Here is a 56,681-nt window from a genome sequence, read left to right on the forward strand (position 1 = left end):
GGATTGTCTTAGAATTGTATTTTGTGAAAAAAAGGGGTGCTGCATGGTCACAATAAATCGTCACCATCCCACGAAGGAGAAAACGAAACTTTTCTATAATTCCTCTATATATTACTTCTTATATTTACTCAAATTTGCTTTCTAAAAGTGCTTTTTCTAATTCCTCATAAAGGAATTTTTTCATCTCCCTTTCTCCCCTATTAATTCTAGAGTCATAACTACCCTTTATCCTTACATTCGTATAGCCGTAAGTTGCATCCCAGTCTATTACTATAACCTTTCTTTACAACACAGATCTTCTACGGCACGTTGCCTTGTCCTGCCTATGTTGCACAGATGCAGAACTGCACACAATGACCAACTTACCCCCACTCAGCGGGCAAGATGCTCGGATAGGAGTAAGGTGGTCAATGCGTACCGCCTTGTGTTTACCCAGCACGACAAGACGAGCAGCCCACACCGTAGAAGATCTGAATCTCTCTTTGACATCTCCCCCCACCCTCTACACTACCACCACCTATCTCCCCTTCCCTTCACAATTGTGAGCCAGCCACCCACTCCGTGGCCCCACAAACTATATGTGTCTATTGAGTAGTAGAACCGAGAAATGGACTTGACATGGACTTGAACTGGACAACCCCAGTAACTTGTTGGTTTAGTTCTAATTCTAATTTTTAAAACCAACTAGCTTATTGGTCCATGCCGGTTTTAGTTTGGTTCTCTTAATATTTTCAGAATCGATAGACCAGTTAAGAATTGTTGGAACTGAAACCACCAAACCCGGTATACATTGTCATAAAGACCATGATTCAGTGTCATCCATCTTTTTGATCTATCTTTTTCATATATTCTCTATATCCACCCTTTTTTTGTGCTTTAATTATTTGAATACTTAAGAAAAGATATTTTGTTAATGAAGCAGTAATAAGAGTGGTTCCTATGAACCATTTTATTTCTTCCATCCGGTAAAACCCTAAGCAATGATATCAATGGCCTTGAAAGATCACTCGGTTTTATTTTCACATATGCTTTTGTTTCCTTTATACCTTAACTTCATGAGTTTATTCCCTGTGAATTTATAATCCATAAGGAGTAACACTTTCCTGAACCTAACTTTCATTTGGTTTGCCAGTCGCCTTGTCCAGGCAAGTTTCAAGAATCATCCCTAAAAAACAAACTCATTAACTCCACCCAACCCCGAGTAAACCTGAACAAAAATTGGAAAACGTTTACAATCTTCCCGGAGGTGATTCATCCCCATAAAATCAATGGGGGAAAAGAAAAAAGATATTTAATGGGATATTTGTAAAATTTTTTTGGGAGAATGTTCTCTGGGCCGCAGCGTAGGCTATGCCTAGGCACATGGGCCTGCCACTCAGGGGGGTAGGGTGGTCATTGCGCCCACCCCCATGTGCTTGGGGCAGCCTGCGCTGCGGCACAAAGAACAACACCCCATTTTTTTTAACTTACAGTGTATATTGTCTATACATGCCCAGATATACTTTTTTCTCTCTTTTGATATTAAAGGTAAAAAGAACTCTATCTGTGGGTATACTAACTGTGTAAGCTAGCACCTTATGTGTCTATCTCTCTCTTCCCCCTCAAAACGAGGAAAAGAGAGACAGAAATCATCATTCTAAGGATATTTCAGACTCTTCATCAATTCATCCTATGGACCTTTATCGCCCCTAGTACTACTGGGGGTGCTGTGCGCATCGTGCGGCGCAGCACCACCCATGTGTGCACAGTGGGCCCACTGTGCACACATGGGCGGTGCTGCGCCACACGATGCGCACAGCACCACCAGTAGTACTGGGGGCGATAATTTTTCCTTCATCCTATAGGAGAGAGTTTATTCTATTTTTGTGGTCTGTTGCCCTACGCCATATATTAAGATTGGGGTTAAATGACTGCAGAAATTGGCCAGAGACATTATATGGTATAAAAAAAGTTATTTTTACAACTTTATGGTTGTGAATCTCTTCAGATTACAAAAATAACATTTATGAATGCAGAAATTTGAGCAGGGATAATAATCAAATCTCTTCATGAGATTTGAAAATACAATTTTCCCTTGATGATCAAACTCTGTGTGCGTTGTTTATGTGATCCTGTGAATCCTTTTGTATGATTACCTAATGGATGGTCTTCTCATTCATCCTTCACCTCTGAAACCAACGGTTTATCTGAGAAGAAAGCCTCCAAGTTGGCTAGCAGCAACTCATGCAATGACAAAAAGGATTCTGGTGTCAACACAGCAGTATGTGGAGACAATACAACATTATCTGAGGCACGAAGCTCTTCGGGCACATGCGGCTCATTCTCAAACACATCCAGACCAGCACCTCCAATTTTTCCTTGCATCAAACACTCAATCAATTCCTTCTCATCGATAAGAGCCCCCCGTCCAATGTTAATGATAACCCCTTTCTCTCCCAGTGCCAACAGCACATCCCTGTTAATGATGTGGTGTGTTTCCTTGGTCAATCCACAACAAAGGATGAGAACATCACTATTAGCTGCAAGTTCACAGACATCCGAATAGTATGGAAATGCAATAGATGGCTTCTTCTTCCTCGAGTTGTAAGAGATACTGCACCCAAAGGCCAAAAGCTTTTTTGCCACTTCAGAGCCTATATGTCCTAGGCCAACAATCCCCACTCGTTTACCTCTTAACTGCAATCACCACCATTTAATCCTTATTAGAACTACTATTCATAAAACCATTTTCAATGTCAGTCATGATCAAGCCCTGCAAAAGAAAGCTAGACTTTTCCTCCTTAGGTGAAGCCATTTAATTGGAACTTTGATATGTAGGAATTGACAAGATAGACAGGTTTTAACCAGGATTCTAGCCCATGAACTGGGAGAGAAAAAATTCCAATTAAATGGCTTTTGCATATGGATGCAGGATACCCAGAATGACAATATAGAAGGCATTACAGCAAGGATTTTAGACCGTGATCTGGGAGGGAAAAAAATTCCAAGCAAACGGCTTTTGTATATGGATGCAGGGCTGCAAATAAAGTGGAACACTGTTTCAAATTAAGATGGCTCAATGCATGGAGCAGAGAATAACTTTTTTTGTGCTATTGGCAAGGATGCAAGAACTAGTGATGGCAACGGCTAAAATGTGGTTTTACATAAATTCAGAGGGTTAATTTCATGGGAAATAATTTTAAAAAAAAATCAAAGAAAGGAAGCACATCTTCAATTCCAAATATATTTCATGACCCTTGATTTAAATGGGATACCATTTGAAGATTTGATAGATGTATCATGACAAATTTCTAGAATTATTCAGAAATACTCAGTCTTAAGAATATTGGTTTTTAAACTGATTAAGCAGTTGTGTCATTTAGCTCATGGAACAAATAACTCCAACTGCCACAATAACATATCTAGCCCAGGAAAACAGCATTAATTCCATAGGATCATCATGGCAAACACTTCTACAGCTAGAAACTCTATTAGTCTAATCAGATTTTGTGTTTTATTATTTCTATTAGCAAAAAGCAGCATTCCCAGAGGTTTTTTAATAGGCTTAGATCATTTCCAAACCTTTGCTTTAATATGGTAAATACCAAAAAGAAAAATAATTGACAAGAAACAAGAAAGCAAGTAGGTGCTTAAAAATTCCCCCGGCCATTTGGAGTTGCACAATGGTACATTGCAATCACTACATTGAACCCTATATATCCAATAAGTATTTCCCTCAAGAAACTATCTCCTAATGCATGCAAATTATATGTCAAAATTCAAAGCATCTAAAACAAAATCACGAATCGACATTTAACATAAAAATATTCCCTTTCCCAATTACAGAACAGCTACAAGGCATGGCTCATCTTCTCCTTAAATTGGTTGAAACAAAGAAGGTGAAGTTCTTTCTTTCTGTGACTGATTCAGAATTGAATTTTATCAAGGAAATAAGAAAGCTAGAACCCAAGAAGCTGGCGCATATTTGAATTGTAGTGGTATGGTAGATGTTTGAGAATAAGCACCAAACAGTCCTAATTCCAAACCTCACCCATTCCCAAAAAAGAAGATGTGAATGGAAAACCTTCGCTCACCTCATGAATACAACAAACTCTAATAAGAAAAAAATCTAAAGAGACTTGTTGGATACAGAGGATTGAGAATACAGGAGACAAGCCTTTCACCTATCCTTATCATTACTAAATTGGAATACTTCAATGTGTATTGAAGGGTTTTTTTGACAAAAAATGAAAGTGGAGATAATTGATTCACCATTAACTGATAATACAATTATTTTTTTGGCCAACAATAAATCCTTTAAAGTGAAGGGCATATTCATTTCATGGCAAATCAATCGGATCCTCCTTCTAGTAGATTCTTAACTAACAAAAAACACACCCTACAACCATCTATTAAGGTAATCTGAATGAAGGCTCAAGAATTTATTTACAACTACATACTAATGCTATAATGGAGTTGAGCGAAAAAAAAAAAGCAGAGCACCATGATATGAATAAACCAGGCAACCAGACTATTTTTCTGTTTTACTCTCTGTGAGATGGAACTAGCCAAGCATTTGAGGGAGATGAAACACTCCTTGTGGATCCGGATGATTTCATTTTCCTCCACATGAGGTAACCACCCATTTTAAAGCCACAGTTTTTTCATTCTGTAACTAAGAAAAACTAACTCGCTAACGAGAAATGAATTGACATAAACGAAATTGAACAAGGAGATAGCTAGAAATAAAAGGGAGAAAAAGATTGATACCCTGGAGCCTAGAGGATAATCGCCCTTGCTAGGCCAAAGCCCCTGGCGGATGTATCGGTCGGCAGCGGAGATTCGTCTGAGGACATCGAGATATAGCCCAATTGCGTAATCAGCACCGTCTTCAGAGAAAGAGTCGCCAGCATTGGCTATGGAAATGCCCTTTCGCCAGCACTCGGCCAAATCGATGTGGTTGAGACCGGCGCTGGTAGTGACTATGCATTGGAGAGAGGGAAGGCATCGAAGGGCGTCGGCTGTGATAGGGGTACCGCCAGAGCAGAGAAGGGCTCTTACCGACTGTGCATGTGTGGTCAAGAAGAGGTCCATGGGCATCGACGACTCCCAGGCCTTGAGAAATCTGAACTTGTTCAAGAATCGATCCTCAACAGGATCGATTGCTGGGACGGGACGAAGTTGTAAAACCACCGGTAGCTTCTCCATTTCAGCTTGTCGTTTTTCTTTTTCTTCATCCGCCATGGACGAAGAAGAATTGTACAAAACGTTAATGGGGCACTACTATGAAGAGCAAAAGAAAGTACAGGAACAGCATATATGCATGAAAATTGCTTCTATCTTTTTTATTATGGGGGAAATTTCTTAGATCTACGAGATTAAAAAACAAAATTACAAGATAAGTATAATTTATATTTGTTTTACATCCACAAATTTAGATTTTGAAAAGATTTACCTAATCCCTAAATTAGTTAGTTCTCTTCCCGTTTAACAAGAAAATATAACTAGATTTTCTAAAATACCCTCTAACATCATTTGTTTTCTTATCGGTTATCACAGGAAAACTGGTAAGTATTGGCTCTCCCCCTCTCTCTCTCTCTCTCTTTCTCTCTGTGTCTTTCTCTACCCTTGTTTTAGCTTTCTTTTTTTCCACTTCTTCTCCGTCTTGGGCTTCCCCTCCTCGTTGCGCCCATTCGAGGCCTTCCCTGTGATAAACCTCACCAAGCTTGTGCGAGAGGTATAGCAGCACCTATAATCATGCACCCTTGCGATGTCTGGTCATGGTGGTTATGGGATACACATGATGTACTCGGTGCCTGGTGGCGTACAAGCGTTCTGTCCAGCTACCATGCGGTTTCACTTGCAGAGCTCTGTATTTGCAGCAGAAAGAATTCCACCTTAAACTGCGAGTCAGGTGAACAATCCCGCTCTGGCTCATTATATTCTACGAAGCATGATCACACTAGAGAATTCTATCAAAAACCAATTCCGCAAATTAAAATGAACTACATGAAGAAAGGACACATTTGAACCAAGAAACCCAGGATTTACACCTGGAAGGATAACCTAGGGGAACACTGCTTCCAGGTGAGATCTTGAGATCACCAAAATTTCTATTTTCAAGGGATTCTTGCCATTAATATCGTGGAAGTCAGCTTTTCTTCCAGAAAGGCTTGTTTCCTTAGCGACATTGACTGAAATCCAGCTTAATCAAAGGGATTTCCAAAAAAAAAAATAATAATAATAGCTATGTAAGAAATCAAAAGCTACTGTTGATGAAACTTTACAACAGAAGAGAGCGGGGGAAGCAGAGTGAGGGAGGAGAGAGAGAGGGAACAGACTCGTGTTGTAAAATACAAAGAGAAGGAGGCGCTGTCAAGAGTGCTCCATTGTCAAACTATTGATATTTGACTAGTTATGCTGCCATTAATGGAGTTTTATGGACGTTGTTACCCTGTTGATGCCGGAATTTCCCCTTTTAAGCAATCAAACCTCCACAAGGAAGGGGGAAAAAAAAAGCTACACTAGGGGCAGAGAAAGAGCAAATACTCACCTGATTTGCCTGTGATAATCACTAGAGGATTAAAACAGGGAGTCTAGGACTCATGAAGGTGATTAACCAGTGAAAGAGGGATAACGAGATAGAGTGAAGCACCTTGCACTTAGCCAGCCCCGGAATTCAATGAGAGTTGTGCCAACGGTTAAACTATTAAGTATTAATTATCATTAGCCTTTTTTTTAGGAAAAAAGTGATGTCAAAAGGTATTTTAGTCAATATAATTATATTTTCTTGTTGGGTGGGACGAACACTAACTAATCTGAGGATTAGGTAAATCTTTTCAAAATCCAAATTTGTAAATGTAAAACAAATTTAAAATATACTTATCTTGTAATTCTTTTTTTAATCTCGTAGATCTAAGAAATTCCCCCTTTTTTTTTTTTCAGTGGGCCCATGGGGTGCTTTGGTGCTTGCACAATGACCATCTTACCCTCACTCGGGCAAGGCACTCGGGCAAAGGTAAGATGGTCATTGTACATCTCAGCGTGTCTTGGCAGCATGGTCCTGTTGAGCAGTTCGACAGTAGGGGATCTAGATCTGATTTTCTAGAGAATAAGGGGTTATTTGGGGTTAGTAAATTGCCTTAGTTTGCTTACGTATTGCATGACGGAATCACGAGATTACAGTTGATTCGTTAGACTTTACCCTGTTCCATGACACGTGGATAGCTTCCATTGTCACTTTTCTTTTTAAATTGAATGTGTTAACATGAACACATCAAAATTGTAAGTAGCGCCGCTGATGTGTCACGAAATTTAGTCTTATATCGATTGAATTTAAGTCATGGAATATTCATTAGGTTAAAGGTATTGTCTATTTCTCTCTGTCTCTGTTTTTCTCAATTTCACTATGGATAAAATTAAGGACTATTTTGGATATTATAATAGTGTTGGAATCGAAACGAACCCACCCAATAATAAAAGATTATGAATCTCTGATTTAGAATCGATTAGCTTATTGAGATCTGACTCTTGTCCTAACCTCCTAGGGCCAGAACCTTCAAGGAACATGACGGATTGCTCAGAATCAGACCAATTTATACTCCTACTCCAAATCCATAAGGACTAACGCTTTCCTGAACCTAACTTCCATTTGGTTTGCCAGTAGCCTTGTCCAGGCAAGTTTCAAGAATCATCCCTTAAAAAAACCTCATTAATCCCACCCAACCCCGAGAGTAAAACTAAGCAAAAATTGGAAAATGTTTATAGCCTTCCCGGAGGTGATTCATCCTCATAAAATCAATGGGAAAAAAAAAAGATATTTAATTACCTATAGTATAGATTGTTGATACATGATCCTATATATATTTTTTTCTCTCTTTTGATATTATCATATAGGGTACATTACACATCACCCCCTGATTTTTAAACAAAACTCAGAACACCCCCTGATTTTTGAAAAAACTCAAATCACCTCTGGTTTAGATCCCAACATGATAAATTAGTCCCTACCATTAGTTTTATGTTGTTAAGTGATGATGTCAGCCAGTTAAATAAATTTAAATCCCTAAACTGCCCTTGACCAATGTTGAAGATGAAGGAAGGATAATATTTTAAATTTAATTTTAATGTTTTAGTACAAGGGTAAAATAATCCTTTCACAGCAATAACTAACAACAGACTAACATCGTTACGGTCGGTAGAGGGGTGTTTTGAGTTTTTTCAAAAATCAGGGGGTTATATGAGTTTCATTTGAAAACCAGAGGGTGACGAGTATTTTACCCTATCATATATATTGTTTATAAAAGCCCTTGGATGCTCTTTTATCTTCTTTTGATATGGTCAAGAATGACCTAGCTAGGTCCAATAAGTTTTTCCCTCTTTTGATATTGTCAAGTGACCCACTAAGATCACTTCTAATTTTAATGCTTAATGATTTACCAAAAAAAAAATAATTTTAATGCTTAATGAATGTGCCACGTAGCACATCTATTTAGAATAAAGTGATGAGTAGATAATCCAACAATTATTTACTTTCTTTGTCTTTTTCTACTTTCAATGAAGAACGACTAAGTTTTTCTCCACCCACCCATAGAGGACGGTTCACCCACCATCCTAGGGTTCACAAATCTCTCCTAGGGTTTTAGCATGTTCCAAAATATCCTCCCGATACCCTTTCTTGCCTCGTGTGGAACAAGGATTCTCACAAGTATAAAACAGAATGCCTCTTGCTTGGTCTCTTCTTTGCCACTATTATTTAAATCCATTACTTCCATGATCAATGTGGCAGGGTAAGTTTCCTCGGTGAATGGGATCACCGTGGGTGAAGGGAAACTCGATCCTTCAATGAATATTATTAACTGGTTTTTATGTAAGTTCTTTCTTATAAACAATGAATAATCCCATCATTAAGTTTTTTCGCTTGTGATTATTGAAATAGTATATTCATCCTCATCAAAGCATTGACACTCTTATCTCTGCTTTCATGCCCCCACACTCCTTCATTTGTACCTTCCTCTTCATTGGCTTTGTTCATGCTTTTTGGAAGCATGAAAAAGTTCATCTCAGATTAAAAGAAAAAGGATGAGAGCATGATTGGGGTTAAATGATTGCAGAAATTGGCCACAAACATTTGATGATATAAAAAGAGTTATTTTTACAATTTCATAGTTGTGCATCTCTTGAAAATACAAATTTTCTAAAGATTACAAAAATAACTGGTACGTACGTACGTATGTACGTACATACGTACGCTGGTTACCTATCTTGGAAGGGAAAGGGCAATTTGAGAGGACAAAGAATGAAGAAGATGCAATGTAGGGTCTATTGAGGAAGCCTAGCTTGCCTCCTCAATCTCACAAGAGATGTTTAGGTAGATATATAATTCGATAGCTTCTCCATTAATTCTCCAACCATTAATTAATTAATACATAAACATACAGTTACTAACACCTCCTCACTTCCACACTCCCCATAACTACCTCCTGAACATACGGTTACATAAAATATTACTAACACTACCACATATGATAATAACTACTAACACCCCTACCTACATAGTACATACGATAATTACTAAATGGATGGTAGGGTTTCTCAATTCTCATTCATATATCCTTCACCTCTGAAACCAAGGGTTTATCTGAGAAGAAAGCCTCCAAGTTGGCTAGCAGACACTCATGCAATGACAAAAAGGCTTCTGGTGTCCACACAGCAGAATGTGGTGACAACACAACATTATCTGAGGTACGAAGCTCTTCGGGCACATTCGGCTCATTCTCAAACACATCCAGACCAGCACCTCCAATTTTTCCTTGCATCAAACACTCAATCAATTCTTTCTCATCAACAAGAGCTCCCCTTCCAACATTAATGATAACCCCTTTCTCTCCCAGTGCCAACAGCACATCCCTGTTAACAATGTGGTGTGTTTCCTTGGTCCATGCACAGCAAAGGATGAGAGCATCACTATTAGCTGCAAGTTCACAGACATCCGAATAGTATGGAAAATCAATAGATGGCTTCTTCTTCCTTGAATTGTAAGAGATACTGCACCCAAAGGCCAAAAGCCTTTTTGCAATTTCAGAGCCTATATGTCCTAGGCCAACTATCCCCACTCTTTTACCTCTTAACTGCAATCACCATCATTTAATCCTTATTAGAACTACTATTCATAAACCCATTTTCAAGAAAGAAGATGTGTATGGAAAACCTTCAGTCACCTCATGAATACAACAAACACCAAAAAGAAGGGGAAAAAAATCTAAAGAAACTTGTTGGATACAGAGGATTGAGAATACAGGAGACAAGCCTTTCACCTATCCTTATCATCACTAAATTGGAATACTTCACTGTGTATTGAAGGGTTTTTTACATTAAATGAATGTGGAGATAACTGATTCACCATAAACTGATAATACAATTATGGCTTTTTAAGCCAACAATATATCCTTCACTTTCAAAGTGAAGGATATATTCATTTCATGGCAAGCCAGTCGGATCCTCCTTCTAGTAGATTCTTAAATAACATAACACCCTACAACCATCTTTTAAGGTAATCAGAATGAAGGCTCAAGAATTTATTTACAACTACATACTAATGCTATAATGGAGTTGAGCTAAAAAAAACAGAGCACCCCCCTTAGGACCATCAGGATTATCCACACTTATTAATTCCCCCCCCCCCTCCCCCTCGGCTACTTTTCTTTGGATTCTATCGAAATTTTCGTTGAGAAGCGTACTCAATCAAATACAACGAGAAATCGAACTGGCATAAACGAATTTGATCAAGGAGATAGATAGCTAGAAGTTGAGAAATTAGAAAGGGAGAAAAAGATTGATACCCTGGAGCCTAGAGGATAATCGCCCTTAGTAGGCCAAAGCCCCTGGCGGACGTATCGGTCGGCAGCAGAGATACGTCTGAGGACATCAAGATAGAGCCCAATTGCGTACTCAGCAACGTCTTCAGAGAAAGCGTCGCCAGAATTAGCTATGGAAATGCCCCTTCGCCGGCACTCGGCCAAATCGATATGGTTGAGACCGGCGCTGGTAGTGACTATGCATTGAAGAGAGGGAAGGCATCGAAGGGCGTCAACGGTGATAGGGGTAAGGCCAGAGCAGAGAATGGCTCTTACCGACTGCGCATGTGTGGTCAAGAAGAGGTCCATGGGCATCGACGACTCCCAAGCCTTGAGAAATCTGAACTTGTTCAAGAATCGATCTTCAACAGGATCGATTATAGGGACGGGACGAAGTTGTAAAACCACCGGTAACTTCTCCATTTCAGTTTGTCGTACTTTTTCTTCATCCGCCATTGACGAAGAAAAGTTCAAGAGTTAATTGGGAGGGGGGGGCACCAGCACTTATGAAGAGCAGAGTCCAGCAAGAATGTAAACAAAGGATCAGCATATCTGCATGGAAATTGCTTCTTTCTGTTTTTTTCGATACGGGCCACGAGGGTTGGTTTGGAGAAGAAGTGCTACCTACCTTGCTATCGTTTTCATGCCTTGCTTTTTGGGAACACCGATCAAATCAAGGCACTGGTTTTTTTTGGTAATGCAATCAAGCCACTGGTACATTACAGTTGATTCGTTAGACGTTACCCTGTTCCATAACACGTGGATAGTTTCCATTGCCACTCTTCTTTGCAAAATGAATTTGCAAATTGCAATACATCAGCACACAATAATTGTAACTACGGCCTCTATTGTGCCATGGAATTTAGTCCCATGTTGATCGTACTTAGGTTATGGAATGTTTATATAAGTGACGGTCAACCTTCAAATGAAATACGCGTTTTAAAATCATGTGACAAACCATAATCAAAACGAACAGTGTGGAGGCATGTGAGATCCACTGTTAGGGATGTAAACGGATATACTAAGAAGATTAGAAAAAAAATCCTACATCGACTGTATTTAGGCCATGGAATGTCTGTCCATATAAGTGGCCGGGCCCATTGTAAACCATGGCACTTCAGCCTTTCCCTCTAATAAGCGAAGGATATTAAATTACTACCCAACAAAAAGGTAAATTCAATACGAATAACGAAGGCTAGGGTTCCTCTGAGGTGGGATTTAAAGTACATTTTCCCAAGAATCTCTTAAATAAGAAAGATGATTACAAGGAAATACACTTGTGAGTGCAATTTTAACATATAATAGGAGTTATTGTACAACTTAATTCATGGTTGTGCATCTCCAAAAAGGTTGCTATCTGTTTCCCATGGTGATCAAGAACATATCATGTTGTTTTCTTTGATAGAATAGATGATCTTCTCATTCATCCTTCACCTCAGAAAGCAATGGTTTATTAGAGAAGAATGCCTCCAAATTGGCTATCACCAAATCATGCAATGATGTATCGGACTCTGATGTAAAGACGGCTTTATGTGGAGATAATACAACATTATCTAACACACGAAGCTCTTTGGGCACATCCGGCTCATTCTCAAACACATCCAGACCAGCACCTCCAATTTCTCCTTGCATCAAACACTTAATCAATTCCTTCTCATCAATAACAGCACCCCGTCCAACGTTAATGATAACCCCTTCCTCTCCCAATGCCAACAGCACATCCCTGTTAATGATGTGGTGTGTTTCCTTGGTCAATCCACAACTAAGGATGAGAACATCACTATTAGCTGCAAGGTCACAGACATCAGAATAGTATGGAAATGCAACAGATGACTTCTTCTTCCTTGAATTGTAAGAGATACTGCACCCAAAGGCCACAAGCCTTTTTGCAACTTCAGAACCTATATGTCCTAGGCCAACAATCCCCACTCGTTTACCTCTTAACTGCAATCACCACCATTTCATCCACATTACAACTAGCATTCATAAAACCATTTTCAAGGAGAGTCATGATCAACAAGCCTTGCAAAAGAAAGCTAGAGTTTTCCTCCTTAGGTGAAGCCGTTTAATTGACAAGATAGACAGGATTTAGACAGGATTCTAGCACATGAACTAGAAGAGAAGAAATTCCAATTAAATGGCTTTTGCATATGGATGCAGGATACCCAGGATGAATTGATACACAGGCTTTACAGCTAGGATTTTAGACCATGATTTGGGAGGGGAAAAAAATTTCCAAGCTAATAACGGCTTTTGTATATGGATACAGGGCTGCAATGTTGCAGGTTTCCTCCTAGATTTGAATAAAACAGAATTTCACACACAAAATTGTAGCTGTACTAAATGAAGTGGAACACTGTTTCAAATTAAGATGGCTCAAGGCATGAAGTAAAGAATAGATTTTTTGTGCTATTGAAAGTGGCAAGGATGCAAGAATTTTCCATCTAAAATCATGCAAGATATTCACTAATTCCATAGGATCATCATGGCAAACAACTCCAACACTAGAAATCCTACTAGATTAATCAGATTTTGTGTTTTATTATAGCTATTAGGAAGAAGTGGCATATCCAGAACCTTTGGTTTAATTGACAAGAAACAAGAAAGCTATTTGTCAAAATTTCAAAGCATCTAAAACAAAATCACTATTTCCTTTACCAATTGCAGAACAGCTATATGAGGCATGGTTCATCTTGATCTCCTTAAATTGGTTGCAGCAAAGAAGCTGAAATTCTTTCTTTCTGTGACTAATTCAAAAAAAAACAACTTTTACAAAGAAATAAGCAAGCTAGAAGATGCACAAGGAAAACCTTTGCTCACCTCATGAATACAACAAATACTAAGAAAGAGATAGCTAGAATTAAGAAATTGAAAGGAGGAAGAAGATTAATACCCTGGAGCCTAGAGGATACTCGCCCTTGGTAGGCCAAAGACTCTGGCGGACATACCGGTCGGAAGCAGAGATACGTCTGAGGACATCTAGAAAGAGACCGATTGTGTAATCAGCAACGTCCTCAGAGTAAGTGTCGCCAGCATTAGCTACGGCAATACCCCTCCGCCGGCACTCAGCCAAATCGATGTTGTTGAGACCGGCACTGGTAGTGACGATGCATTGGAGAGAAGGAAGGTATCGAAGGGCGTCGGCGGTTGGAGTTCTGCTAAAGCAGAGAAGGGCTCTCACCGACTGCGCATATGTGGTCAAGAAGAGGTCCATTGGCATCGAAGACTCCCAAGCCTTTAGAAATCTGAACTTCTTCAAGATTCGATCTTCAACAGAAGCGATTGCAGGGACGGGACGAAGTTGTAAAACCACCGGTAGCTTCTCCATTTCTGCTTCTCGTTGTTGTTCTTTTTCTTCATCCACCATGAACGAAGAGGGCTGCCGGCTAGTAGAATTGTTGATTACATCAACGAAGCAATGGAAATAGCAAGAAAGGTCAAGTATACCAACAGCATTAATGCGGCAAGTACATTGCTGAGTTCTTCCGGATCCAAATTGAGTTCTTCCTTCTAATTATCATGTACCTCCCCTCAGGTATCATTTAATTACAAAAACATCCGTTAATTTGAAAAATTACGCATACCCCCTACTCTTGTAAAAAGTAAAGATATTCTCACACGAAGAGCAACATAGACTGAAATTGATTGAAGAAAGGAGGGAGAACAGCAACTCATCTGTTACAGATAAACAAAATATCTTCCCTAAATCGAAATTGTGACTGAATCTTGACCAATAGCAGGTACCCATCAATCGTTTTTGCCTTATCAGTGAATGGATGGAAAGAACAAATGAACAATCAATCTAAGTCGACACACACAACCAGAGCTTAAGAGAGAGAGAACTCACAAAAAGACTCAGATTTTTCTGAGGAAGAACGTAAACTTTTTCCTCACTTTGAGCTATTTAGTTCGACTAAATTTGTGTCGCAGAAGAAAACAATCAAAAAATTAGAGGGTTTGGTATACTCTGTTGAGGCAAAATGCCAAACAAGGACAAGTGGCTGAGCAGGGAGAAAGTAGAGACTAGATGTGACGATGATAAAAAAATGCTAGAGGGGCAGAAGAAAAATCCTCTAGAAAAATCTGATCATGACATCTGTTGATTGATAATGACGAAGAACTAAACCCTAATCTTATCTTGTGGAGCACATTCACAATTTCTTCAATGGATTCTCTGGATTATATAGTTAATAATCCTTGGGACGAGGAGGTCACAGACCCAGTTCGGATCCTATATTCCTTGTGTTATATCAGGATTTGTTTTCAGAAAAAGAAAATCATGAATTTATAATTCCAAAATTCAGTTCTGGATTTCATCCAAGAAGGGAACATTTTTGTTTTTAAGGAAGAGGAGGGTAATTTGATCAATTTTCCTCTTAATTCAACCGATGTTAGTCTAAATTAACAAGATGGATGCATTTGTTAACTTTTTACAAAAGTAGGAGATAAGCATAATTTTTTAACACTGATGGGTGTTTTTGTAATTACATACTTGAAAATAAGATAGATTACGGCAACGAAGCAATAGAAATAGGATCTTTATCGTCTCCATTTATCTGCCCCTCCATTTCCAACAGCATTAATGTAATAGAAAATTTCTCTTTTTAGATCATTCCATGCCTTGCTTTTTGCAAGGAACCATTTGAATCGAACCGCTGGTTGCAAGCTACCAGTGTGGCATTATCCTTTGAAGAACTTGTCGGATTCCGGAAGTCATTCTTGTCAAAATGGTTGGGAGTGGGATGGATAGAGATAAATTTGAAAATATATTTAATTTGGAGTATGATTAAACCAATAAGGCACCAAAAGGGCCTTTTTGAAAGATGTAAACAGATCAAATTCGGTCGGATAGTGGCATTATCGTATTCGTATCTAATTATATTCAAATGGATTTGGATAAGATACTATTATTTTTTGGACGGATTCTGTTCACATCTTTATCATTCTGTTGATGAGGGTTAGAGTTGAAACTTGAGAGTTCAACAACTACCTTTTCTTCTACTCTTATTAGTCTTTGATTTTCTTTCGTTTTTTTCTTTTGATTTTATCTTGTATTTATTTTAATAGATATGTAATTCCATGTATCACAACGCAAAAAAATATATATATAAACCAATAGAAAATTTAGAAAAAGAATCACATTATCTTAACTTATAAAATTATAAAAAAAAAAAAAAACTTAATCGAATAAACGAACACAAAGATATATTTCAGACATTTTATTACCGTCAGATTGCTAAACAAATCAGATAATAATCGATCCAAAGGGAAAAAATATCAGGCAAGGTTTTTCTAAAACATAGGTTTTTAACAGTTTTACCCCCTACTCTGTACTGTTTCATCGATACGATATAGGGATCGTTTTACCCTATAGAATATAGATGCAGCTCTTGGCGCATGCACTTTACTAACAAGCCACCGACCAACTGACCAAGCATCTAAGCTGGTCTCATGTTAATTGAGATAAAAAAAAACTGTTCATTAGCTGGGATTTTTTTTTTAATGAAAATAAAGATTAGGGAGGAGGATCACTGCTAGGCAGCATGGCCACTGCCCTACCGCAAGGGCAAATGAGAGCCTGCGTGGTAGGGATTTTTATTTCACGAGGGTGCGGCAGTCATTTTGCCTTTCCTGTATCAGGTGCATGCACCATGCAGCCTGGCATCCCATTTTTTCCCAAACAGGATTAACCTGAATATTTTTATAAGCTTAGAAGTAGCAAATTTTAAAAATAACTCCAAAGTAACAAGAACCAAATGGCAAGGCCAACAAGCATTGATTCACTACTTCCTCATCTTGTACCCAAATCATAACCTCTTGAGTATCCCAACCGTGTCTCTCTTTGAAGTCCCTGAATGATTCCTTTGACATGTGCTTTTCGAAGATATCCTGCATGACCATAGTCTAAGAAAATCCAAATAAAATTATTCCGAACCAACAAAACCACAGCCCAACAAACAGAAGATGATAGAGGATCAAATGTACCAAATAATATTAGAATTGGATAATCTAGGGATGGTAGATCACAAGGGGTAGGGAGAGATGTTGATAATGGTACATCAAGCAAGGTCCCAACTGTACCAGAAATCTGATTTGAAATACAGGATGGGCCTCTCCCTCTGATAAGCAAAGCATACTACCCAAGAAAGATCTATTCAATAAGATCAACACTCCATGTGGCTCAAAATAGAAGATTGCAAGAACCAGGAAGGCTAGGGTTCCTTGGGGGAGGGATGTAAAGTACATTTTCCCAAGGAAATCTGAAATAAGAAAGATGATTACAAAGAAAAACTTGTGAGTACAATTTTATGGTATAATAGGAGTTATTGTGCAACTTCATGCTGTGCATCTCCAAAAAGGGTGTCGTGAATGCACCGAATGAATCCTCAACGAGAGATGATAGATAATGGCAGCAAATCAAAGACATTTATTTTTGCTATCTGTTTCCCATGGTGATCAAGAACATCGTGTTGTTTTCTGTGATAGAATAGATGATCTTCTCATTCATCCTTCACCTCAGAAAGCAATGGTTTATTAGAGAAGAATGCTTCCAAATTGGCTATCACCAAATCATGTAATGATGAATCGGACTCTGATGTAAAGACGGCTTTATGTGGAGATAATACAACATTATCCAAGTCACGAAATTCTTTCGGCACATCCGGCTCATTCTCAAACACATCCAGACCAGCACCTCCAATTTCGCCTTGCACCAAACACTGAATCAGTTCCTTCTCATCAATGAGAGATCCACGTCCCACATTAACAACGACTCCTTTCTCTCCCAATGCCAACAGTACATCCCTGTTAATAATGTGGTGTGTTTCTTTTGTCAATGCACAACAAATGATGAGAACATCAGTATTAGCTGCAAGGTCAAGGACATCCGAATAGTATGGAAATGCAACATATGGCTTCTTCTTCCTGGAGTTGTAAGAGATACTGCAGCCAAAGGCAACAAGCCTTTTCGCAACTTCAGAGCCTATATGTCCCAGCCCAACTATCCCCACCCGCTGTCCTCCCAACTGCAATCACCACCATTTCATCCAAACATCAGAACAAGCATTCATGAAACCATTTTCCAGGAGAATCATGGCAGAGCCTAGCAAAAGACATCTGAATTTGGCTGGCATCTTTGATCTCCAGGATTGGCTTTACAACCAGGATTCTACTCCAATGGTTTTTGCACATGGATGAAAGCCAGGCCATGGAGCCTTAGTTATATCAATCCTTGACATGGGAAGTAGGGAAACCCACAATTTTGACTCTGCCTATTACAGAATCTCATAAAAATGTCTGCACGAATAGCATAGTCATGCTAAACTAGATATCCTGCTTTACATTAACATGGTTCAAAGCATGAACTGAACAATAATTTTTGGTGCCATTAAAAGTAGTAGATATTCAAATTTATGAGAAAAACAAGCAAAATGTAGTTGGAAAGAAAATTTCAATGGTTAAATTCATAAAAAGAACAAAAGAAAACATATCTCGAGTCCAATAAATTTTGTGGCCCTTGATCTTCATTCAAACATATAGACCTGTTATTGTGCATAATTTGATCCATGGATGGTTTGATCATGGATTGAGGTATTGCTATCGGATCGGTATCAGTCGAGGCCGATACTGATCCCTGACCGATCCTGGATCAGGTATTGGTATCAGATCAAAGGTAAAATCGTCAAAAAAAACTTTATTTTTAATGAAAAGTAGGGGTTAAACTGACCGATACCGATACTAATATCTCAATCCAGGGGTGTGACAGCCCAACATGCTTAACTCTTCACTGAACTGAATTTGACAAGCAAGCACTACAAAGTCAAAAGTAAATTAATATTACAAGTTTCCAAATGATCTACAAACACTTAGTTTTAAGAATCTGAGTTTCCACATTAACATATTAACCAGTTGTCCTGTTAGGCTTCTGGACTAAACAACAGTAACTGCAACAAGCACATATCCCTTCCCAAACAACTGCATTTAGAAAATGAAGCAGTCTATTCCTTACTTTCGTAGGATCAACAAGCTAGACACTAACAACTAGAATCGTCATTAGTCCAACATTAATTTTCCTTCCCATGGCACTAGCAATTAGCAAGAAGTAGCACATCTGAAAGTGAGTCCTAGTGTTCAATGCGGAAACATTCCACAGTTGAATCTCTCTCAAATTTCTGGTTTTAATAACCTCAAACTTCTGTTAACAAAATCCAGCAAGGTTTAAAACCTGGAATTGGGTACAGGGACGGTGTCAATTCTGATTTAAATCGGATTAGGATCAGCCGGAAGCTTCTTGGAATCGGTCAGATTCAGACATACTAGGTTTACTTGGTATGCTAGGAATCATAGTCAATCACAGATGATTCCAAGTCGAATCAACCAATTCTGCTGATAATTCTGATCCGATTTTTAAAACAATGAAATCCAGACAATACGGTTTGGTACAACAACATACACCTATATAACTGAGGTTTCAATTACTTAGGTGCTTTCCTCAAAACATTATCTTTTAATGCATGCAAATTAAATATTAAAACTCCGAGCACAGAACACAAAATCACAAACCAACCCACCCCAACCCTCCCCCCCCCCAAAAAAAATCCTTTCATGCTTATAAATAAGCTACAAACTGTAGCACGACGCAGGCATCTCCTCCTTAAATTGGTTCAAACAAAGAATCAAATAAAAAAAAATTCAAATACTAGAAAGTTCTTCCATTGTATAACTAATTCAAACTCAAGCTTGAATAAGGAAATAGCAAGCATGAAGTCAAAAAGCCAGTGCATATGTAATTTGTTGTAGTATAATATCTCTTTGGATATAAGAATCTGTTTTTAGGGTCAGAGCCTCTCTTGCCCCAGAGAGTCTTACCTCCTAACCTCACCCCCTTTTACAAATGAATAGGAATATCTCATGAATAAAATAGAGCACTAAGACGGAAAATATAAAAGAGACTTTCCTCCCTCCTTTTTATGCTTCTGGCGAAGATTCTTAATTTGTTAACCAAATCAGAATATCTGGGGAGATAATGGAGGGCTACTAGTCAGGAAGGAATTGCAGAGATAACAAACAGAGCGCCATCAAATGGATAAGCCACGCAGTACGAGCCTTTTCTAAGCTCTGCATGGGGTGAAAGTGGTTAAGGAAAAGACTCTAGTTATGGTTCAGGAATGGTGCAATTCCATTTTCCTACAAGTGAGGTAAGCACCCATTCTAAATCATAGTTGTTATAACAATCTGCCATCTTCCTATATCCAAACCCTTCATAACAATGTTCCTCTAAGCACTTATGGCCCTTATTTTCTGATGGGCAAATCAGGCCAAATAAGTAGATATTAGACAATGAGGACAGGTACCCAGTAACCCAGTGCCCTGTTCCATCATTGAGAACTATACTCAAATAGACGACAAATTGATGTTAACACAACCAAATTTGATAAAGCAGATATCCAAAAAGTACGAAATTGGAAGTTGGGGAGAAAAGAATGATACCCTGGAGCCAAGAGGATAGTCCCCCTTGGTGGGCCAAAGCCCCCGGCGGACATAGCGGTCGGCAGCAGAGATTCGTCTGAGGACATCAAGCAATAGTCCAATAGCGTAATCAGCAGCGTCTTCGGAGAAACAGTCTCCAGCATTGGCTATAGAAATTCCCCTCCTCCAACACTCGGCCAAATCGATGTGGTTGAGACCGGCGCTGGTGGTGACAATACAACCGAGAGAGGGAAGGCATCGAAGGATATCGGCAGGAACAGGGGTTATGCCAGAGCAGAGAATAGCTCTCACTGACTGGGCGTGAGTAGTCAAGAAGAGTTCCGTGGGTATCGACGATTCCCATGCCTTGAGAAATCTGAACTTCTTCGTGAATCGATCTTCTCCCTTGGCTATTGCACGGACAGGCAGGACTTGTAAAACAACCGGCAACTGTTGCTGTTGTTTTGCTTCTTCTTTTTCTTCTTCTTCTTCTTTGTCCGCCATGTACGATGAGGGCAGAGGCTGAGAGAAGAGAGGGAATTCTCACTTCAACAGAGCAACGAGCAACAGTAAGAAGCCTGAGGCCGAGGAAAGTGCATGCTTCATGCTGGGTCTAAAGTCCAAACTTCGGTTTTTGGCTCTTTGGGAATTTTTTTTAGCAATTCACATGTACGTCCCTTATAGTTTGGTCTAATTACAAGAACCCTCCATTGTTTGAACAAATACATCTGCTATGTACCTCCCCTATGTTGTGGCAGAGGTGCTTATGAACAGAGACGACGCTCGAACCTTACTCCCATGGTGTCAAAGAAAATCTTCTTTAAAGGGGAGAGACTGGGTTTTGGAATGTATACGCCTGATTGGAGAGAGTACTCCTCATACATTACCGAAGATGATAAGTATACATGCAAGTCGTTAGAGAAGAAAGAGGTGAGATGGAAGATGAGGTTGGAACGACGAACGGTTGAGGAGATTGGTTTGGGTTTTGTAATGCAAAGGTACAGGAGTAAAAAAGTAAAACTATACTAATGAAGGGTAATATGATCATTTATGAATTCTTTGCTTCATCTAATGATTTCAACTTAACGACTGAAGTTATTTGTAAATCCCACCATAATTCAAGGGAGAAACATATAATTATTCAAACAACAGAAAGGATACTTGTACTTGGACCAAATTATAGGGGAGGTACAACATGTAAATTGCTCCCTTTTTTTGGGGTTTTTTCACATATCTCTCCTGAGGTTTGTCTTAATTATAAAAATATCTCTCAATTTTGAAAAATTTTGCATATTTAGGTTCTTAAAAGTTAATACATACTCCGATTCCGTTAATTTAAGTCTTAATAGTGTTAAAAACAAGAGGTGAACCGACACACATGCCATTTTAAGAAAAAAAAAAAACAAAGCCTGTAACTCATCTTCCCCAAACGATTTGGGAAAGATGAGTTGCAGGTTTTGTAGGAATGAGAAAACGTCAAAAGTTGTGAGATTAGATTGAGAAAACGTCACGATCTCTCTCATCATCGTCTTATCATGTGATTTCTCTGTTATTTCTCTCCTCATCTGTCCCACTGTCTCTTTTAACTTTTCACCTTCACTGATTTGGGGAAGATGAGTTGCAGGTTTTGTAGGAAAGAGAAAACGTCAAAAGTGGTGAGATAAGAATGAGAAAACGTCACCATCTCTCTCATCATCCTCTTATCATGTGACTTCTCTGTTACTTCTCTCTTCCTCTGTCCCATTGTTTCTTTAAACTTTTCACCCTCACTGCACTTAACTTTTCGCCATCTCTGTTTCTCTCGTCACACGCACACGCTCTCTCTCTACTCTTCGCTTTCATTGCTTGGCTGAGCTGAGCTGCTGTTACTAGAGGAAGCTAAGTAGAGAAGTTCAAGCTTAAGAGAATCGGATCTTAGTTTCGTTTTTTGTTACATAGAGCTTGTAAATTGTTAAGTGTGAATCGAAGCTTAGGGTTTCAGAGTGTTGTTTTAGTTTCTATGTAGCTAAACATGGGCTGCTTTCAGTCCAAGACCACTAATGTTCAATCTCCAGATGAAGAGTCTTTACAAGCTGAGAAGCCAGACCTAGGTTTTTCCTTTTGTTTTTCTTTAGTTCGTTTCCTTGTGAAGATTCATTTGTTCTGATTAGAGTTTTGTGGTTGATTTTTGTTTGAAGCTAATGGAGATCAGGTGGAACAAGATCAAGTTCCGGCATTCAAGGATTACGGCTTGGCTGAGCTTCGGAAGGCAATGAATGGTTTCAACAGCCATTTTATCCCTCTTAGCTGATGAGCGGTTTGAGGTTCATGATTTTGATTACCATGGATAATTTCTATCAGATTTTTTTTTCCTTGCAAAATTGTTGGAATCTAGACCCAAAACCTCAAGAACCCATGATTTTGACCTAAGTTTTTTTTATCTTTTTTTTGTAATGGCATTTTTATTTATTTACCCTTTCATTTTAACACTGTTAGACCTAAATTAACGGAATGAAGATATCTGTTAATATTAAGAATCTCAGGACGACACGTAGAATTTTTCAAAACTGAGGTATATTTTCATAATTATGTCAAACTTCAGGGGTACGTGAAAAAAACCCTTCTTTATTTTTTTTTGGTTTCTTCTGATGCTGAAACTTCAACAATCTCTCACTGTCACCATAGAGGCCATCCTACTACCCTGAAAACAAAAAAAAGAAACCATGGAAACCATCCCTTATTAGGAATGGTGTTTCTACGACCAGTTTCTCTTCACCCATTTTTCTATATGAACTTACACAAGACTCCTTTTTAATTGGGAAAACGAATGCCAACCGGTCGCATGGTTAGCGTGTTTCCTTCACCTAGATACAAGCCAATGCCTTCGTAGTTCGTACGTGAAAAGACCATTCAATCCTTAGTGAAAATCGAAAATCGCATCCAAATCACTACCTTTGTATGCGAAAAGATAGTTCAATCCTCAATAAAATCGAAAATTACATCCAAACCAATGCCTCTATGCGCACTTTCATTGGATCCCACGTTGGTGCAAGGGTTACACAACTTTCCCTTGCTTTATTTTCAATTTCAGCATTATCCCTCTAAGCATGTATCTCAATGAACATATAACTAGCTACATCTAATAAGGATGCAGGGAAAATGTACTTTGTATCGGGGCACAGGCTGCATCCAGACACATGGAGGTGGGTGAAATGATCGTCCCGCCCCCCTGAATGGTGGAAATAACTCCCCCATGTGTCTAGGCATAACCTGTGTTGCAACACAAAGAACGTCGACCCAAAGGATGCAAAATGAATATGCCATATATTTTATTTTTTTTTGCCAACCTCCAAGGAAAGGACCAAGTTTCCCTCCACCCAGAGTGAATCGAATCACATTCACCAAGAGTTGGAAGAGGGCGGCAATGGGTATCAGGAGGGTATTTTGGAACAAACCAAAACCTTAGGATGGTGGGTGAACCGTCCTCTTTGGGTGGAGGAAAACTTTGTTGCCAAGGAAATATATAGAATTCCTAAGGTAACAAGTACAAATCAATGTTTAAATAATGGAATCAGGATCTAGATCAGTTGCCATTGGATCAAATAAGCCTTGATCGGGCTGGATCAGCCATTTTTTGGATCGGTAATCCAGACCGGATCCACCCACATTACCCTATCCACTTACGTGTGGCTTTCGGAGGACGATCCAATCCCCATTCTTTAAACCTTGGTGGAAACAGACTGACAGGTTTCCTTACAATCACCAACCAGAACTGATAGACAGGATCAAGTTTCCTTGCACCCACGGTGGAAATAGAATTTCTTAACCCACGGTTCCGGTGGTTGCATATGAGACTAAGAAGAAGTGTCATAGGTATTTCTTTTTTTCTGTTTTTGGTGCAAATAGAATCTATTGAATAGAATTGATTACACTCCTGCTGTCTACCAGAAGTGGAGTAATTAGACAGGGATCGGAATTAGGTCAAACAATCCTATCCGTAACAGGTTGGGCCCTCCTGGCAAGGGTATCTACAACAACATTAGTAATCCTTGAAATGTATTGAAATGGCATTCATCAAAGTAAGTAGCGAGGTGCAGGACATCTTCAATAATAGGCCGAATAGATAAAGCAGAATTCAGGCCTCGGTTAAGTAAAGCTGTGATCACCTCTTGATTATCTCCCTCCACGATGACCTCAGCGCCCCTTCCGAGATAGCCTCAAGCAAACCTTGGCGGATTGTTGCAGCTTCACCCATAGCCACATCAGAGAAGTGCACTGGGTCAGAGACACCTATCAAACAACGACCAAGATGGTCCCACAAGAGAAACCCAATCCCACTTTTGCCAGTTTCTTTGCAATAGGAGGCATCACCATTAAGTTTAAAACACCCTCAAGGTGGAGGTAACCAAGATTGAGCTACTGGGGACCTCATCATAGGAACAGCTAGCGATGAGGGTCTGCGTGCATCTAAAAACTCCCCATAAGCCTTCCTTGCTGTCGTTATGACCTCCGGCCTCCACACCTTTTTGTTGAAGAGCAGATCATTGCGTGCCGTCCATACATACCTTAAGATAAACGTGCATAACGACTGAATCTCTTTCGCAGCTTTCTTCCCGTGTGCTCCAAAGCTCGACCTAGTCTTCAACCAATCATGGAATTTAACATCCTCTCTTGATGGTAATCTATGTGTAAGGGAGCTGCCAAACCACACACTTCTAGCAAATGGACAGGTGAGTAAGATATGAGAGCTCTTCACAGCATTGACACACTTCCTCTACAGGGATCTGCCTTTGAGTCATAGGTATTTCTGACTTTACACAAAAGAAGCAGAGGGTATAATGAGACTTCAATGTCCAGGTTCTGTCTCACCCATGGTGAAGAAATACTTTTGCCCTAAGGAATAAAGATTATAGAATCTGCAAAAAATTGCACTCCTACCATAGAGAGGCTTTTCCTCTGCTTTACCCAACCTCCCTGGCCGCAAAAAGCTTCAACTGTTCCCGCACCAGACAGCAAATCGTAAGGGCATTCAACTTGGTTTAAATGCTTGTTTTCATGAAACCAATGAACCAGCCAACAACATAGATCTTCCCACATGAGAATGACTAGATAATACAGTTAGAGACTTAAGAGTAGAAGAAACAGAAGGTGCTGCATTATATATGTTTAAAACGATATGTACTAACAGTTTGAAAACAGCAACTATAGTATACAAATTGAGAAACCGTGACTCAGCTGAACAGTTGTGCCATGGCTCTCAAATGAAGGATTGGCCAGGAATGTTTACCCAACTCTGAATCCAGAAGAGCCGTAACACCAGTCCCAAAGATTCTGAGGGAAAACCCCAAAATTTAAGAGATAAAAGAGCAGAAAGTTCTACAAAACCATAACTTGCTTTACAGGGCAGATACCAAGGGCAAACTAATATTCTAAATTACATATGAACAAAAACATAGGAAAACAGATTATATCAAATAATTGAGTGGGACTCTACACACTTCGTAGCTCATAATTACAGAAAAACACTGCCCAATCTCAACGATATGGTCAACTTGGTACATAAGGCTCAAATAGCTTTACGGAAGGATCAGGATCACACTGCATAATCTTGGCAGCTCTTTCAAATTCCTCCCGAAGAATTTTTATGCTGTGCTTATCAACAACTCGACCAAGATCATGGGATGTTTCAAAGGGATCCTCTATGCATATCAAATGCCGATCATTCCCAATTCGCCTTGTCCAGTCCTTAGCTTGCTTACTGTATGTACAAACATAGTTTCATCAGACATCAGCTACATGTTGAACTATTCCGTAGGATGGAACAGCTCACAACTTCAACAATCATTTTCCTCTTTTTTTTCTTCTAAGGTTTTAGATAGAACCCAAAAAACATATTTTTATTTAATGAAAGGGTTAGAGACAGATTATCAAGAGAAAATGAAAGAAATGACATATATGTAAGTTTTACAGAGAAGGCAATCCTCCCGGGTAATTTGGTGGTTGGAGGGAATGAGATCATTGTATAGTTACAAAGAAAGGGCTCTTTTTTTTTTGGGGGGGGGGGGGGGTTGGGACAACAGAAAGGAAAGGGTTGAGTAGAGGAAAAATTCTGCTGAAGGTTGGTTCATTGTTGATCAGCTGGGCCAGGACCATGTACAAATTGAGAGGGGAGTCTTAGGAGGATTTCAACGCAGGTTTAAAAATGTGATACAAAAGAGGGTCATCCTAGAGTATTTGGGAGGAGATCGAAGCAGACTGTGGGGATGTAGAGTGGTGGATGCTAATGCTTTGTACAGCTTCACTATAAGATTTCTTCACAGCAACAATATACTTTTATAAAAGGTACACGGTGCATGAGGCTCCCGACACGGCGGGGTCTGGGGAGGATCACAATGTACACAGCCTTACCCCTGCTCTGCCCTCACCGCATCCCAGGTCAACAAAATCATCCAACACGTTCAAACCCATTTGGTTAAAAAAAAATGGCCAATGGAATCTTTTATAGAAGACAAATGATCAGGTAGGCCGCAGGGGATTGAACTGTAGACAATTTTTGGTGACCAGGTTCCAGATCAAACTATCCAGGTCAGGAACACAGTTTGATCAGATGTTGAAGACTGAGTTTGAAACAGAGTTTCTTCACAGGTTTTGCAAATCCACCAAGAGATGAGATTTTTGGCCTATGGTCAATTAACTAGTGAAATGGTACAGTATCTCTAGTGACATGGTGCAACTTGACGGCATTAAGGACAAGGGGAAGAGCAAAAGTAATTTGGAATAAGTAGTGCAGACAGACAAGTGATTGCCACTTGATGGAAGATATGGGCATCCTAGATAAGTATAATGGCAGGATAGGATACATATTGATGACCTCAAATAATTGTTGGGTCCAGTACTCCAGTTTTACCAAAAGTTGAGTCAAAGCAGGAATGGTTATGAACGATTGAAAATTTTCTAAAGGAATTTCGTTTAGGCTCCGTTTGGTTGCAAGGGAAATTAAAGGGAATATTTGGCATCAAAATCCCTTCGATTTGAAAAGTAAAATAAAAATTACATCCAAAACATAACATTACTAAATATGGTACGAAATTTAAGTAATTTATACAAAATGATGTTGGATAATGATAACAAAACTTTCCTTTTTAGATTTGAAATTTTTTCATTTCCCTTCATTTTAATTTCCTTGCAATCAAATGGAGCCTTACTGATCTATACATGCAGGGGAGAATGGGAAACTGTTCTACTGGAAAAAAATTAAAACCCCAGAACTTTCTCCAATGCAGTGAAGGCTATTAGCAGAACCCAAGTTACTTGAGATAGCTAGGGAGAGAGGTAGCCAACCTCATCGAAAGTCAAAGGACAAGAGTAGTGCTTTTTAACTAAAAGCCATGATGTCATCATCTTAGATTGACAGTTTACATCCCCAAACAAAGTTGATATGTGCATAAATAGCAGGCTTGAATGTAATTAGAGTTCTAAAGTATAAAAAGGAGTAACCCACCTGATGATACTCCCTGTGCGTACAGATATAACAGCATTTGCATAGTCATGCCGATAGGCCCAATAATCGAAAAATTCCCATATCAGAGGGGCAATCCTTTCTTTGTTCTGTGCTCCAAAATCACGAAGGGCATCTACTTTATCAAAGTACGCACATTCAATATCATCTATTGTCACTGCATATGTCGCCTTCATTCCCTGGCATAAAATTAGCAGTTAGGTGAGACTCTCAGACATTCACCAATTACTCACAGGAAATAAGTATCTCTTTAACAGTGAAGATCATAAGTCAGTACAGATAACAATCCTAATGACTGTAGTCACAAAGACCAAAATGCGTATAGCAGGAGAAAAGAGTGTGATTAAGCAACCAATAACTTTACCAAGAAATCATGACAGAACATATGTTACTATACATATAAGAAAATACAACCAAGCCTTATCTCAACTAAATGGGGTCGGCTACATGGACCCTTGCGAAGACAAAATATTGATAATAAAAGTAAAAGAAAATGAACACAACGCAACAATTACACATCAGTCTTATAAAAACTAACTGGGGTCGGCTACACGAATCCTTGCCCTCCAATCAGCTCTATTTGAAGACATACTTGAAAGTTGAAACAAGGCCCAAACTATGCAGTTGTTGACCTTTCTCCTTTTCATTATTTTTCCTTTATTTACATTAGAAAAGCATTCATTCACTAAAAGACAAAATCCCAGGTCTGGGCACCCAGACTGTTCTACAAGTTCAAGGCCCCAGTAACTTGATAGGTATTCTATGATTAGCAGATTGGGATCCAGTGTTAGGTGGGGCCTTCAAACTATAAGTTCGTTTTGCCTATAACCAAGTTGCTAATAACACCATAAGAACCTACTTTTACTGCATCTCAAGGTTATGGGATGGTAAAACCCATTGATAGATCATACTCTAGTCACAAGAAAAATGAGCTAATCCAGGTTACACCATACAAACCCCCCTCCCCAAAAAATAAATAACTAAATAAATAAATACTTGACAGTTTTTCTCATGTTCCACTTCAGTCTTTCCCCACCCATCCCCCCACCCCCCCAATATATCAATCTCTGACTCGTTTGTTGTTTAACAATGACTTTATAATTCTCTATTAAGTATTAAACAGACAAACAAGATTATATTTTTCGGGTCTTACAGACAAAGTGATGAACAACAACAAACAGTACAGTAACGGGTGTGATGCAGTTGCATTAGCATGTTTGGACCAGAACGACCACTATGGAGACCCAAGCTGAGACACAACCGGCCCAACCCAAATTTTTGGTCAAAAGGGGCCTGGTAGAGATTGATTAATTATGTAATCTTTTATTTAGTTTATTTAATTCTTTTATATAGGCGATAGATACGTAGGAAGGTAGTAGTATCCAATTTAAGTTTCCTAGTTTGTTTACTTTCCATTTTGAGTTGGGTTTCTACTAATATGCTAGGACATTTCTTTATATATACATGTACTATGATGGAAGAGTAAAAAATAGAATTGAATGGATTGGAGTTTGGCTGAGTTGCTGTATCGTGCTGTGTGAGCCTGCTGTTGGCATACTTCTTCCCTCATCTCTTCCTTTTTTTTCTCAGATACAATTCCTTCCCTTATCTTCTTTGTTCTTTCTTTCTTTCTTTCCTTCTCCTTCTTAGCTGTTATTACTTATTACTGTTTTCCTACTCTGTTCCAGATGGTGGTAGCAGTCCCTTCTTCTTTGCTTTGATCTCCCTTATCTCTTCTCTTTTCTTCTTCATACTTTAGGGTTAATATCACCTACTTAGGGCAATCCAAACCCCAAAACCCCTCCCTAGTTGTGAGAATCATAACCTGCAACTAGCTGGTACTAAACCTATTGCCGCTAGCCATAGTTGTCAAGGTGGCAAGGCGCCCAAGTGATATTTTTTATTTCCTCTCTTTTCTAACATTATTTATTATACTACAATATATACCTTATAGCATCAAAAATCAACATTAAGCCACATCAAGTCATTAAAAATCAACATTAAGTCACATCAAGCTATCAAAAATCAATATTCAGCCACATCAAGACAAAAATTCAACATAGAACTAGAAGACAGCAGAATTGAAGAAGCAAGCTATTGGAAATTTGAAACAATCATAACCATACATTTGGTTTATACTGTTCTTGGAATTGGTGATTGTCATGGTATACCTAGTCTCACATTTGGTTTCTACTGTTCTTAGAAAATATGATCTTATCTATAAGTAATTAAACTGCTCTCGATTTAGAGAAATGTTTTTGTTCTCTAAGATATTTAACTGGTCACATGATTTTATTTTCACATGAGACTTTTTGTTATTAGGTAGAGCACAAACCAACTTTCCAACAAATCCAAGATTGCTTAAATCTAATTTATGTTGAAGGAGTTATGTTACAGTCAAACCTAATTTGGTGTGCGTGAATGCTATCAAAATCACTCTGAATGAAAATATTTTTTAAATATCAAAACAAATGAATATTTTACCGCTCTTTTGGTTTTTAGCAATGTTTTACCATATTAAGATTTATGGAATTTTTTAATTTGAGAACCCCCCCCCCCAAACATTAGAAAGTTGAAATTATTTCACCTGCCGCCGAAAATCCAGTTTTTGTTCTTGAACTGGATGGTTGCCTTTTTATCCTTTTGGAATTTTATTTTTTAACTCAAATAGGGGGGTATTTACTTATTTGCTTCACAGCCTCTCTGCAAAGCAGGGGTAAGGCTGTGTACATTATGACCCTCCCCAGACCCAGCAGTGATGGGAGCCTCGTGCACTGGGTATGCCCTTTTATCTCAAGTAAATGAAATTATTTCATTTACTTAAATGATATTTGGCATGAATAAGGGCCAAACTTGGTTCGATACCACAAAGGCGACAATCGCCTAAACCCCAAAAAATCCACCTGGACGCCTAGGTGACACCTTGACAACTAAGCCACTAGCAGTTTCAGGAAGCTTTCTTTGAATGGTCGTTTGCTGTTTCATTGGGCTATGACTTGGGCGTCGTAGGGCTGTGGTATATAGAGATTGTCCCAGCATCTCAGCTTCCATCGGAGCACTGTTGGGTGAGAGCCGTCCTTCGTAAGGTTCTGGTCTTTCGCCCCTGGTTTCGGCTGGAGGTAGATGACGAACTCCCCTCGCCATTTTGATATCAAATTTCTCTAAGTTACTTTCCCATCTTAACCTTCCTTTTTGTCTTTAATCTCTTCTGTCCTTTTTTTTTTGTGTGTATTCCTAGTTTATCCCTGCTTAATAAATGCTAATCCCTTTTACATCCTTGTCTACAAAGTAGAACCTTAAGATTTCTGGTTATTTATCAGACTGCAACTCCCCCTGATAAGCCAAAGAATATTTACTGTTTTACCATTATACTCTAAATTTGAATTTGCTAGTATTCTATTGCGCCCACAGCGAACCCAAACAGGTTTCCGAACCCTGGATCGCATCAGGGGGATATCCTATAGTAGGATAAATGTTTAAACAGATTAAGCGAACAATGCAAAGAACAACAGTAAAGTCATTATCCCTGCAATGAATGACTGACCTTATGGAACAGTAATGAATAAATTATAGCATAATGAAGCAAATATTTTAGAGAATAACAGTTAATCCATTAACTTCTAACAGCAAGGCATGCTTACACAACATGCAAAAAATCCACTGACAGAATAAACAGGGGTATTTAGGTGTAGCACACGTAAAATTAAAGTATCAAGTACTAAAAAAAATCAATTTCTTCTAAGGTTGAAAATTAGCCAAACAAATATAATATTGAATACCTGTAAACATGGAAGAATTGCAGGCTTACGCTGTTGTAAGAAGTGGATGCACATTAAAACATATCTGAAAAAGTAATTGCAATTATCAGCTTACTGGAATTATAAAGGTATGAGGCAGGTGCACAAAAAATCCTGTCAGCCTACAAGGAGTAGATATCAGGCCATAGATACAATTTTTCTTCTTTTTTTTTTGGTAGAACAGGTCATAGATACTCACGCATAACTAGATAATGTTCCTTGATATGTTTCATTGACTCCCCGTGACTTCGCCCAGTGTTTCACAATGAAAGCCAATTGCCGCAGTCTGACATCTATTTGTGCATAGTCTCGAAGCAGCTTTGTATTAACCACAGCCAAGACATTATTTATGCAAATATCACAGGAGATTCCAGTTGTTGGATCCATCAGCTTCACTATAGGGACTCTGGCACGTGTCAGAGCCTGTAGCCATTGCAACAGAATTTAAATAGGTAACCCAGTACAGAAACTTGTACATGAATTTCAAGGCCATATATCAGAATCACAAATTTAAATAGCTGAGTGTATCTCTAGCCAAAGGATGCTATATTTAAACAGGAATTGTAAGTAGCAAATAGAGAAGGATAATATCACATTCATTGATGGTCAGAAGTAATGTCAAACCAAATGTCTCGAACTTCCAAGACAAACAAATGAGAATGGCTTATTACAGTTTTTCCACACAGTTGAAGCATTCATTCTGCAAAGCTTTATTGAGAAAAAAGTGTCCCTGTGGGGGGGGGAGGGGGGCACAGGGGGAATCTTCATCTACAACTGACCTTTCTTCTTCATCAACTTAACAGTATATATAACATGTCATGCCCTCATAGCCATTCAAGTAAACTAGGCAGATTTCAGTTACATGAATAAATTAATCAAGGTCAAAATAACTTCCTAAGCAAGAACGTTCAGAAGCATGTCAGTTTTTTGGGAAGTAGGAAGTGATTTCACTTAAATTAATTAATCTAATCATGACCCCCAACACCACCCACCCACAACCCCCCCCCCCCCCAAAAAAAAAATTGCGGGAGAAGAAAATAAGCAAGTCACGTGAATATTGAAGGGGAAAAAAGGGGCTAGAATCTTACCAAATTCATAGAAACCATTGTGCTCAATAAATTTCTCCATAAATTTATGTCACATGATGTGCAAGAATCAATGTTTCTACAAGATTTAAACAGCTTACATATTATTGCCTGAGTTCACAAGCCTTCAAGTGTCCACCAAACCATAACAGCAGCATGGTGACCACAAACACCCCCAAAGCATTACAGATATTGTGATAAAATCAGAAATAACGAGTGGTAAGTTATCCTGAAAACATAAATCTGATCAGATCAGCTTTTGATTAGACAAACTATCCGCCCATTGATTCACCGGTCTTGGAAACCAAGCGAATGAGCAATTCAACTGGGATGCACAAGATCTAATGATCGGTTTCAATGTGAACATCACAATGGTTCTGAATCATCATGCTTCCTCCAACCAATGACACTGGACAAATTTCTATCCACAAGGATCTGGAGATACAACTTTGAAATGGAAAACTCCAAATCCACTTGAAGGGACCTCAACTTAGCCCCAAGTGGAATCACTTTCCTTAATTGGTCCCAATTACAACCATCCTATATCTTAATGATTCCTCAGAAACACAAATTCCTTATAGAACAACCATCAAAGTCCAACTCAAATGTCCTAACAGGAGGAGGCTGCCACAAGGGTCCATCACTACTCCGACCATTTCTGCTACCCAATGCATCACTTTAATTGTAATCTTTTCAATCACAACTTGTAATTCTGAAAATTGATCTTGCCATACTATCACGTTTCTATACTCCCACAAAAATAGGGAGATACAGATATTGACTAAGGCCTTCGGTTGACAGCCTCTCCCCCCGAAGGACCCCAAATCATTATAATGAATCACATTGTGGCACAAATAATTCACTTCAGAGCCTAGGGTCCTGCTCAACAATGAATATCAGTCCAAAAACACTAATGACCCACAATTAACATTTCTCCAATCTATAAACCAAGTTAAAAAACCACCAACTTTAGTTTTATGAGAAGAAAAAACAGAAACCGATAGTTGCCTCATCCTATAAAAACTTTCCTGGTTGTGATCAGACTGGATCCTACAATCTAGGACAGATTTGATATAATACAAAGCAAAAAAACAAAAAAGGTTGAACTGTTAAGCTGGAAATGCATAAATTAACAAGGATTGTTTCAAAACAACTTGAGTTCTGTGCCCAAAGAGCAGCAGAACACACATAATTTACCATCTGCCACATGTTCAGAAGATCACAAATAACCAATGAAAGGTCTCCACCTCAAACTTTGACCCATAAAGAAAACCAGTATATCAAAGGATTCTCTGCTACATGATTATTTTGGTTCCTTCGTGAATTAACTCATCATCCAATAACCCATGAATTTACAGAATTGGTCATCCAAGTTTATCTTTCGGCCTAGGCAAAAACTGAGCTAATCACCCATCCATTGATGGATCACCATCTTCTTTGCATGATGTACAGGTCCCAATAGAAGTGTTGAGACCATGACCTATTCCTTAGTAAATATATAACATAAGTGGTGACTGCAGCCAGTATGTGTATCATAATTATGTGATATAGAAGTTTCTCATATGCTTACTCAAAGCCTGGATAAATTATCTCTACCAAGTGATAATGAGATGACTGATGATTTGATAAACAGGAGAAGATTCATGCTAGATTAAGTCATACAAATGCTCTAACTATGTGAGTTGTTGGTAGCTTCTTGTGTGGTTTAAGTCTGTGTTGGGATAACTCATCCAACTGATTACATCTGGAGGGTTGTAATACAATTTTTTTCCTCTATAAACCACTAAAGATTACTTATCAAAAAAGATTTCAGTTCCATTTTTTTTTTTAGTTCCCTCTCACTCTGAAAGCTATAACACTCTTATGCTTTTCCAGTTAATATATTTGGTTGCCAGTGAACCAAAGGATAAATAAGGTGTTGAGCCAAAAAAAGGTAGCAATTAAGGAAAGCAAAATAAGAAACAAACACATCGAATGACATCTAGGATCAGCTTAAAATGTTTTCTTTTCCTTTTCCCATTTCAAGCCAAAAAAAAAAAAAAAGAAAGAAAGAAAGAATGGCTTTGTGATGCAGATTCAGATCCAAGGTACTCCAAGCACTACATGCACAGGCATAATGCTGCCCACCCGACCAGCAGCCAGCCCCATTGGGTCAGCCCTCCATGGGCCCAACTCTTGGGCCAGGTTTGAGGCCCACTACTACTATTTCTGCCTAACCTTGCGTGGGAGATCTTTTGTTACTTTTTATTTAGTTTCTAATTTGGTTTAGTCTCCTTTTATGTTAGTATTAGTTACTACTTTATGGTTGTTTCTATTTTGAGCTGTGTTTAGAAGCTAAATATTTTGTAAAGATTCCGTTCTCCATGCAAGGGAGAAGATTCTGGCTGTTATATTGCAAAGCATAAATAAAAGAGGGGCTGCCCGCTGTCTACGCACACCCCACAATTTAGACAAACAAATATTCTATGGCTTTGTGCTATGTTTTTCCTTGTGAGATGCAGGAACCCTGTGAGAGACAGAAGACCTTAGAGAGACACTAATGGTCGTGCTGGTGTAAAGCTAGCAAGGTTGGGGTGAGATGCTCTACCATACCTTTCTTCTTTGGTTAGTTTTCTTTTTCATCTATCAGGTCTATGCATCCATTACCAACAGTGATCTCTGATCTGATTATGTTACCATTAGAAGACTGTTTTCTGGTATGTTACATCTTCTATTATTACCCTGGTTTCTGGGCTTGAGAAACAAGGCTGTGGTTTACCGTTTTCTGCATTATCTAGCCTGCGGCATCAAGGCATTGTTATACCTCACCCTTCATCAGATTGGAATGTTTTCTTAAAGTTGTTTCCTGCTAGTTCTACCTGTCCTTTGACTGGAGTATTGAAGCACTCTATCCTGTGGATTGAGGATTTTGATGGATACTAGCATCAAAGCATTGTTATACCTTATCTTTCCATCTGATTGGAGTGTTTTCTTGAAGTTGTTTACTGCTGGTTCTACCTGTTCTTCGACTGGAGTATTGAAGCACTCTATCCTGTGGATTGATGGATTTTGGTGGATACTAAATCTGAGACTAAGTTCCTATTTTTGGGTAGAGCTTATCTGAAGCATCTAACCGTTGGATTGAACTGATTTGAACATATGATGATCTGTTCATAGAGTGATGAGTCCATATTCTTGTATTATTCTGCCACGTGGATTGGAGATATACTATTCTTTCTAATTCTGAAAGTTAGTCTCTATTTTCATTCCCTGGTAAATAACATCGAACTGTTGGATCTTCATCCTACTTTGAGTGATTGAAGTCCTGTTAATTACCTATATCTGGTCTAAATTTGGGGTTAATCTGAACCCTAGATTGGGGATTATCTGCGGTGTTTAGCTTGCTGGTTGTGAGTCCTACAATTCTGTTGAGGGTGGGATATTGAACCTAGTTGCTGTTGGGCCTTATCCCATTACTTTGTCATGTACAATGAAGATTAATTGTGGCACCAATTAACAGAAGTACATTGCAACAGGTTATACTATCTATCAAGACTTAATCTGGTGAAAAGTGAAACCATATGTCAGGACACACATTTATGAAAAGGTCCAGCTGCAGATGTAGTGAAATAGCACAAGAAGAAATGCGCAACAGAAATTGTCTCAATGAGGACTGACTTATGTTGATGATTTAGAGGCTGATTTACCTTATTTTATTGCAACAGTATTTGATAAATAAATAGAATTCGCAGAAAGTTTACCTTTTTCTATTGAATTGTGGTTTTCCTAAGGCCCTCATGTTGTATTCCATAACATTTAATAAATAGATGAAATAATTAATAAAATGTTTCCCGAATCTAGAATCTTTTATCACAAATACGATTTTCCAAATGCCTATGGATAACAAGCATATATTAAACACCAATGTGGAAGAGACACATCCCCCAAGTGGTCCCCGCTGACCTTCCCGTCTATTAGGAATTAATTCAATCCTAAAATAAAAATTAAAACTAGAATCTCTAAGAGGCTTGACTTGCCGATGACATCCAAACTGGAAAAGGTGGACAGGCAAGGCATCTCCATAGCATTTCGTTTATTGCATAGGTATCTAGTTTTGTTCTTCAAGCAGCACATAAAAAGATATGAAATATTACTCTTGTTAATGAAACATGGATCCCCAGATAACTCCATTATGGAACACTGAAAATAAAGCAAAATATTCTATTCACCTGCACATTCTGGAGATTATCTGATTGCAAAATATCTGCCAACTTCAACAAGATCTCAGACTTGTTAATATCTGTATCATTAATTGCGAGGCAAACATCAATGTCGCTATGGGAGACCCCAAATGAATTAGCACATGATCCATAAAGATACAGCTGGGCATTAGGCCACTCTTTGTTGACCAGTTTCTCCAACGAAGTCATCAGTTGCTTCTGCTTGGCCTTTTCTTCCTCCGCTGGTATTAGAGATTCATAAATTGCAAGAAAAGGAGCATTTAATCTGTCTATGTCACTGCGACAGATCTCTCTTTTCTTGTTCCTGATCCACTGGCCAGGTACACGTAATCCCCTGGAGCTGGAGATATCTGATCTTAAGTCCTGGTCACAAAAAGTAGCGAGTTAAATCAGAAAGGAAAACGATTATCTTATTAAAGTAAAGGAATATTAGTGGTACCACTAGTGTCACTCACAATACAGACATAAATTATCAATAACACCAACATCAGCCCGACCAGGACCAGTGACCACCTTGTCGAAATAATTCTCCTCAAGCTTTGCTGATATTGTCTTGTTTCTAAACAAGCAATATGATTCTAGAATGTTTGCTAACTTAGCATCTTCTTTTTGCTAGAAAGTTGCCAACTTAGCATCTTCTTTGTGCATTTATCTTCTAGTACAAAATGTTAGTTCAGAGTAAATGGACTTTTAGAGAGAGAAATAAGGTGGTGTTTCTATATATCAATGAAAAAAAAAACTGGGTTTTTTTTTAATCGTTTCTTCCAGATTCTTTTGCAGCTGGTCATCATTTGATATTGTCAAGAGTGACCTCCTTTACATTCCCCAAGAAACTAAAAGATTTTTTACGGTGAACAAAAAAATATATATTTTGACTTAGAAGAGATGTAGGGTGAACCAACATTTTTGAATTCCTTTCCATGGTAATCTAGAAGTGTTTCCAAAGGTCTCTCTCCTTTACCCAAGGGATAGCTTGGGATGCTCCATCTCCATGAATACAATTTTATACATGACTCTAAGGATAAGGCCCACGTCAAGTATCTCTAGATGCAAGTGCTACACTAGTTCCATGATTTTAAAACACATGCATGGATGGGCCAACTTACTAGTCCTTTAAATTAGTCCACTGGATCCATATGTTTTAACAATTTTTTACCCATTTACAAGAGATAAGACTTCATTGAACTCTATTTTGTAGATCTAAATTCACCAGAAGACATGACATAGAACATGAAATCTTAGACTGGATGATGCTAAACTCACCATAGGTAAGAAGATGTCACTCAAAAAGTTCATGCTGACCTGAAAAACTAACCTATTTAATTAATCTCAATTTTCAATTCCTTTCCCTGGATTGCTTTATTTTTCCTATCCTTGCATCAACTTACCAACAAATTCTGCTTACTATCGAATGTTATGTTATGTCACAATAGCAATACAACTGGTATATTTAAAGTGCAGTGAGTTAACCTTCCTTACGCCATTGTTGTTGAATCCATCCTTATGCATCAAAGAACCCACATGCTGTTCAGCCAAAATATCATGTTCACGTAGACGATCCCTTCCATAGGCTGCACCCACTACCCCATTCCTATCCCTCTGGCCAGGCCTCAGAAGTCCGAGGGTGCCCCCTTCATCACTAACCTGACAATGCAAGTTCGACAGAGATTCTTCAATTTCCAATGCTGGAACAGAATGTAGGTTACTCCCTGTAGGTGGGCCAGGGCGCTCAAGCTGAGTAGTGAGTCCCAGTCTAGGAGATGCATCACCTTGGATTCCAAGATCTTCAGGGGCCTGTCTTCTCATCACCCCATCTTCATTGTACAAGGAATGAATAAGGTGTTTCAATTCATCCCGACTTTCCTGGCCCTCAGATACCCAATGTCCTTGGCCCTGAGGCTTGTGAGGAAAACCAGGAGGTGCTCGCCTGTGCTCCGGCAGAATAGAACTTTGAAACCCAGGAGGCTGCTCTTTCCCCCAGGGAGCTCCTTCTCTTTTTTGCTCGGGAAGTGCATAGTTCCCTTGCTTGGCACCAGGGAAATGTATTTGGCGATCTAATGGCCAATTCCAATTAGACTGAAGAGGAGACGAAGAGTGAAATTCTGGACCATCAGAGATTCTGCCCCCAACTTTACGTTCCAGCTCCTTCTGAGCACTGAATTGGGCCTCTAAACTTGCCCTATCGACTCCTCGAATCTGTGGTTGAGAACAATTCCCGTTTGGAAGACCCTTATTGCTCAGGTCACACGGGAACGAACCAAACATTAGCGTGCTCTCCCGCGGCTGTGTCTGCTGCTGCTGATGCTGATTCAGAAGCTCTGGCTTTCCAACACCGTCGGGACTACCCCAAAGCCCTAATTTTTGAAAGTCGTCGACAAAGAAACGATGACTTGCAGGCAAATGAGAGCTTTGGTGATGATCAAGCCTGTCGATGCCATGGGGAGGGACGCCTGGGGGACCCCAAGTGTTTTGAGGCAAGGGCGGGAGAAGGAAATTAGAGGGGTAGGGAGCATGGGTGTTGGAGTTGGGCGGCCAAGGAGGAGTTGTACGAAGGTCATGGCCGTTGGAGAGCCATGTTGGGAAAGGGAGGGTAGGACCCACGGCTGCAACGGCGGGATCATGGTAGTGATTATGAAGGTCACGGGAATCAACGGGAAGAGATGGGACCGCAGTTGCTCTAGAATTGGCGGCGTTCGTTGGCTGTGGTGGTGAAGTTAGTGCTGCTGATCCAAGAGGCGTCTGGGATTGGTGGGGTTTTTGGAGGAGTTGAAGAAGGAATTCGCCACCGGAGTTAGCGTGAGGTGGCGACGCTCCCCCGCCTCCGCCGCTGGTCATGGTGGTTAGTGGATGAGTGGAGGAGGAGTCCAAAGGTCTAATCTAAGAAGGTGAGCAAACAAAGAGAAGACGCCTCATTACCAAACTCGAAAACCTTAATTGGCAACGCAACGATACCCCATATTCCTATTCTCACTCAGATTGATATTCCAAGATTCCTTAAACTCCTCTTTCTCTCTCTCTCTCTCCCTCTTTCTCTCGAATTACTCACAGAGGAGGAGAGGAGGGACATCTGATCAGCTCAACGCACGGCACGGGACAATGTGTGATAACATATCTGATCTCCCAAGATCCCTTTTCAATCGAGTTCCCTGACTCAATTCCTAATTACAGTTGGATTGGAACAAGTTCCAGGACTACAGTATATATTCCAATCCAACTACCATCAAGAATAGTCTCACGTGCCACCTCACTGCAACTTTCCCTTCATTTTTTTCTTTTGTCACTTTTCCAAAGAATGATATCCTTGGTCACGAAGAAGAACCTTCCCTCTCCCCAAACGTCAGTGACTTATCCGGTTTCTCTCCGGGGAGCCCGAGCCCACAGACGATTCAGCGATTGGGTTGTGCCACACACATCTTGATGATTAACTAGATACACATCAAAATATGTGCGATACGGTACAATCCAGCCCTTGGATGCCCCTGACATTCCCTGAGCACTAGGCTCTTGAAGAGGGGTCGAAGCCATGTTTGGAAGTCAAGAACAAGAATAACTTCTTTTTTTGTATAAAGTACATGTACCCCCTTAGAATACACCCAATATTCCTCGTACCCTCCTAAACGGCTCAATATTTCGCATACCACCCCTTAATATTCCTCGTACCACCCCTGATTTACACCCCAAATGCCAGATATGTCCAATCCTTTAAATTCCAACGTTAGATGACAATATTTTGATCATTTTATCCTTTGCTTCATTTTCTTAAATTTGAAAAGACTTAAATACCCTTACTTATTTGTTGTCCAAACCTAATCGAGAATGACCAATTTACCCTTTGTTTTATTTTCATAAATGAAAAGACTTAAGTACCCTCACTTATGTATTACCCTAACCTAAGTTGAAAAGACTATTTTACCCCTAAACATTTGTTCCTAAAAACCAACCCAATCTAACCTTTGAGGAAACGAAAGCTTGGGAGGAACAGCTGCTCCGACAAGGCGTCCATTAGTAGTGCTCCGGCGACTTCCTTTCTTCTCCGACTACGTCCTTTCTTCTCCGACTTCCATTAAGTCAATAGTCTTGTGGTTGTTTCACTTCTGTTTTGCCAAATGGAACCATTAAAATGAGAAGGCAAAGCAGAAGAGGCCACACAAGTAAACTAGATACGGTTATGCTCACTTGGGCAGTCAGGGATATTATGAAACAGGGGAGGGGTCCTAAAAAAACAGAGAAAGGAAGGAAATGATGAGATCAGAGAGCTCTTTGGTTATGCTTGCCTTTAAACTGAAGCACAAAATAAAGGCTGCAACAATACAGCATAATACAGAACTGTTTTGTATACAAAGAACCGTATTCCAACCCACTAACATCATTAATATTCTACCCATGAAATAGTTCCCCTTCCCTGCTCATGCCATGCCATGCCATCCTTGTGTAAAAGCTAAAAGAGAATGGTTATATAGACAGTACAGAGACAACGACCAAGAAGTCCAGATGATCATTATAAACAATAAGCTCTTCTCTCCTCTCTATATCTTCTTCCTCTCAATCAAAAGAAGTAAGGAATTGAAGTGAGATATAGAAGTATGAATGCCAATGAAAACTAATATCTGCCAATTTAAACTAACGTTTCTGTATAATAGAGTAGACAGCCTCACTGATGAAGTTTAAACTTATCAAAAAAAAATAAAATTGCAGAACCTGGCTTGAGATCCAGCTTGTTTTAGGGTTCGAAAACCCCAAATCGAAAACCCTTTTGATTAGGGTTCAATTAAATTCAGGCTGCAACATCCCATTGTTTTAATTGCTGCAACATCCCATTGCAGAGTCGCTTACCTATTTTAGGTTCAACAACGAAATCAAAAGAAGGAGAAGAAGAGACAGAGATCGTTCAGAGAAGAAAGAGCATAGAAGAAGTAGAAGAAGGAGAAGCTGAGAAGAGTTATCTGGGTTAGATTGTAGCCGGAGAAGAAAGGAAGTCGCCGGAGCACCACTAATGGACGCCTTGCCGGAGCAGCAGTTCCTCCCAAGCTTTCGTTTCCTCAAAGGTTAGATTGGGTTGGTTTTAGGAACAAAAGTTTAGGGGTAAAATAGTCTTTTCAACTTAGGTTAGGGTAATACATAAGTGAGGGTACTTAGGTCTTTTCAGTTATGAAAATAAAACAAAGGGTAAATTGATCATTTTAGATTATGTTTGGATAACAAATACGTGAGGGTATTTAAGTCTTTTCAGATTTAAGAAAATGAAACAAAGCGTAAAATGGTTAAAATATTGTCGTCTAACGGTGGAATTTAACGGATTGCACCTATCTGGCATTTGGGGTGTAAACCAGAGGTGATACGTGGAATATTGAGAGGTGTTATGCGAAATATTGAACCGCTTAGGAGGGTACGAGGAATATTGGGTGTATTCTAGGGGGATACGTGTACTTTATCCTTCTTTTTTTATTTGGGAGTAATATACATTAAATCAAATCATCTTTGACGTTTCATTTTAACCCAAGCCCAATCCTGATATCTTGAAATTGAATGATGCAAGTCCTTGAAGAGCGTATCTGTTGAAACAAGTATGATTGTCTTGATAAGATATTCTCTTCAGTACTCCTTTATGTTGTTTATAGAATCTGGTTCTTTTAGGTTATAACTGATGGGGATTTGTACATTACATCTCTACTACAGAACCAAACATGTGAGTTTTTTTTCACCTATTAAAAGATAGGAGCACATTCCGATTAATTTCTCAAAAATATAATTTTGGATTAAATTAAAACTAGTAACTAATCCCAACATAGAAGCATTGGAGAAATCCATATAAATAAAATCTTAAATATACTTGATCATGAGACCTATAGTTGTCATTATAAATAAGAACCATAATTCCAACAACAGTGATTAAGATTGACATAATAGAAATATGTGGATACTATATCGGTTCGATACGAGCTATTAGAATCAATTTTTTGAATAGGCCAATGTATCCGTCTACTATATTGGTCGAAATTTTTTTTTAAAAAAAATTAGATATTTATAAAAATGGCCAATATGTATATATCTGTTGATATCTGTTGTATCAATCAATAGTATAGTATCAGCCAACGATACTAATTTGTATAAATTGATTCGGACGATACGATACTGATATCGATACCTAGATCCATGATTGGGTCTAGCGCCCTAGATGTCAATCCTTGTTAAGCATGTAAGTACCTAGATGTCAATGCCAAATTTTCAAGAAATTATCCCAATGCCATTGTTGATTATTGAAAGTTTAACATAAGCCGCTAGTGGTTAGGGCATTCATACAATTTGGGCCTGTACCCCCCCCCCCCCCCCCCCTTTTTTTGGGCTTGGGCTAGATTTTTCTTCCTATAGACCATACTAGGAAGTCCTGGTCCTGGTCAGCTTAAATGGAGTTGTTCAAGTCTCAAAATAAAACATCTAAAATCTAAAATTTAGAATACATGGAGAACTAGAAAATATATAGGAGGGTACATAATTGAAAAGAGAAATAAGTTTGGAATAGAAGTTATCTCCTCAATTGATATGAGTAGAGACACAAATGGGCTAGGCTTGGGCTGGGTTTTTTGTTTTTTGGATTAGTTTGGGCAATTAGTGTCACTTCAATTTAATTTATCAAAAATCTAAAGCCCAATGGTGTGAATACTCAAGATTAGCATACCTATCTGTAGGTATTGTTGAACAAATTGGGTTTCACTTTCCATTTTGTTTCAAAAGCTTTCTGTTGCCACTAGGAAAATACTGAAACTTATGGATGGATATATGTGTACAAGCATGGTTTTAAACTAGGATTGGAATCGGGTAATCAACTGAGTCGACTTGAAATCGACGGGCAGGATTGATTGGGAATCAATGGGACCGATGCCGAATCCGATTCCAAATTTTAAAACCTTGGGTCCAAGTGGGTGGGGGACTTGAGAAAATTTGAAAGAAGTTTGAGGTTGAACCACTTCCTAAATGGCTCATTATGATTCATGCTATCATAGTCCTTGAAGAAAATGAACCACTAGTAGAAAGGGAGGGGGGGGGGGGAGGGAAGAAGGAAAAAATTACAAATGACCAAATCATCATTCCACGTAGATGTAAAAATTATCCATCCTTGAGACCTCCTTCTTTATAAAGTGATTTTGTATTAGCCATTAGAAAAAAGAAAATTAGAGACTACATTAGAGAAGAGAAAATGAGAGAATAAATTAAAGAAGAGATGGACTGCAAATGGGGGCAATAGAAGGCAAAAGAATGTTGCGATTAGGAGGTCAATGTCTGGACTAACCGTCTTCCTTGCATAAATTAAGAAATAAAGTTTGTTTTGTGATTCAGTATCACCAATTGATTTTAGTGTAGCGAATTAGCGATAAAAGCATGATCTGAAAGACTAATAATTGGTATCGGAGAGTACGTGGCCGATAACTTCAGTTTTATTCAATTGAATTGGAACGTTCTGGGCTGTTGGGTGGAGGAGTACTAGGAGTTGGAAGAGGTAGAATTAATGAAATCTTTCAAGTAATTGAGTGTGAGAACAGCCCTCCGTGAATCAATGAGGTCGATGCCATGGAAACCCACATCGTCAAAGTGAGCCACAACTTTAACTCCATTCTTCACCAACAGCTCCACCAAACCTCTCTGTCGATCAATGGTGACATCTCCTCCATACCCTCTAACCAAAACTTTCCCCATCTTCCTCAGCTTCTGAATGAGATCAGGGCTGGCCCATGGATTGCAATACTCATGATCCCTATTGGCTCCCACAGGTAGGGCCATCTCCCACGTCAGATCGCTCACCGTCAATGGCAACATCTGATCATCGGCGTATTTAAGATCAGAACGGGTCCTCTCTTCCCCACCGAACAAAGGCTGAGTCATCATAACACCGAGGATCTTAAGTGGTCCAAGATCCAAATCCAACGCTCGTAACCTCGCGTTGAACGCGATATTTGCCCCGCTGTTCCACCCAAAAAGCAAAATACGAGAAAAGTCAGCTAATTCCCTTACCCAGGGTTCCCCACCATTAATGGTGTCCAAGGCTTGTTGCTTCACCCACATCAACGCATCATCTGCGTCTTCGTAAGCGGCGGGGAGACGATGCTCTGGTGCGAGACGGTAGCTCACGGACACGACAATGCAAGGTACTAATCGGGCGGCGCGTTCGCAGAGATTGTTGCAGAAGACGGTGCCGGCGGAGAAGGTGTGGAATCCACCACCATGGAAGTATAAAACTAGAGGGAGGCGAATTCCGGGCTGGAGATGGTCCGGTTTAGGGCGGATGATACGAACCCAGGTTTTCTTTTCAGGGTTAAGGGTAACGTCTTTGCTTAGAATGCCTCTGGTGTCCCCGTAAGGATCGTCCATGGATGCTTCAAGAGTAGGGAGTTCTGCTAATCGTCTCAAACTTCCATCTGGGTTGAATTGGATCTTCATGTGTTCATAAGGATTAATGTGAGACCCTGAATGTGGTTTCATTAATTGTTTTTCCATCTTTGCGTTTCCGTCTGAGTTGGGTCGGCCCAAAGGACTACCGACTCTTGTTGTTGTTGTTGTTGGATCTGTGTGTGAGGGTTCTTGCTGCACTGTGGCCATTACAGAGAGAGAGAGAGAGAGATGAGTCAAGAGAGAGGAAAGGGATTGCTGGAATATGGTCTTCAATTAATCTTGTTTTCCGTTTATAAATAACCATAGAGCCATGGCGGACTGGATTAATGGTAGGAAAAGCGAGTTATGCGTTGGTCTCCCAAACGTCAAAACACCCAAAACAGAAAAAGAGGCTTCTTCCCGGTCCTCTTATTCTTTCATCGGGTTAGAGTAAGAGACGGTTAACCGTCCCTTTTCCTACCATTGAGTTCTTTGAGTCCTACTCACTTTTTTTTTTTTCTTTCTTCTTTTTTGAACTGGTCTGAGTAAGAGACGGTTTTCCCCCACCCATATTTAATGGTTCGAAACTCCCACCATTTCTCATGTAGGGCTTACACAGTCGTATATAAAAACTGTCCCCTTCATTTAATAAAAGAGTGAAATTACAAAGTAAAATGTCAATACATGGGGTATTTAATGGGAGAGGGATGAGTATACTAGCCATAAATAGGGCGTAAGCTAGCACTCTATGTGTTTATATCTCTCTCTTTCCTTTTGAAATGACTTCCTTACCCGTCAAAGGGAGGAAGAGAGAGATAGACACATAAAGGGTTAGCTTACGTTTTATCACTAGCATACCCAACCTTTTCCCAAGTTTAATATAAAATCAATTTACATCATTCCGCAGAAATCCTATGGTCGAAATTGCCTTGTCACCCTTTCATGTGGTGTACCTAAGTGTGAGTCCAGAGATCTGTATAGTGGAATGTATGGTCCAATTAGTAACGCATGTAACAAAAAAGAAAACATGTACATATTACTTTGATCAATCTTTTTTGGGCAATTACCATCACTCTCCTGTACTGGTCCTATATTTATTCAAATGCACTTATCTTTAAATTTATTTATTTTTCTGATACTCCCCTACATTCAAAGTTCTACCTCTCCTTTTCACAGGGTATTCTAAAATCCCAAGAGTACCTCTTTGTTCAGGTCACCCCTAACCGACTACCCCCATCACCCCTCTGGCAGATCTGCTTAATTACAGGTTGGGATCATTTTTTTACCTCACTCGCTCAACATCCCTAGTTTGGTATGGATAATCATATGGAATTCTTAAACCCCCGAGAGTGCAATCTTTATCCTTTGGAAGGCTTGCTTGAATGCTTTAGGAATTATGGTGAACCTCAAAAGGAAAAAAATATTTGTGTATCCGATCTTTGCCTAAAATGTGGATAAGTGGTTGAGATTATGGAGCATCGATCATGTGCTTTTGGATTGCCCCTTTAGCTCAATAAGCCTGGTTTGCTTCTTGTGTGATCATGAAATCCTCATCTAGCCAACCAATGAATATCTATGACTGAATTATTAAATGGAGTAAAGTTCTTGGATTGACAAAGAAAGAACAACAGAAACTCTTTACTTCACATGCTATGAATGCTTGGGAGAATTGGAAGATGATGAATTGCAAATGTTTTAGAGCCTACTTATCTCCATTCATCTCCAGGATCTCTATTGTGAATAGAAATTAATGTTAATCGGAAGCCCTCTCACTGATCCTTGGTTCTTTGCCTCCTCATCACTTCAATGGTCCCACTTCTCACTCTTTTGGCTAGCCTGTGGGGAACTTCCTTGTGTTCTCTGATGTTGTTTCTTCAATCAGATTAAAATCTAGGGTGTATTATTTTGAACGATAAGTGAGAGCTATGCTTGATTGCCATTGAGACCATGTGACTCTTTCTTTAGTAGTTGTGGGTGAGGCCCTTGCCCTTCGGTTAGCCATAAGAGCTACTCTCCATTTTGGTTACCTTCACGTAGTGTTTCACTCTAACTACTTCTCATTGACTAGTTGCTTGAATTTTGTTGTGATACCCCGAATTTTAGTTTTCGAGATATTCTTATATACATAAATGCATTATAGATATATATATTTAATACATCAAATAGGGTTTTCAACAAAAAGGGAGAATGGGTCATGTAGCTGAATAGTTGAATAGGTAGATATATTAATGAATATGGTTCAAAAGTCAAGATTATCAACTTCAACATCCAAATCTAAATACACTTCTCTTTATCTACACATGTAGTTGTCACATGGGTGTGTCCCTTCATTGTTTTCTTCTTCTTTAAAGCTTCAACAATATTTCTGTCGAGAGAATCTCGCAACCACGATCCTCTCCGTTGAGAGAACTTCTCCAACCACTGCGCATGATTATCTCTGCCATGCTTGTCTATTCTTTGTAAATATACATTTTATACAGTAAACCCCTATTTTTGAACCAATTCTCTGCAGAACCAAAGTCATCCGGGATTCACGCGAGTTCTACACCTCATTTTTTTCCCGTTTGCGTCGGCATTATGTGATAGGTAGGCGGCGGGTAGGATCCCTCTGTTTTGATTTTCTTCAATCAACTGGCCGGAGCATCCTTTCTTGACTTCCCATTTCGAATTCCATCATCCCCCTCCAACGTACAGGAGTAAGAGAGAGTCTATAAAGCTAAGGCAGGGAATGGAATGATCTTCATGCCATTAGCAGAGAGAGTGGATTGTGAGAATGAGATGGTAAGAAGAGGTAGTTTGTGAGAAAGTGAGACAAAATAATGAGACGAAGGTGAGAGGTGGAATAGGGTCAAAGTGTAAAAGAATTTGAGGGAGCTGAGTTGCTTTTGGAATAAAAAGAGGAGGTGCTGTCGCCCACGTAGCAGCTGCGGTGCAAGACTCCACTGTCCAGAACCAGCTTCGCCGTGGAAGACGAAATCACCTGTTAACGTTTCAGGTATCCTTAGCCTCTGTAGTCCTCAACCTTGAGCATGAAATACCCCTGCCCATATGATCATAATGGACCAGATATATAAACCCACTAGTTTTATTCCCATTCTTTTCACCTTGGTCATGACTCCGGTCATCTTCTCAAGCCGCGGTGACTAAGTCACCAAGCCTAAGACAACCGAATGCTTTCCCTCTTGAATAGTATTGGTTTCAACATATTTGTTAATTTTATATATTATAAGGCTAGTAGTGGATACTTTTCAAATCTAATACTTTATATATATATTTATGATGAATAGTATTACATGACCTTACTATGTTATATTTACATTGGTTTCATTTAATGTTTGTTGGATGATGATTACATCACCCCATTATTTAATATGTTGGTGTCATTGATGGGTGGTGGTGATCCCATTCCTAAATAGTATACCCTATTTTTAAATGAATATAGCCTAGCACCCTGTATGTATAATACTCAATAATCCAGACCAACTTCCGTGCTATGCACAGGCTAAACCGATCTCCGACTTGAATCCATGTTTGAACCAGAGACCCCTGATTATTCCATATACCCCATGGTTATAAGAGGAACACTTGAGTCGCACAACCATCCTAAATAGCTTTGGCATTCCAGAAGGGTCCATGAGATGCTTACGCCCCATCTACCTCAGCACTAAGCTTCCTATTATATTATTGCTGCTCCTATCTAACTCCCTATTATGTTATTGCTGATTGCATGTCTAGTAATTATTTTATGTTAGTTGCTTTATCTAGTTATTATTTTATGTATCTTTCCTATTCTTCTTGTAATCTCGTGAGCTCAATAGCTAGTTAATGGCTATTCTATTGGATTGAGAAGACAGAGAGAATATGTTATTGATTTCTATTTTGGAGGAGACTCCATTAATGAACCTTGATGAATCCTTGGGCAAGCCTTGAAGGGCTTCTCTACTGCTTACTAGGGACCTAGGAGAGTTGCTACCCCTTTCAACCTTTTCTCTATCGATCCTGCACTACAAGTAAACAAACAAAATAATGGTTCTTTGATTGGGTGAACCAAAGTCAAATCGGGGAAGTCGATAGTATATAGGGGTTAGGTACTGGATGAGGTGTACAGATGCTAGAGTGTGATCCTTCCCGGGGTTACGATGCCCGGAATCAGGAGTAGATCATGCCTAGTGTGACAGATGTCCTCCCTGGGGTTACGATGCCCGGAACTAGGAGTAGACATAGTATATTCTGAGATAGCCCTTCCCGGGGTTATGATGCCCGGAATCAGAAGTAGACTATCCCTTATATACCAATGAGATTAGTCCCTCCCAGGGTTACGATGCCTGGAACTAGGGGTAGATTATCCATTGTTCAGTGATATGGCGGTCCTCCCCAGGGTTACGATGCCTGGAATCAGGAGTAGACCTTAAGTTTATGGCAGTTATGACGACCTCACTTTCTACGTACGAGTGGTAGTTCACAATGACCAGACCAAATTAATTAAATGATTTATCTTAAGAATTAAAAGATGTACTATATTTTCATTGAGCATGTTTTTAGTGTTATTTTCAAATGCCATGCATGATTATATATCTATGATCAAATGTATAATATGTTCAGATTCTATCATCCATGTTTCTTGCATCATAATATGACTGTATTCTTCTCACGGGCTAGTTGAGCTCACCCCTCAATATTTTACAGTTGCAGAGCAGGCTCACATGGAGTGTCACTGTACGGAGTGCGTTAAGAAGGCTAGGGGAAAATACTTGATAATTCCTGAGTAGTGGATCCTTGATTTAATAACGCTTAGAGTTATTTCTTTTCTTTTTATGATTCAAGTCAGTTGGTGAGTTTTAGTGTGATAGTTGGTGGTCAGTAGCATTAATGTAATTTGAAGAATAGAATGGGATGTAATGCTTTATGATGATACAAGTTGTGTGATGACTTAAGTAAGAGGTTTTTAGACTATGGTTATGTGAATGAAGTTCTTTTTAGATTTCGGTCATTGACAGAATTACTTAGAATGAATAACTTCCGCTGTGCATTGAGGTGATATAGGCTTAGTTTCCACTGCAATTCAATGATATTTGAGTGATTGATTATCCGCTGCCAATGAATTAAATGTAAGTGAGATGGAAGATCGATCGTTATCACACGGCGGCCCGCGAGGGCCAGCACCCATATCTCACCCGGATTTGGGGGCGCTACATTTGTGCCTTGTCCAGCTTCTGTGGAAATATCCACGGTAGTGGAAGAGTTAAGAAACAAATTTAGAAATTCTGACTAAATTTGTTTCTTATTCTTTTCGTCATATTTATGAGAATGGATGATCTGCAAGTATCAATAGGTGAACGTACATGTGAGAATCACTCATATTTTAATTTTGTTTTCATAAATACCTTTACTTTTTTTGTAAATGTCAAAAATAAGACAGGTGGTTGACTCTCACATATACATTCACCTGTTGGTACGTACAGACGAATCGAACTCCATATTTATAGAGCATAAAGTATTATTGTCCATTCTATTGGTATATGGAAATTTGCCTACCCTTATGGATATCTTCATTTCCTAAGGAGATATTTCTACTTCTATAGCCATTGCTACCTGATGAGGCTTAATAATATTCTCTTGAAAAAAAACCCCCAAAAATCTCGCCCCTCTTGATGATTTTGCGCATACTCTCAAAAAGGAAGCAATACAGAGAGAGATAGAAAGAAATAGGGAGGGTCCTTCCCTACAAACCAATCAATCAATGAATGTTGTATCCCAAAACATAATGTTACTTGATTTATTTCATTTCACTCATTGGGTAGGACAGATTAACCGAAGTGAACGGCTAAGAACCCTTTCACGGTCTCCAGCAGCTCGCTTTTTTCATTACACTTTTTTCTTGAAAAAACGCTTTTTCGTTACACGTGCATAATAATTCTCTTTCTTTTTTTTTAATGTTTTTTTTAAGAGACTATTAGAAGAGACTTTTATAGCAGACTCGAGAATCGAGATAGATAACAAAGACGAACAAGGCTTGATAAGGGAGGAAAAAAATGTAAAAATGTAAAAATGTAAAAATGAAAGAGTAAAGAGAGTCAAAGATAAAAAAAAACTGATGGACCATACCAATTATCATTTCGAGAAGCATCCACCAATTAAATCGAATTTAGTATTCGGAGAAGAAGGAGGAGTAGTAGTAGAATCGATCGATCGATCGATCGATCAGTAGATGAATTCTCTATAGGCCTTGAACAGACCCTCACACTTTTGTGGTTCACGGAATTCGACAGCATGACAAGCCTTTTCATCGTAGAACTCCACGAACTTCACTCCACTCCCTTTCAACATCTTCGTAAATTCCTTCTGATGGTCCAACAACGGGTCTTCTCCACCGATGCAAACCAAGCAACTCTGGCTATTCAACGCTTCGATTTCCGATTCTGATAACCCCTTCACCATAGGGTTACAATAATCGTGATTACGATCGGTGTCGATTGGCAAACACAACTCCCACATCAGATCCGTCGACGGATACGGCACCAGCGGATCGTCTACCTTTCTCAGCTCTGATGCTTTCCTTTGGACCCCACCGACGAAAGGCTGGTGCAGTATCAATCCACTGATCTTCACTGGCTGAAGTTGATCTAATCCCAAACTCCACAACCGAAATGCCACATAATACACAATATTCGCACCGGCGCTGCCGCCCATCATGAAACACTTTGAGAAATCGATATAATCCCTCAACCAAGGCTCGCCGTTGGATTGATCTAAGGCTTGATTCTTGACCCACTGGACTGCTTCGACTCCATCGTCGTAGGCCGCGGGGAGGCGGTGCTCTGGAGCAAGACGGTAATCGACGGAGACGATGATGGCGGAGAGTTCACGAGCCATGCGGATGCATACTTCATTGAAAGGTAGAGAAGCGACGCTGCAGAGGATGAAACCACCGCCATGGAAGTAGATTATTAGAGGCAGATTGGAACCCTTGGTAGCGTTTTTAGGGCGGTAGATTCTGACGGAGATGTTGTTGGCCGTATTTAGAGGAACGTCTTTCGTGAACACGTCGGCATCGACACCGTCACCGGTGGCTGGCACTTCGGGGACTGGGGATGCGAGTCGAGTGATTGTTCCGTCAGGGTTTTTGCGGAGACTGAGAAGTGCGTAGATATCAACAGAGCTTGCTGGCGTAGATTGATCCGCCATGACTCTGCCTCTTCTTCTTCTTTTTCTTCTTCTACTTCCAGTCTTCCAGTCTTCCAGTCTTCCACCTTCAATCCGTGAGAGTTGGACTTTATACTACATGTGACACGTAAGACATAATGGCACACGCACCTGAAAAAACCTCTCTCGTGAACGTCAGATTGGTATAATATCTGGTCCCGCCTTTTCATGTAAGCAACTTCTAATCCAACGACAACAAATTTTGGGACCCACCTATATGTTCACGTCTTTATTCCTCCACACCTACTATTCATAGGCTTTACCTAATGTCATGAACGCCTTCTATAGCTACAATCTGGCATGAGCTTCGTCGACCGTAGGATTAGTGATCAAGGGAACCAAATAGGAAAATATTAAGGTGTTGAGACTTAAGACTATACTTGAGACTATCTGGTAGGTAGGGTTGGTAGGTGAAGTGAAGTGGATTCCAATCTGATGAATATACATCATGTCCATCATGTGATCTTAAGGTTATTGTTGGATGATATATCTCACTTTTGAACTGTCATAAAGTCATGGGAACATGATGGTGTAGATTAAAAAACACATAAACGCATGAAACATGATGGAGTACATTAAGATTCTCCCCCCCCCCCCCGGCGGACCATAATGATGAGGAACAGAAAATATCGAACTTATTAGTTAGGCTATGGGTAGAAGCTAAGAAAATGTATTATAATTCGTATACAAAAGAAATGTATATATATGGTCAGGGAGGAGAGAGAATGTTAATAAGAGAAGATAAGACGATGTGTATCCGTGCATGTCATTTTCTTTATTATTTATAATTATAAAAATAGAGTGTTGTTAATTCTTTTTTAATTCCACCCCTAATTTTCAACTTATATATTTATTGTTTTCTTCTTTTGGGTGCCAATTTATTATTAATTTTTTTGGGTCGAGCCAATTTATTAACTTTTTGAATGGTTGTTGAATGTCTCTATCATTGATTCAGCTCCAAAATGAAAATCTCAATTCCCTACTTATTCAAATTAAAAATAATAATAAAACCAACTATTTCTCCGAGATAATTTCTAAAAGGATAATGATATGAAATGGACATTGAACAAGGGCTTCTCAATACCACGGTCGGTGAATGATGTAATCTACTATATTGTTTTTTTTCTAATTTAATTTCTTTACAAGCAATATTTTTCTGTGGCAACGAATCAATTTTTTTTTACTCGAAAGTTCACTTGTCCAACTTGTCCTCTTGCCCTCTTTGCATGCTTGATACATAACTCTCACATGTCTTTCTTTCCTCCCAGCGTACTACAATGAGTTGGTAGGCCTCTCCTTTTAAGTTGGATGGTTGATGTTTCTGAGGACAACTGTTAGCATAGCTGGTTAATGGATGAGGTAGTAGAGACTTGCCCCTAAGTGGTCCCAGTTTCTGGACCCCTGCTCCTCGCCTAGTATCCGCCCCTCTGGTATCCCCCTTTGTAACATCAAAAAATAAAAATATTTGGCTTTTTTTTCTACTACAAGCGTAAGCTTTTATGTCTAAGTCATGTGATTTTGAGGCTCATTTACTTGCTTATAGTGCTATAAAGTTCTCCTTATAAGATTTTTTTAATTCAATGATTTTATTTTGTTTGACAGAAATTTTTTTTTCTTCCACCACCAATAGACTAAGATTAAAGGTCAGGCACTCAATCACATAATTAGGTGGTTGGTTCTCCAATCCTTTTAATATATGGAGGAAGCAATTAATTACTGGTTTTAATTAATTGGATATAAATGTAGTGTATATATTAGCTAGATAAAATCACATTTTCTTTGAAGGGTTTTGATTTGAAATCTTAGTTCATGGCCAGCCAATAACCACAATTTTTAATTGTTCTTATTCAAGTCTAATGTGAATGTCAGTTCATTAATGCTAATCAACTATTCAATTAATTGATTAATTGCCATTCTTTACCAACCTTCCTAAGTCAACTATTTTGTAGTAGACCATTTTATAATTTTCCACTCCCAAGTCCTAACAAATGTAATTTTGGAGGTATATGGTATTGACCCTGCAACCACCCACTCAGAGAAGATGCTCTCTCTGCAAGCCAAATTATTATATTCCATGAAACTGGTGAAAGTGCACCAAACACTTACTTTAGAATCCACACAAAGTTAACAATTTTAAAGTTACAATGCCCTCCTCTTAATTTTTATTTTAGCAGAATCCATTTCGATCACATCTCTTATGGCCATCCAGAGTCTCCTGACCTTTCTTAAGATAATACATTGGCCTGGATTATCAAGTCATACCATCTTAGTTCAAGCCTAAATTTGACGTACATGCATTTGACTAGGCCTAATCAATAACGTACTTAATTGACTATTGCTAGGCCCAGTCCATGTGCACCTGTAGGATATACGTATATCAATAATTCATAGCAAAGTAGGGCATCATTCTACCCTTGAGAAAAGTGGGCTAGTTTTACTGTTGATGGGTCGGGCCCAATTATCTTAACCCTTTGGGTTCAATTATTAGGGTTTCATTTTTGTCTGATAGGCAAAGTTGATTGGTGACTTGTTCGAGTGTAAGCTCCCAAAAAATCACGGGTTCGACTTTTCTACCGGAAGGCACCATAGAACTGGCCTGCGTGGAATGGAATCTCTCACACCAAATGAATGAGAGCATGGAAAGAGAAATCACACGGTTGGTGTATAAAAGATTCACATGTGAAGAAGAGAGAGATGGCGAGAGGATGCACAACATTGGCCATGTGAGGACCAATTTCCTTTTTATTTTGTAAAGTATTCGTAGTTTAGATTTCCATATTTTATAGGACAATCCAACAAAGGGTCTTAATTAGTGGTTCCACATAGGTTTTCAATATATCTAAAAAATAAATTAACATCAATCATTGACAAGTGGTTATTTCTATACTAATCCAAGCTTCTGCAAAGCCCCCCAATATATAACAACTAATAACCTCTTAATAGTCCCCACTATAACAAAACAATGAGAAAATTAGCTAGGAAGAATGCAGAGCCCTAATAGACTCTTACCAAAAACAAAAAAAACCCTAATAGACATTTGTTTATTAGGGCTATCAAACATATCTCACATCGGATCCAGATCCTCTATGCATGGTGCGCTGCCTATAGCGGTCTGAGTGATGTAGACTGAGTTGTGCACGCAAAGATTGTCTTACCCCTGTCCAAACTCCTTGCCCTAACGGGGGTAAGGCGATCATTGTGCACATGACCCAATCTGTGCTGCACAGACCGCTACGTCATAGACGATCTGAATTGATCTCACATGAGGGAAGAAATTTATTGGAATGTCAAGTCATGCTGACTTAGTTTACGCCCAACTTTTTTTTTTTCGGTGGCTGAGGAATTGCTGCCAACTGAGGTATGCGTAGTTCTTGGTGATCAGTATTATATTATAATTGTCATCTTCATCTTTCTCAGCTATTTTCAAGTCATTCAAAATAACATAGTCTTTTTGTTATCTTCCCTAGTATGGCTTTTTAACTCGGTGGCCATGGCCAGCTCCCCCCGAGTCTCCTTCACCCATTTTGTCTAAGGCGTGTTTGAATGTCACAAAAAAGAAAAGAAGCCTTTAATCGTACTCAAGCAATTAGATTTTTTTTTTCTTTTCGTATCTTTCCTCTTTACTATTTTTTTAGGTAGAAGTTTTCCTTCACCATGTAGTTTTCCTTTGGTTTGTTTCTAATAAAGCTTTCTTGCCACAACACCACCAAACCCCTCCCCCCCCTCCCTCCCTCCAAAAAAAAAAAAAAAAACAAAAAAAACAAAAAAACAAAAAAAAGAGCTTTGAGTTGCATAGATTTTGTTATTTGGAAACCATGATGCTAAGTCACGACTATAGTGCAAAAGCAAACACCCAAGTTCCAATTTTGCAAATCTCACTTTTTTAGGAAGAAGTTTTCCTTCAACTCTTGGTTCTATTGCAAATCTGTCCCTACAAGAAGAAAAAAAAAACCCAAGTTCCAATTTTGCTAATGTAGAAGCTTTTGTTAATAATGGATACAAAGAAAACAAAATTCTGTTTTGAGTAAAATGATGTGCGCAAGGATTAATAGCATACCAAGCTAGCCTATTGTTACCTTACTGTTTCTTTGATGCTTTGGTTGTGGTAAGGCATTGATCTGATTAACTCTGGATCTTGGAATGTTAAACCTTGCTACTTGATTGATTACTAGTGAGATTCTTGAATGCAAAGTGTTTTATATCATTAACAT

At 39.1% G+C, this 56,681-nt stretch overlaps 7 protein-coding genes across 8 annotated transcripts; all 7 read right to left on the reverse strand.

The window, feature by feature from the left end:
- Nucleotides 1–2,071: 2,071 nt before the first annotated feature.
- LOC122664453 (glyoxylate/hydroxypyruvate reductase HPR3-like) lies at nt 2,072–5,230 on the reverse strand. The gene is made up of 2 exons (XM_043860267.1): nt 4,750–5,230; nt 2,072–2,676 (listed from the first exon to the last, which is right to left on the reverse strand). Exons 1-2 carry the CDS (start codon nt 5,221–5,223, stop codon nt 2,152–2,154), a joined length of 999 nt encoding a protein of 332 aa, XP_043716202.1. The 5' UTR covers nt 5,224–5,230; the 3' UTR covers nt 2,072–2,151.
- A 4,354-nt stretch (nt 5,231–9,584) lies between these two features.
- LOC122666015 (glyoxylate/hydroxypyruvate reductase HPR3-like) lies at nt 9,585–11,276 on the reverse strand. Its single transcript, XM_043862130.1, has 2 exons — nt 10,821–11,276; nt 9,585–10,109 (listed from the first exon to the last, which is right to left on the reverse strand). Exons 1-2 carry the CDS (start codon nt 11,256–11,258, stop codon nt 9,585–9,587), a joined length of 963 nt encoding a protein of 320 aa, XP_043718065.1. The 5' UTR covers nt 11,259–11,276.
- Nucleotides 11,277–12,185: 909 nt separating this feature from the next.
- Nucleotides 12,186–14,273, reverse strand: LOC122664452 (glyoxylate/hydroxypyruvate reductase HPR3-like). The gene is made up of 2 exons (XM_043860266.1): nt 13,729–14,273; nt 12,186–12,779 (listed from the first exon to the last, which is right to left on the reverse strand). The coding sequence occupies exons 1-2, from the start codon at nt 14,200–14,202 to the stop codon at nt 12,255–12,257; spliced, it is 999 nt and encodes a 332-aa protein (XP_043716201.1). The 5' UTR covers nt 14,203–14,273; the 3' UTR covers nt 12,186–12,254.
- A 2,696-nt stretch (nt 14,274–16,969) lies between these two features.
- LOC122664451 (glyoxylate/hydroxypyruvate reductase HPR3-like) lies at nt 16,970–20,807 on the reverse strand. Of its 2 annotated transcripts, XM_043860265.1 has the most exons (3): nt 20,325–20,807; nt 17,297–17,860; nt 16,970–17,221 (listed from the first exon to the last, which is right to left on the reverse strand). In XM_043860265.1, exons 1-2 carry the CDS (start codon nt 20,805–20,807, stop codon nt 17,336–17,338), a joined length of 1,008 nt encoding a protein of 335 aa, XP_043716200.1. In that variant the 3' UTR covers nt 16,970–17,221; nt 17,297–17,335. The 2 variants fall into 2 exon arrangements, with proteins under 2 accessions (XP_043716200.1, XP_043716199.1); XM_043860264.1 differs by having other exon boundaries at nt 16,970–17,860.
- A 4,797-nt stretch (nt 20,808–25,604) lies between these two features.
- Nucleotides 25,605–39,873, reverse strand: LOC122664447 (UTP:RNA uridylyltransferase 1-like). The gene is made up of 6 exons (XM_043860258.1): nt 38,374–39,873; nt 36,892–37,266; nt 31,798–32,021; nt 31,581–31,644; nt 27,784–27,980; nt 25,605–26,040 (listed from the first exon to the last, which is right to left on the reverse strand). The coding sequence occupies exons 1-6, from the start codon at nt 39,736–39,738 to the stop codon at nt 25,830–25,832; spliced, it is 2,436 nt and encodes an 811-aa protein (XP_043716193.1). The 5' UTR covers nt 39,739–39,873; the 3' UTR covers nt 25,605–25,829.
- Nucleotides 39,874–44,381: 4,508 nt separating this feature from the next.
- On the reverse strand, nt 44,382–45,371 carry LOC122665078 (probable carboxylesterase 9). The gene has a single exon (XM_043861141.1). The coding sequence runs from the start codon at nt 45,334–45,336 to the stop codon at nt 44,383–44,385; it is 954 nt and encodes a 317-aa protein (XP_043717076.1). The 5' UTR covers nt 45,337–45,371; the 3' UTR covers nt 44,382.
- A 6,097-nt stretch (nt 45,372–51,468) lies between these two features.
- Nucleotides 51,469–52,472, reverse strand: LOC122666016 (probable carboxylesterase 8). Its single transcript, XM_043862131.1, has one exon. The coding sequence runs from the start codon at nt 52,450–52,452 to the stop codon at nt 51,469–51,471; it is 984 nt and encodes a 327-aa protein (XP_043718066.1). The 5' UTR covers nt 52,453–52,472.
- Between the last annotated feature and the right edge of the window lie 4,209 nt (nt 52,473–56,681).

The sequence above is a fragment of the Telopea speciosissima genome, chromosome 6 (genome assembly GCF_018873765.1).
Source record: "Telopea speciosissima isolate NSW1024214 ecotype Mountain lineage chromosome 6, Tspe_v1, whole genome shotgun sequence".
Classification (NCBI taxonomy): Eukaryota; Viridiplantae; Streptophyta; class Magnoliopsida; order Proteales; family Proteaceae; genus Telopea; species Telopea speciosissima.

What these genes read in the sequence shown, in the direction of transcription:
- LOC122666016 (XM_043862131.1), bottom strand. Translation starts at nt 52,452, where the DNA reads ATGGCGGATCAATCTACGCCAGCAAGCTCTGTTGATATCTACGCACTT.
- LOC122665078 (XM_043861141.1), bottom strand. Translation starts at nt 45,336, where the DNA reads ATGAAGATCCAATTCAACCCAGATGGAAGTTTGAGACGATTAGCAGAA.
- LOC122664447 (XM_043860258.1), bottom strand. Translation starts at nt 39,738, where the DNA reads ATGACCAGCGGCGGAGGCGGGGGAGCGTCGCCACCTCACGCTAACTCC. An exon ending in ATAATCTCCAGAATGTGCAG is followed by an intron (nt 32,022 to 36,891) that starts GTGAATAGAATA and finishes CAATGGCTACAG; the next exon opens with GCTCTGACACGTGCCAGAGT. An exon ending in GGAACATTATCTAGTTATGC is followed by an intron (nt 31,645 to 31,797) that starts GTGAGTATCTAT and finishes TTACTTTTTCAG; the next exon opens with ATATGTTTTAATGTGCATCC.
- LOC122664453 (XM_043860267.1), bottom strand. Translation starts at nt 5,223, where the DNA reads ATGGCGGATGAAGAAAAAGAAAAACGACAAGCTGAAATGGAGAAGCTA. An exon ending in ATTATCCTCTAGGCTCCAGG is followed by an intron (nt 2,677 to 4,749) that starts GTATCAATCTTT and finishes TGGTGATTGCAG; the next exon opens with TTAAGAGGTAAACGAGTGGG.
- LOC122664451 (XM_043860265.1), bottom strand. Translation starts at nt 20,807, where the DNA reads ATGGCGGACAAAGAAGAAGAAGAAGAAAAAGAAGAAGCAAAACAACAG. An exon ending in ACTATCCTCTTGGCTCCAGG is followed by an intron (nt 17,861 to 20,324) that starts GTATCATTCTTT and finishes TGGTGATTGCAG; the next exon opens with TTGGGAGGACAGCGGGTGGG.
- LOC122664452 (XM_043860266.1), bottom strand. Translation starts at nt 14,202, where the DNA reads ATGGTGGATGAAGAAAAAGAACAACAACGAGAAGCAGAAATGGAGAAG. An exon ending in AGTATCCTCTAGGCTCCAGG is followed by an intron (nt 12,780 to 13,728) that starts GTATTAATCTTC and finishes TGGTGATTGCAG; the next exon opens with TTAAGAGGTAAACGAGTGGG.
- LOC122666015 (XM_043862130.1), bottom strand. Translation starts at nt 11,258, where the DNA reads ATGGAGAAGTTACCGGTGGTTTTACAACTTCGTCCCGTCCCTATAATC. An exon ending in ATTATCCTCTAGGCTCCAGG is followed by an intron (nt 10,110 to 10,820) that starts GTATCAATCTTT and finishes TGGTGATTGCAG; the next exon opens with TTAAGAGGTAAAAGAGTGGG.